At 36.6% G+C, this 72,089-nt stretch overlaps 3 protein-coding genes across 3 annotated transcripts; 1 reads left to right on the top strand and 2 right to left on the bottom strand.

Annotated features, from left to right (window-relative positions):
* Window positions 1–23,493: 23,493 nt before the first annotated feature.
* On the bottom strand, window positions 23,494–24,330 carry LOC138900266 (uncharacterized). The gene is made up of 2 exons (XM_070186986.1): window positions 24,005–24,330; window positions 23,494–23,755 (listed from the first exon to the last, which is right to left on the bottom strand). Exons 1-2 carry the CDS (start codon window positions 24,328–24,330, stop codon window positions 23,494–23,496), a joined length of 588 nt encoding a protein of 195 aa, XP_070043087.1.
* Window positions 24,331–28,511: 4,181 nt separating this feature from the next.
* On the top strand, window positions 28,512–29,986 carry LOC138900265 (uncharacterized). Its single transcript, XM_070186985.1, has 3 exons — window positions 28,512–29,336; window positions 29,523–29,711; window positions 29,951–29,986. Exons 1-3 carry the CDS (start codon window positions 28,512–28,514, stop codon window positions 29,984–29,986), a joined length of 1,050 nt encoding a protein of 349 aa, XP_070043086.1.
* Window positions 29,987–37,444: 7,458 nt separating this feature from the next.
* On the bottom strand, window positions 37,445–43,501 carry LOC104093407 (probable protein S-acyltransferase 22). Its single transcript, XM_009599139.4, has 9 exons — window positions 42,783–43,501; window positions 42,543–42,656; window positions 41,047–41,439; window positions 40,737–40,805; window positions 40,554–40,625; window positions 39,955–40,083; window positions 39,344–39,424; window positions 39,085–39,267; window positions 37,445–38,507 (listed from the first exon to the last, which is right to left on the bottom strand). Exons 1-9 carry the CDS (start codon window positions 42,822–42,824, stop codon window positions 37,716–37,718), a joined length of 1,875 nt encoding a protein of 624 aa, XP_009597434.1. The 5' UTR covers window positions 42,825–43,501; the 3' UTR covers window positions 37,445–37,715.
* Window positions 43,502–72,089: the final 28,588 nt, after the last annotated feature.

Here is a 72,089-nt window from a genome sequence, read left to right as displayed (position 1 = left end):
AAAATATTTCGGAATTTATAACAACTTCAATCTATTTTTGAAATATAACAAATTGAACCAACAATTACGAGGATGGTCATGATTCTAGCTTATATGAGCATATTATCAAACACTAGGTGTGCATCGATGTTTTAAGGCCCTTTTGTGGAAGATTCTATCATTCCCCAACCCATTCTCTACCATTTTTAACTCACAACCATCTTACATACTTCAATAATACATGCATGCAAAACAACAACCCCCACACCCAATAATTGTCTCTCTAATTATCCCATTTGTTTGTAAATTTTCGAAATTGAGAGCTAGGACATAGATTCTTACCTTTAGGATGAATACTTCATTTTGTTAATCCTCAATGATTGAGCAAGAATTGATGGATAATAGGTTGAAGGTTAGTCCCCCACTCTAAGAACTCTCTCTCACTCTAAAAATATCAGAAATGAGCTCAAAATGGGCTATGGCATATGTTTTAACGAAGAAGGGTCGAGTTTAAAAACCCCAAAAAAGAAGCCCCAGAATAGGATATGCGGTCGCATATGAGACCGCAGAACGGATATGCGTTCCGCATATCGGCCGCACAAATTGCCTTCCTGAACTGGGCAAATCTAACTCGGTTTGCGGTCATTATGCGGCCCACAGACCTATTCTGCGGTCGCATAATGCACCGCAGACCTGTTCTGCGGTCGCATAATGCATCGCAGAATCTCCCTCCAAAAAATCTCAAAGATGGATATGCGATCAGAGTGCGGCCCGCGATATGGTTATGCGATCGCATAATGGGCCGCGAAAATAATACCAAAATGATGAGAAAAGCTAACTCACTCTGCGGCCATTATTAACCTCTACGCCTGCCCCGGCATCACGGAACCCCGATTCTTTTTTAGGGAAATTTTCACGGAGCCTTACACACAAACCCCTTCAAATATTTGTATGCATTTTGAATGTGAGCACTGGTGAAGAAACCTCGTTGCTCTAGCAAAGTGAGCATCACATTGGTAATTTGAAAGTTGCGTCCCCTAATACGATGAGGGACTATTGCACTAGCATATCCTTCATTGGGTAACACCCGGTGTGGATCCGCTCGTGGTGGAAGTGGGGGTGGAACGGGGACATTGTCATGAGGCACTCGGCCTCTTCTATTAGCTTGAGGTTCAAGAGAAACCTCATCTACTTGGTCATCCTTGACGTCCACATCCCCTAAAGTAATATTTCCGATCTCATTGTTTGCCCTGGTTGTACCTACAATTTCTCAAATAATTTAGTAACACGGAAGTAAAATAAGATATTCCAAAAACACACCCAAATATATAGCTAACACCGTTTTTAACTCCCCCGGCAACTGCGCCAAAAATTGATCACGCTTAAAGCACACTTCAATAAAGATATGAAACGGTCGTATGAAATAATATAAACCCAACTAGAGTCGGGGTCGAATCCACAGGGAGCTAAGATGGGAGTTAGGGGTATATATTTAAATTTGCGCAATTAGATTATCTAGATTGCACTTCCATACACAGATTTATTTTCTATTTCTAATTTTACTCTAATGATTGCAAAATAAAGGAAGAATACTAGAGAAAATTATTTTTAAGTTTTTTCCAAATAGATAAAAAGCCTAGGGCTCTGACCATGACCTAGGTGTTTGCCTTATGAGAGAAAGACTTTAATGCTTATTCTATTGATTGGGGTGTATTATAGCTATCAACTGTAAATTACCCACTCAATACCTCTCGGTCAAAGAGTGGTTTTGTCCACTTTGGCTTTCTCAAGACCAAATGGGTATAACCCAAAACAATTAATAAAAGCTCAAGTCGGGTTATTACTATCTCTAGGTTGAACCCTTTAATTGGGTTAACAATCTCTCAATTGACCCAATTCCTTGTTAGCTATGTTATCCTAGACTAGGTCTCTCTTTCTCAAGAAGAGACTAAGCTAAATAGACATGAATCAAAATTTGCAACCATTAATTCTAAAATTGAAGCATGAACCAAGCTAAATAATCAACACCCAATCATAAACAAGTACTAAATTAGATACCCATAAGGTTTACACACTAGGGTTGGGTCACAACCCTAGTAAAAATCTAGCTACTCATAATGAGGTTTGAAGAAAATAAGGAAGAAAAACTAATTAAACTCATAATGGAAGCTTAAAATAATTAAATCTATTGTAAATATACCAAAGCAAAGTAAAACTTCCTAAAATAATAAAGAAAAATGGCTACAGCAACTTCAGAGGTTCAAACTTGACCTAATTTTGTGAAACTCGTCTATTTATACAAGGATGAAAATATCGGACAAAAATGCCTCTCGGGGGGGTTCTGCAGCCGTACAATTCCATGTGCGGTCAGCAGATTTCTTCATCTGGCAGGAGCTGGAGTTCTACGGCCTCACATTTCTGAACTACGGTCGCAAGGCAACTCTTCTGCAGTCTGCAGATTTAGGATTGCGTCCACAAGGCACTCTCTGTGGCCGCACAATTCTTGTGCGGTCTGCAATTCACAGAGGCTCATGGACTTGATCTTTTTGCATAGTCTTTGATCTTCGACTCTTAGCCCAACTTTGCGGTCGCATAATTCATGCGTGGTCCGCACTTTGCGTAAATGTCTGCTAGATTTTTCCTCTTTGTTTGCGACCGCAGATGGAATTATGCGGTCCACAATTTCTTCTGCGGACCGCACATTTGTGTTTCCGTGGCCTTTGTTTCCTTGTGCTTTGGACTACTCCCTTTTGAGTCGGATTTCATCTCGGGAGACCAACTTCCAGCATTCCTGCAATATTGCATAATTTTATTAGTTTCGGGAACACAGTTCAATGCTTTTAGACTAAAACTAAAGCTAAAAGGAATTAATAAGCAGTCAAAATCCCCACTTATCAACTCCCCCAAACTTAAGTCTTTCTTGTCCGCAAGCAAATATATTAGTTTCCACCTCCAAAATTTAAGGGTCATTTCAGCGAGTCAAAGGTAAGCCCTTCACATATCAGCTGGGACCAACAATTACCCACACTACTCATGTATTATCAACAAGGCGACGAGTTAAACATTCATGCACATACAGTTCTAATGTGACATTTGAGCTTTAAGAATTGACTTTACTCATCAAAAACTCTTGCTCTATCATATAGGTCATGGTGGACTCCGAACTCTTCCTCCTCTACTTTCCATATGCCTGGCTCACTTAAGAAATTTAGCACTCAATCCAACTATTTATGAAAGGTTCACTCATCTCTCTCAAGAGAATATCGCAAGTACGGCTTCAAGTACCATAGGCTTGCCCCTCATGTAGATCTCCACTAATTTAAGCTCACCCTACTTGAAATCAAGTAGGACTTCTTTCGGGATGTAGTGAAGGCTTTTGGATTAGGGTTGGATATCATGTGGGTGAGTAGTTACACCTTTCCTTAAGCACTCTATTTTTCATTTCTCGGCTCACACTTTGCCAATTCTTTGTGGCACTTTCTTTTCCTTTGGGGGAATAGAGAGACTTAACATCACTCTTTCTTGATAATTACATTTATTTTATCCCTCTTTGATTTCTCCATGTTTGGGATCATTACCTCTCTTTGAATCCCTTCAACTCTTCCAGTTATTCACTTTTTTGCATTTTCGTTTTTGTTCTTTTATTTTCTTGCCTTTCCTTTTCATCATTTCTTTTCTCTTTTTTTGCCTTGATACCTTTTTCACGCTCCTCGTCTCTCCCACAAACTTACATTTTTAGCCATTTATTTCACATGAGTATTAAGGAAAGCTCGGATTTCAAGAGAGGGTTACGACAAAACGGGTAAAGGCTTGTAACATAGTTGTCAAATGAGAAAGGCTCGAGGCTCAAAGGGGTTGACTAGGGAAAACAACATTGGTAGGCAATAGAAATCTCAAACAGGCCAAGGAAAGCCTACAATCACTTCTCAAGCCAAGCAAAACTTAAGATTTTGCCTTAAAATATATTCGGGGCAAGTTCTAAACCTGTCGCATGGGTACTTGGACTAGCAACAAAGCATCTCACCCCTCATGCAACTAGATTGTTAAAGAGGATAGAGTCGAGGGCCCACAACAACCACATTCAAGATTGAAAATCACTATGGTTCAATTAAACCACTCGATGTTTTCCAAAGTCAACACAAGAGTCATAAAGTCACTAACTATAGCTATTTTTTTCAAAAACCTTATTTCTAACCATAAGCACGTAGTTAAATGTGTTGGTACCAATTGAAGCATATTTGACTCTTCGAGCATGACTTAATTAGGTCTTTTTATTCATTACTACTACTATTATTACCTAAACATCAAAAACGGACTCATTCTCTCAAGAAGGTTGTCACGACATCCATCGTTGGGATGAGTCACCCGGTTCACACAACAACTACCTTTGGAAAGAACCGTGGTATTAAGAAAACCAAAGGCTTATTATCTACTAGAACATAAAAAAGAAGCTACTGAATCAAACAAAGAAGCTACTAACTCAAACTACGAACTAATAAAGTAACAAAAATAAAGAAGCTAATAAACAAAAACTATTGAATACACATAATGAGAGAAAAAGAGAAAATATAAACAGAATAAGAAATTAATATCAAGTTATTATAGGCCAAATATCTCAGAATGTACCAAATATGATCAAAATAAACTCCACCCCCTGAATAAAGATAAGCATTGTCCCCAATGCTTAACAAAATAAGAGTAAAAGAGGGGAAAGAGTGAAGAAAACTCCATATGGCTCCTTGGACATCTCTGTGTCCCCAACAATGTCACCTCCCTCAATCTCATCCAACCGAATCTCATCATACTCAACTCTGGATGTGACTGGGTTGGTGAACATCTGACGCACTGCCTCGGCAGTGTTGGCAGCAAAGTCTGGCTCCTCAGACTAGCCAACGGGTGCCACTGGTGTTGATGGTGCTATAGGATCTGGGTCTGAAGGGAGTGGGTCGATCAACATGTCAAAGGGGATATCTCTGGATGCAGCGAGCTTGGTCACCTGTCTCCGGAGCTTGTCCACTGACTTCCTGCTAGCCTGGGACTTTCTCATCTTATTTACTTCTTTTCCCAGCTCTTCGATCACTGACCTATGCTGTACCAAGGTAGCTAGGATGATGTTCTGGTTCTCTAAGATCTTCTTCAATGTCTCCTCAACTGTCGGGGGAAATAGAGGTGCCTGAATAGTAGATTGTGTTACAACAGCACTGGATAAGTCAGACAGCTTTGCAGTTGCTTTCTGCATCCAGTTGTTCTGGAGACTCACAACGTAGAAATTGGAGCAGTAGGCATGGGTACCGACTTCAAAGACGAAGTGGAAACTATGGTAGGAGTTGAAGAAGGAGCTTTGGAAGATGGTGGAGGCATAGTTGCGGCACTAGAGTAAGGCTCGGTTGAAGTGGATGGAACATCAACTACCTCGGCAACTACCACAATGGGCTCATCATACTGGTATATGGTGGAAGATTGCTGACCTTTTTCTCTTTGGGTTGCTCGCATCCATAAGTGAGTATCATGATAACGGCTTCTTCGGCCTCACCTCTATATCAAAATCCCTTAGTTCCACCCCCGCATCCGTAAGATACTCTGTAACGGTGTTGAGGTACGGGTAGGAAAAGTTAACATGTCGGGCGATCACTGAGATGTTGGCCGACATCATGGCACCCATATTGATAGGGTACCCGGCCATAATATAGGAAACTAAGACTGCCCGAGGACTCGGCAAGTGAGTCTCATTTTGACTCGAGTTCAGTCTGCTGGAGACAAATGACTGCCACCCGTTTTCTTAGAAACTCAGTGTGCTCCGGTGGATAGGAACCCCAGTGGTGATCCATGGTGGTGGTGGTCCTGATGTAGCTAGAATCTCCGCTAACCAAGGACGAACTGCATCCCCAGGTGCACACTTTTCTAGGTACTCTTTTGGCTCGACATCATCAAAGACCAAGTATGTGTTCAGTGTGTGCTGATCAAATCACACTTTGAGGTTTCGCACTTTTGTCACCTTTGTCCCCTTTTCAATATGCACAACATTGGCATAGAATTCTCGGACAAGGTATTCCTTAGCATCCACCACACTCTGGTAAACCACATTCACCCTTTGTGTTCTCTAAACTGTCTCAGCACGGTCGGGTTGTACCTCTCTAAATCTGTCAGTAAGAACTGTCGCTCAAGTGCTAGCGACCTCGCCGACCACCATGTGCGGAAACTAGTGAAAGATGCTAGGCTAACTAATCGATCCTCCCAACCCTCTTTCTTCTTTGTTCTTTCAATCCCAGCAGTTGTGGCATCTCCCCCTCTCCATCATCAGGTATGTCCTGAATGGGTGTATCCTGTGTCATATGGGCTGGTGCTGCTAAAGGCTTAGAAGGCTCACTAGCACTTTTCGATCCCTTGGAAGTACTGTGGGACGAGGACAGCTCGTCCCTCAGTTGAAATCTCTCTGATGGCCTGGATTTTACTGCCGATTGTTCCTGAACAAAGGCTGAGTTGCCCTCTAATACGTCCCTAGGCGGAGCGTATGAACCCGTCTTAGGGAGATTTGCACCTCTCCCTCTCCCGGTTGTTGTCTTTTTTCTAATTTCCTATTGTTGAGCAATAGGTAAAGCTCTCTTGCCTCATCTCCGAGAAGGTTCACCCCTCCCTTTGGAAGTGTCGCCTCTGCATCTCAATCGAACCATTGTTTGTATCAAGCAACGGCAGTTGTTAATTGCAATGCAATGTTAAGGCATACACAGGAGATAGGTAATAATACACCAGAAAACACAGTGAGGGTCACAGACATAGTGTGGTTGCATGGTAAGGATTTGTGGTCCACATAATTTTACTGCGGCCGCAGATGAAGCCTTTTAGACCGCACATTTTAACTTTGCAGCCGAATAAGTGAAGTGCGATCCGCACAATTTCACTTATGGCCGCATCTTAGAAACCCAAAATATGCCAACTCTATGATAACAGAGAATTGGCTGATGTGCAGCCACAACATGATTTCTGTGGTCCGCACATTTTGACCTGCGGCCGTACATTTGAGTCAAAAAATGTCGACTCTCTGATGATAGTAAAAGGGTTGTTCTACGGTTGCAATGGGAATTCTGCGGTCCGCACAATTTTCTTGCGGTCGTAGACCCATTCTTTACTAAAGCTTCCCTAGAATCAATTTATGCGGACCGCACAATTTCAGGTGCGGCCGCAGAATTCAAAACACTACGAACAAACCAGTATTTCAATCTAGGGTTTGCGATTTTTTTTGTTCAAATTTTGACACAGTAACAACATAAAGGCATGAAAATACGTTGACCCAGTCCCCATAGAATATGTACTAGTTTACCCACTACATATTTACCCCCACATGAATGCACAATTTAATTTTATTGACAAATGGCCTAAAAATAAATAAAAAGCTACAAATTAAACTAAAAAATGAAAAAAATTTAACAATAAATTTAAGCATACCAGATATGAATGAGTGCAAGGGATGAGTGATCACAATTGTTGGGCATGTGGGCAGATGATTCACCAAGAAATTTCAATATGTGCTAGCTTTTGTGCTCGGAGAGAAAAAAATATAACAGTTGCCTTAGCCCTCTATTTATACCGGTGATATTCTAAGGGAAGGAAGGAAGAGTGCGGCCACACAATTTCGGTTACGGTCGGCACTCTGTTACCTGGTGAGTTTAAATTGGTGTCTTGTCTGCGGTCCGCAGAATTTTGCGTGCGGCTGCAGATTTCCTGTTGTGACCACATATTGGCCGTTTTCCTGACATACCAACTTTAGAGAGTTGGAAATTTTGAATCCTCCAATTGTACGGTCCGTAAGGTAATTATGCGGCCGCAATGCTCTTTTGCTACAGCAATCCAAATTGTGCGGTCCGCACTTCTTTCAATACTTAGCCTCATTTTTGTCCACCATTTCTGTAAGTCACACTCAGCCCTGTAGCAAACTTCAAATCAAGTTAGCACAAAAATTACACCTAACTACAAAAGAAAAATAGACGAAAGGAAAAGAAACATGGGTTGCCTCCCAAGAAGTGCCTGATTTAACATCGCGGCATGGTGCAGAATACCATCAATTAAAATGAATGACCTCCACGACGTGGCTATCTCCAAATTTTCTCAAATAGTGCTTCACCCAGTGACCATTGACTCGGAATACATCATTGTTTTATTCTTCAAGTCCAATGCACCAAAAGGTATCACGCCCACAATTTCAATGGGACCACTCCATTTAGACTTTAGCTTTCCGGAAAACATCCTCAACCTTGAGTTGAACAACAATACAAGATCTTCCACCTTGAACTCTTTGATCCAAATGTATTTGTCATGAAGATATTTCATCTTTTCTTTGTACAAGGACAAACTTGTGTAGGCATGGTACCGGTATTCATCCAATTCATTCAAATGTGCAACCCTCAAGTTAGCGGCTACATCCCAATCAAGATTCAACTTCTTTAGAGCCTACATAACTTTGTGCTCAAGTTCCATCGGAAGATGACAAGCTTTTCCGAACACCAACCGGTATGGCTACATTCCAATAGGTATTTTGTAAGTCATCCGATAAGCCCATAATGCATCATAAAGCTTCTTGGACCAATCCGTCCAGTTAGCATTCACTATTTTGGACAAAATACTCTTTATCTCCCGGTTAGAGACTTCCACTTGACCGCTAGCTAGTGGATGATAAGGAGTTGTGACTTTATGAGTAACACCATACTTGATAAGTAAAGTGTCGAAAGCCTTGATGCAAAAATGTGACCCCCCCCCCCCCGGTCGCTTATAATATCTCGCGGAGTACCAAACCTTGTGAAAATATTTTTTCTTCCAGAATGCTACCACACTTCTCGCTTCATTGTTGGGTAGAGCAACGGCCTCCACCCATTTGGACACATAATCCACTGTTACCAAGATGTAGGTGTTTCCACAAGAACTCACAAAAGGACCCATGAATTCAATACCCCACACATCGAAAATATCAATCTCCAAAATGGTGGTGAGGGGAATTTCATTTTTCTTTGAGATCCCACCGGCCCTTTGAAATTCATCACATCTTTTCATTAAATCACTTGCATCCTTGTAAAGAGTGGGACAATAGAAACCATAATTAAGCACTTTGGTTGCCGTTCTCGCTCCACCATATGGCAAAGAATGGCAAGCCCCAAGAATTTCACCTTAATCTTCTTCCGCTACACATCTTCTAATCACCTTATCCGTACAAATTCGAAAAAGGTATGGTTCATCCCAATAATAATCTTAACAATCTCGTTTGAGCTTATTCCTTTGGTTTGAAGAGAACTCATCCGGGATGATTCCAAACATAAGAAAATTTGCTAGATCCGCAAACCATGGCACATCTTTCATTGAAATAGCCAAGAGTTGCTCATCGGGGAAGGAGTCATTGATTTCAAGTCCATCATGTTGCCTCCCCTCCTCTTCAAAACGAGACAAGTGGTCCGCCACTTAATTTTCACTCCCTTTTCTATCTTGGATGTCAATATCAAACTATTGCAACAAAAGCACCCATCTCATCAACCGATCTTTTGAATCTTTCTTGCTCATAAGATAATGAATCGCCCGTGTGGACAATAACCTTTGCACCCATCAAGTATGGGCTGTACTTCTTAATTGCAAACACAATGGCAAGGAGCTCCTTCTCCGTAATGGTATAGTTGACTTGGGCACCATTCATGGTCTTACTTGCATAGTAGACCGGATAAAAAATCTTGTTGATGCGTTGCCCCAAAATAGCCCCAACCGGTACGTCACTTGCATCACACATAAGTTCAAAAGGGACACTCCAATTTGGGGTGGTGATGATGGGAGTAGTTGTCAATTTGAACTATAACAATTAAAAGGCTCGCACGCATTCATCATTGAAGTGAAACTTAGCATCTTTCACAAGAAGCTTGCACAACGGGTTCACCACCTTAGAAAAATCTTTGATGAGATGCCGATAAAATCCCGTGTGGCCTAAGAAACTCTGCACACCCTTCACCAAAGTTGGAGGTGGAAGTTTATAAATCACCCCAATCTTTGTCTTGTCAACTTCAATTCCATTATTTGATATTTTGTGCCCAAGGACAATGCCCTCCTCGACATCTTCAATCACTCCCAAAGGTTTATTCATGATACGATCGGCCATTTGCAATCTCATAGAGGTGGGTCTTGGTTGCCCAATTCCCAAAGTCTTGAAAACCAAATAGGGCATCAAATTGATACTTGCCCCAAGATCACAAAGAGCTTTACCATACTCGATACTTCCAGTTGTACAAGGAATCGTGAAAGCACTGGGATCCTCCAACTTAGGAGCCATTGAATACACAATTGCACTTACTTGATGAGTGACTTTGATAGTTTCAAAACTCATTGGCCGCTTCTTTGTCACGAGATCCTTCATAAACTTTGTATAACCGGGCATTTGTTATAAAGCTTCAACTAATGTCACATTGATTGAGAAACTTTTCATCATTTGAATGAACCTTTTGAATTGATTCTCTCCATTTTATTTGGCAAGTCTTTGAAGGTATGGAAGTGGAGGCTTAGGCAATAGTGACTTAGCTTTTTGCACTACCGGTTCCGGTATGTCAATAATGTGATCCCTAGATGGGTTCACATCCTATTGAGTCTCTTCCACATTATCATCAATATTAATACGAACTTAATCATTTGATTGCACCACATTGTTCGGGACCTCTTCTTCTTGTACCATTTGCTCATCATTCACAAGTTGCATATGACTTGAGATGGGTGCATTCCCACCCATTCCACTCCTTGTAGTAACGGCCATGGCATGCCCCGTGTTGTTTTCACCCTTTGGGTTTACCACCGTGTCACTTGGTAGTGCCCCCTTAGGATGAGAATTTAGAGCTTGAGAGATTTTCCCCATTTGAACTTCTAAGTTGCGGATCGATGTGTTGTGTGAGGCAAGTTGGGCATTCGAATCGGCATTCTTTTCCATCATTTGCTTGATCATATTCTCAATATATCCCATCTCATTGTTTGAAGAACTAGTACCATGGGAAGGATAAGGAGGCGGGTTGTTCGATTGTTGATAAATTGGGGGAATTTGAAAACCCGACCCCCGATTGCCTTGATTATTATTCCATCCGCCTTGATTGTCCCCCCCCCCCCAGTTTCCTTGATTATTGCCACTCTAGTTTCTTTGATTGTTGTTGTTATGCCAATTCCCTTTATTGTTTCCACCACTCCAATTTCCTTGGTTGTTAGAATTCATATTGCCTTGATTGTTTTGAGGTCGTCATTGTTGTTGGTTTGGGCCTTGGAAGTTGTTTTGTTGTCCTTCTTTTGTTCACCATCATGTTCACTCCCTCCATGGCATTGACTTGCTTAGAATTTTGCACTTGTTGAAGTTGAGAATTTGCTAATTGATTCATGGTGGTAGTCAATTCGGCCGTGGCTTGCCCATGATCATGCAACTCTTTGTGAAGGAGGGTCACATTGGGATCACCTTGTGGAACATTAGCCCGGGATTGCCATGCCAATGATGTTTCCTCCATTTCATCTAAAATCTCATACGCCTCCGCATAAGGTGTAGTCATGAAGTTCCCACCGGCAAGTTGATTCACCACACATTGGTTGTTTGTGTTGATCCCATGATAGAAAGTTTGTTGAATCATACTCTCCGTCATATCATTGTTGGGACATTTCTTCACCATTATTCTATAGATTTCTCATATCTTGTGTAGTGGTTCATTTCCCGAAGTGTAGCCATGTGCCCCGGAGAGAAGAACTTAGAAATAAATTTTTCCGCCAACTCATCCCAAGTGTGAATGGAATGGTTCGGCAAACATTCCAACCAATCTAAATCTTTCCCCCATAGAGAGAAGGGAAAAGGCCTTAGCCTCAATGCATCCTCGGAGACATTTATTTGTTTGCTCCCCCATCAAGTGTCCACAAATCTCTTCAAATGTTTGTATGCATTTCAACTTGGAGCACTGGTGAAGAAACCTCGTTGCTCTAGCAAAGTGAGAAACACATTGGTAATTAGAAAGTTTTCTGCCCTAATACGGGGAGGGACTATTGCACTAGCATATCTTACATTAGGTAACACCCGGTGTGGAGCCTCTCTTGGTAGAGGTGGGGGTGAAACGTGGATATTGTCATGAGGCACTCGGCCTCTTCTATTGGCTTGAGGTTCAAGAGGAACCTCATCCACTTGGTCATCCTCGACGTCCACATCCCCCAAAGCAATATTTCCTAGCTCATCATTTGCCATGGTTGTACCTACGATTTCACAAACAAGTTAGTAACACAGAAGGAAAAGAAGATATTCCAAAAACACACCCAAATATATAGCTAACATTGTTTTTAACACCCCCGACAACGGCGTCAAAAATTGATCACGCCCAAAGCATACCTCAATAGAGATATGAAATGTTCGTATGCAATAATAGAAACCCAACTAAAGTCGGGGTCGAATCCACATGGAGCTAAGATAGGAGTTAGGGGTATATATTTAAATTTGCGCAATTGGATTATCTAGATTGCACTTTCACACAAAGATTTGTTTTCTACTTCTAATTTACTCTAATGATTGCAAAATAAAGGAAGAAGACTAGAGAAAATTATTTTTAAGGTTTTTCCTAATGGATAAAAAGCCTAAGGTTGTGACCATGACTTAGGTGTTTGCCTAATAGGATAAAGACTTTAATGTTTGTTCTGTTGATTGGGGTGTATTATAGCTATCAACTCTAAATTATCCACTCAATACATCTCGGTCAGAGAGTGCTTTTGCTCACTTTGGCTTTCTAAAGACCAAATGGGTATCACCCAAAATAATTGATAAAAGCTCAAGTCGGGTTATTACTATCTCTAGCTTGAACCCTTTAGTTGGGTTAATCAATCTCTCAATTGACCCAATTCCTTGTTAGCTAAATTATCCTAGACTAGGTCTCTCTTTCTTAAGTAGAGACTAAGCTAAATAAGCATGAATCAATATTTTTAACCATTAATTCTAAAATTAAAACATGAACTAATCTAAATAATCAATACCCAATCATAAACAAGCACTAAACTAAATACCCATAAGGTTTACACACTAGGGTTGGGTCACAACCCTAGTAAAAGTCTAGCTACTCATAATGGGGTTTGAAGACAATAAGGAAGAAAAACTAATTAAACTCATAATGGAAGCTTAAAATGATTAAATCTATTGTAAAAACACCAAAGCAAAGTAAAACTTCCTAAAATAGTAAAGAAAAACGACTACAACAACTTCAGAGGTTCAAACTTGACATAATTTTGTGAAGCTCGTCTATTTATACAAGGCTGAAAATATCAGACAAAAATGCAACTCGGGAGGTTCTGCGGTCGCACAATTCCATGTGCGGTCTGCAGATTTCTTCATCTGGCAGGAGCTGGAGTTCTGCGGCTGCACTTTTCTGAACTGCGGCTGCAAGGCAACTCTTCTGCGGTCCCCAGATTTTGGACTACATCCGCAAGGCACTATTCTGCGGCCGCACAATTCTTGTGTGGTCCGCAATTCACAGAGGCTCCTAGACATGGTCTTTTTGCATAGTCTCTGATCTTCAACTCTTAGCCCAGCTTTGCAGCCGCACAATTCATTTGCGGTCCGCACTTTGCGTAAATGGCTGCTAGATCTTTCCTCTTTGTGTTTCCGCGGCCTTTGTTGCCTTGTGCTTCAGACTACTCTTTTTTTAGTCAGATTTTATCTCGGGAGACCAACTTCCAGCATTCCTATAAATTTTTATAATTTCATTAGTTTCGGGAACACAATTCAATGCTTTTAGACTAAAACTAAAGCTAAAAGGCGTTAATAAGCAGTAAAAATCCCCACTTATCAATAAGCCGAAACGTCCCATCAGTTGCGTCACTCTGACTTTAGACACGTGTTAATCATCAGTTGGTCGCTTTCGAATGTGAAACGTCACGTATTGATTGCATTATCCCCTATAATAGCTTCGACCTTTTGTACTTCTTCCACTTTCCGATCCTAGCTCCTACCTTCGAATTTTCTAGCGGCTATCAACCCTTCCAAATCTTCTTCTCTTTGCCTTTGAGCTTCAAATCTTCATAATTGTTCTTAGGTTTCTACCCTAATCTTTATCCTACCTTCAAGCCTTCATACTTTTTCCTTCAAACCTTCATACATTTCCTTCAATTCTTCATATCTATCCTTCACATCTTCATATCTTTCTTTCTAATCTTCATATTTTCCAGATCATGATGGCCAAGACTTCCAAATCAGTTCATTAGCAAGCTGCCTCTTCATCTTCCCAACCGGCCACAGGTTGCGAGGCGGCCGTTCCCGAGGTGATTACTTTCGAGACGGCTACTCCCGAGGTGGTGGCTCCCGAAGCGACTACTACCAAAGCGGCCCCAGAGCCCCCATGAAAAGCTTTATTCCCTATAACTATTCTATCGCAGATGACTTCAAAGTTGAGAAGGCCTCATCCAAACAAGACCGAGGTGAAGGGGAATCGAGATATATATACTCCATTACTGAAGATACCATTCCCATAGTCCGAGAGGACTGTAAATGGGGAGGCAAGGACGTGGCAGTCCCCAGGCCCGAGGACGATATTGCAACTCATATGGAGGGGTATTCAAGTGTTTACACTTACCCATTCACACTGGACCCAGTAGACCCAGTAGTTTTGGCCTTTTACAAGAGATACGAGGTGTGCCTTGGGAAACTTCACCCGTATCTTTGGAGGATCGTGATCCTCCTACATTATTTTGTGAACAACAATGAATCTCCTTGGTTCACCCTCGACCACCTACTCCGTCTGTACAATCCCTGAATTTTCTGAGGGGGACTAATCAAGCTCGTTCGCCAGGCCAGCAAGGCTCCCTTTTTTAGCATCGACGAGGATTGAGACCAAGGCTGGAAGGGGCGCATTATTCGGGTAAAACCTGAAGATTTGATCCCTCCCGAGTTCCTTCCATTTCTCGAGAAGTAGAGTGTATCTCGTAAGTGTAGTCTTTCCTTCAGTGTCAAGTCTTCTTTATTTCCTTTCTCACCATCAGTATTTTTGGTCGTGCAGATGTTACACGGGTTCCTAGTGTGGTCCCCTGGCTCAAGGAGTGGATCAAAGGCATCTACAATCAGATGTTGTACTTCGAGTGCTCGTGGCCCAATCTTTCGATCTACCGATGGGAGGCCCAATCTCATGGTAAGGCTCTTCTGAGAATAGTTACTATTATGCCCCAAACTTACGTAACGTTGACCTCTTCTTTTTTCTTCGCAGGTTTGCCTAAGACCACCTAACTTAGGTCACTGGAAGGGGATGAGTGTGCATCCTTACCCGTTGATCCCTCCATTATGGGACAGCCCGGGGCTTCCACGGGGAAACAAAAAAGAGGAAAAGAAAGTCTTCAGGCTCCTCGTGTCCCGGGATGAAGCAAAAAAAGAGGGTGGCTTTCTGGCTCGTAAGCCAGAGAAAAACACCAGCTCCCTGGTACTGGATACTGACTCACTTCGCCTGCTCAGGGATGAGTCTAAAGAAGATGACATCTTTGTCACTCACGGATCGACCCCTGCCGGGGAGCAGGCGGCAATCGAGGAAAAGAGCCATGAGGCCGATCTCCTTCAAACTCGAGAGGCCGAGATGGAAACGGGGTCTGAGACCTCTCGAGAAGCCTCTTATGCTCCATAAGAGGCGACCGGTGAGATAGACATCATCAAGATGCCCTCCTACATCGAGTCCATGCTTGAAGAGGCCCAAGCAGGAAAAGAAAAGTCGAGTGAAGGAGTTCATGGTGCGGACGACTCTCTCCACTCCTTCTTTGATGGCGTGGATATGTCCACTTTGGAATATTCTTCTGGGCTGGGTAACCTAGAGATCCCGAAGAAGGACGCACCTTCAGAAATAGGCGGGCCGAGCTTGAGCCCAAAGATGGTGAAGCAGTTTCCTGGTCCGAATGTGGACCCTAGACGTAAAAGAACAGTTATTCTTACGGTCCCAGAGGATGCTCGGGTTCTATCCACTCTAGTGGTCATAGCTAGTTACCTATGATGTCTAGTGACCGAGGAGAACTAGGCAAAGATGAATGAGGTGGGAGCATCGAGTCTTTTCAACGAGATGCAGCAGGCGCTGAACCGGGTAAGGCACCAACACACCCTCATGAATTCCACTTAGGTTTCGATATCTCTTACTATTTTTGTTGTTTTGCAGGCCTCGGTGCTTCACCATGAGAGCTTTCTCCAGTACTACTTTAAAATCAACCAGCTTGAGTTCAAGATCAAGGAGCAGGTATGGAAGAAGGATATGTACAGGCTTCTCAGTGAGCAATAAGATGGGGCTATCAAGGATCTTCAAGTCGAGCTGGACAGGGCTCAAAAGGAAGCTTCGACCCTGAAGCGGGAACATGCTGACCTGGTTGAAAAGGTAAAGGTCTTTGAAGCTTAAACCGAAGAGCTATCCATGGTGAATAACAACAAAACATCGCAGGTCCAACAAAAGATCGACCTAATCGACCAACTCCAAGTCGAGATGAACGAGGTCCAGGCCATGGACGACGGGTGGAAAATCAAAATAGACCTGCTGGTTTCGGAGAAGGAAACCGCTAAGGTGAAGTTGGCATCGATTGAGAACCAATTCCTGGTGGTGAAAGACAAAGTTGACAAGTGGTCTCAGCTGATTGCCGATCTTCGAGTACAGCAAAGCTCGACCGTCGCAGAACGGGACGCCCTCGGTAGAGAATATGAGGTTGCGAAGTACAAATTGGACACAACATCTGTCGATGTCGAAGAAATGGCGGCCTAATACAAGGTTGATAGTCCTTGGGCTTGATAGTCCCCGAATAAGGGTAGCATGTGTGCTCGATAGTCCCCGAATAGGGGTAGCTCGTGGGCTCTTAGTATCCGGAATTTAAGAGGCAAGAAAATGTGTAATATCAAGGCGGAGCTTTCTTTTATTTCTGTGTGTAAAGTACATGATCGAAAGCGCATAAAAGCTTGTATCATGTATAAAGTGGACTATGTGAGTACGGTTCACATGACCGTTTAACCCTACAATGAATCCTAACCACCAAGTCTTAGCTTCTAACATTCAAGGTTTTCTTTTTTCCTTGCTAAAAACGTTAATCTGAGGGTAATGTCCCCCAGTATTCGAGATAGCTTGAGAGGGCTCGGATACTGTTGATGCAAAATGAACGCCCATTGATTCCAGTTTGAGACCGGCTTTCTAATCTAAGTTAGAATGTTTTACTGTTGTCTCGTTAAAAACCTTGCTGAAAATCCATTTTGGGACAAAACCGGTTCAAGAAAAAAAGAGTGCAACACGTACTTTCAGACCTAATAGCCATATTCATCCTTGTCTGTTGCCTACAAGTGTTAGTCTGATTCATAATGTTATTAAAGAATAATTGAGATCGTACCTTAGGAGTAGTAATGCTTTAAGTGTGTCACGTTCCAATTGTTCGGTAGTTGCACACCGTTTTCTGCTTCGAGTTTGTATGAGCCCTTGTCGGTAATTCTGATGACTCGATATGGTCCTTTACAGTTCGGTCCCAGCATCCCCTCGTTCGTGTTCCGGGTGTGTAATGTTACTTTTCTCAACACCAAGTCCCCGATCTTGAAGTGTTGGAGGTTGGATCTTCGATTGTAGTATCTTTCTATCTGTTATTTTTGGGCGGCCAACAGGACTAAAGTTTCCTCACTCCTTTCATCCAATAGTTCTAGGCTCGTGACCATGGCCTTGCCATTTGACTCTTCGGTCGCATATTAGAATTTGAGGCTCAACTCTCCCACATCAACTGGTATCAAGGCTTAGGTCCCGTAGACCAACTAAAATGGAGTGCCCCGGTACTAGACTTCGAGGTTGTACGATATGCCCATAGGAGTTTGGGCAAGATTTCCTTCTATTTCCCTTTGGCAGTGGTCAACCTCTTTTTTAGGTTTTGAAGTATGGTTTTGTTTGTTGATTCCACCTGTCCATTCCCACTAGGGTGGTAAGGTATTTATAGTATCTTCTTAATCTTGTGATCTTCGAAAAGTTTATTTACCTTATTGTCGATGAATTGTTTCCCATTATCGCACACAACATCGGCCGGTATCCAAAATTGACATATTATGTGGTCCCAAATGAAGTCAATGACTTCTTTCTCCCGGACCTTTTCGAAAGCTTGAGCCTCGACCCATTTGGAAAAATAATTAGTCATGAATAGTATGAATTGAGATTACTAGGCGCTCATGGTAGGGGACCGACAATGTTCATTCCCCATTTCATAAATGTCCATGGGGACAGAACCGAGTGGAGTAGCTTTCCCGGTTGATGAATCATCAGTGCGTGTCTCTAGCAGTCATCGTATTTTCGTACGAAGTCCTTCGCACCCTTCTCCTTTTCAGTCATAATAGTTGGTGCTGATTAATTTATGAACCAAGGATTCTGCCCCCAAATGGTTTCTGCAAGTGCCTTCGTGAACTTCTCTCAAGGCGTACTTGGTAGCTCCTGGCCCCAAGCATCTGGCTAATAGACCATCGAACGTTCTCCTGAACAATTCCCCTTCGACCAAGCTAAATTTAGCATCCTTGGTACGTAGGGCTCTCGATTCTTTGGGATCCGAGGGCAATTTCCCAATTTTTCAAGTAGTCTATGTACTTGTTTCTCCAATCACAGGTTAAACTCGTTGAGTTTACTTCGGCGTGGCCTTCTTCTATCACCGACTTCATGAGTTGTATGACTATTCCCAAACTGAATTAATCGTCATCAACCAATCACCCCAAGTTAGCCAGAGCATCAGCCTCGTTGTTTTGATCTGGGGGAACGTGTTGTAGGGTCCATTCCTTGAATTGATGCAGCGTTACCTATAAATTGTATAAATCCCTTCATATCCGTTCCTCTTTCACTTCAAACGTCCCATTGACTTAATTTACCACGAGAAGGGAATCGCACTTAGTTCGACCACCTTGACCCCAAGGCTTTTAGCCAATTTGACACCTGCAATCATGGCCTCATACTCGGCCTCATTGTTAGTTACTTTCATAGTTCTAATAGACTGCCTAACCACATTCCCTGTAGGAGGTTTCAGCATGATGCCGATCCCGGACCCCTTTGCGTTCCAGGCACCATCCGTAAAAAGGGTCCAAATTCCAGAAGTAGTCCCCGAGGCTAACAATAGTTCTTTTTTGAATACGGTCACTAAGGCCGGCGTAAAGTCGGCCACGAAGTCGGCCAAAATTTGAGATTTTATGGCGGTTTGGGGTCGATACTCGATATCGTACCCGCTAATTTTGACGACCCATTTGGCAAACCGGCCCGAGAGCTCGGGTTTGTGCATGATGTTCCTCAGTGGGTAATATGTTATGACATATATGGGGTGACATTGAAAGTACAGTTTTAATTTTCGGGAGGCGCTTAGCAAAGCGAGCGCCAATTTTTCCAAGTGAGGGTACCTTGTTTCAGCCTCGTCTAGAGTTTTACTGACATAGTAAATAGGAAGTTAACCTTCCTCTTTGCGGACTAAGACTCCACTTACCGAAAACCTTGGACACCTCCAAGTAAAGGTACAACTGCTCATCCGCCTTCATAGTGTGGAGTAAGGGCGTACTCAAAAGGTACCGTTTAAGTTCTTCTAAATCTTGTTGGTATTCCGGGGTCCAGGAAAATTTATTCTTCTTCTTCTATAGTGAGAAGAACCGATGGCTTTTGACTTAGGACCTCGATATGAACCGGCCCAGGGCGGCTATACGCCTGGTTAGCCTTTGAATGGCCTTGACGTTGTCCACCACAGTGATGTCTTCTATGCCTTTGATTTTATCAAGATTGATATCGATTCCTCGATTAGATACCATGATGTCACGCCCCAAAATCGAGGAGCGCGACCGACGCTCAATCGAGTGAACCCGGCCGAGCAAGCATGTTAGATACTTTTTACCCAATTAACCCATGATCAAGAGAAGATGTGGTTTAATTAATTATACAGTAGGAGTCTCATTCATACAATCCTAAATCATTTCATTAGTCATTGCGCTTTTAAGTCCCAAAATACACATTTCTTAAAGTTCAAGTGGAACAAGTAATCAAACACAACATGACTTGTTTAACATTCCCAACACCCATATACAACCCACATAGTGTCTACGGGGCCTCTAAAGATACAAAAGAGAGTAAGGATGGTGCCGGCAACAAGGCCCCGGCTATACCTCAAAAGTGACCATAATATAAATAAAAGGTACAATACATGACCCTAGAATGAAATGGGGCTCACCAAGTCCACTGAAAGAGGATGCAACACTATATGCGATCAACTTTGTCTGCTATGTAGCCACCTACATCCATTTAAAAGATGCAGCGCCTCCAGCAAAAGGGACGTTAGTACCGTCGAATAGCACTAGTAGGTATAGCTAAACACCAACTCAATAGAATGAATAATAATAATAATATAAGAGGAACAGTCAAGAATCATATAATATTAAAACAACAAGTTAAGGATCATATACGTTTTCCAAGTCAATTTCCATATTATTAGATTTGGTGATCTTTAGTACCGATATTCCATAATTCACAATACCTCTGTATTCTTCCATGGAGTCCGATCTCGGCCCGATCGGCTAGGCCGTCTCATTTGAGACATTACCTCAATTTCATTATAACTTTCCAGCACAGTTCCACCATGTGTGCGGCATGGCGTCCAATCACGGCTCGATCGGCTAGGCCATCTCATTTGAGACATTACCACAATTTCATCCACAATACCACTGTGTTCTTACAAGGAATCCGATCTTGACCCGATCGGCTAGGCCATCTCATTTGAGACATTACCACAATTTCATTAGTCAATCATCTCCCATCGTACTTCTTAACAATTACAAAGTCATTCTTGGCACTTGGCTGTATCCCATAGTTCCAGACCCCTTTTCCGCATTCAATATCATTATCAACAACAATAAGGCTTCCCATTCAAGACATTAAATTTACATATGAGCGATTTAGGAATCTTAGGCACATAGACGCTTTTCATACAATTTGGCACAACAACCTTTATTTTGATCTTGACATGAGGTCTTAATATTTCTAACATATATTCCACATTTTTGAACACATCCTCAATAACAAGATAACATTATAAAGAATTTAGAATAAACATTGAACTTACATCATTCAACACAAACACGTTAGAAATCGCCAATTCTATAATGATCAAGGGCTTACTCCAATTACATGCTCACCGTGGGGTTCGATTCTAAGAAGAAGGGGTTTAGCCAACATACCTTAATTGAGCTCCTTAAAACTCTAAGATATTCCGGAATATTAGCCACTTCAATCTATTTTAGCAATATAATAACATTGAACCAAAATTAGGAAGATGAACATGGTTTTAGCTCATTTGATCATACTATCAAACACTAGGTGTGTATCAATGTTTTAAGCCCCTCTTTGTGGAAGATTCCATCTTTCCCCAACCCATTCTCTATCATTTTTAGCTCACACACTTCCCACATACCTTAGGAACACATGCATGCAAAGTAAGCACTCTCATCCCCATGAATTACCTCACTAATGGCCCATTCTAATTACATTTTGAAATTAAGAGTTTGGGTGATAGAATCTTACCTCTTAGGAAGAAGACCTAGGTGCCTCTCTTGATAATCTTCAAGATTTTAAGTGAGAATTGAAGAACAATGTGATGAAGATCACTTCTCCCACTAGGACCCTCTCTCTCACTCTAAAATTATCAGAAAATATGATCAAAATGGTCCATGGGGTGTGTTTTAACGAAATAGGGTCGGGTTTAAAAACCCCAAAAATGAAGCTCCGAAACAAGGTCTGTGATCGCATAATCGATATGTGGGCCGCATATCGGTCGCATAATTGTTGACCAAAACGACCCAAAAATCTGTTTGTATTTGTGGTCACTATGTAGCCCGCATAACGGTTCTCCGATCGCATAATGCACCGAAGAACAGTTATGTGGTCACGTAGTCGACCGCATAATTGCTTCCAGACTGACCCTCACCTGCCTCACTTTGCGGCCATTATGCGATCCGTAGAGTGATTCTGCGGTCGCATAATGGGCCGCAGATACGCATTTCACTACCAAACATTTTCCTTTACTATCTAGTGCATTGTTCAACCCAAAATCCGAGTCGCGGCTCGCAAGCTCACCGCGAAGAACTTCTATAATATGCAACACGTAAAACCAATCCGGTACCACGAAACATTATTTATTTTTTTTCGTTTGCAAAATTTTATGGGGCCTTACATATGAACCTGAGGAATTTTTTGGATCCGACCCCGAATGCGCATTTTTTCGGGTTCAGCTTCATATTGTATCTCTTAAATATGTCAAATGTTTCCTGCAAATATTTCAAATGGTCCTCTGCTCGTAGGGATTTGACTAACATATCGTCAATATAAACTTCCATTGATTTTCCTATCTGTTCTTCGAACATCCGATTTACTAGGCATTGAGAGGTGGCACCGGCATTCTTTAATCCGATTGGCATTATGTTATAACAATCGCTGCCGAATTTATTGATAAAGGAAGTCTTTTCTTGATCAACCAGGTCTATCCAAATTTGGTTGTACCCGGAATAAGCATCGAGAAAACTGAGTATCTAGTGCATGGTCGTCGTGTCGATCATCCGATCGATGTTAGGCAAAGGAAAAGAATTGTTAGGGCATTCCTTGTTCAGATCTTTATAATCCACACACATTCTCAGCTTATTTCCTTTTTTAGGTACAACCACTACGTTAGCTAACTAGTATGTGTATTTAAATTCCCAAATATACCCTATTTTAAGGAGTTTAGATACCTCGTCCTTGATGAATGCATGTCTGACTTTGGACTGAGGTCTCCTCTTCTGTTTTACCGGATGAAACTTCGGGTCCAAACTCAGCTTATGAGTGGTCACCTCCAGCGGGATCTCTGTCATGTCAAGGTGGGACCAAGCGAAACAATCCATGTTAGCTATAAGAAATTCAATGAGTTTTTTCCTGAGCTTGGGAGTTAACCATGTGCCCAGGTATACCTTACGATCGGGTAAGTGTTCGGTCAAGATAACTTGATCCAGCTCCTCGACCGTCGATTTGGTGGCATCGGAATCATTCGGAGCTATGAACGATCTAGAAACTCCGTAGTTATCCTCATCACCTACTCCTTGATCTTCCGGTTCAGTCTAGGCCGGTACCGGTAATTGCTATTTAATTTATTCCTTCCTGGTCGGCTCCGTATTCTTTGATGTCGAGACCACGAGCATTGGGATCACCTCGACGATTGTGAATATTTCCTTTGCGGTCGGCTACTCTCCGTAGACCGTCTTGATTCCTCTCGACGTAGGGAACTTCAGTGCATGGTGTAATGTAGAGGGTATTTCCCTCATGTTGTGAACCCATGACCCTCGGCATCCTCGTCGCTGAACGAAATGGTTCCCTCCGGGATGTAATATCGGATGTGTTTTTTTCTCGTGATGGATACTTTAGTGCGCTTTATCATTAGCCCCTATGGAATATCGACCCCTTCAATTATCATGTTGATAACGTGCTAAGGTTCTTCCTGTTCGGTTTGTTTGTTGGAGTCCCTGTTCCTGAAGTTGTTTTTGGCTCAATCACTCAGAAACTCTTGAAGGTGCCCGTTATTAAATAACCGGGCAACTTCTTCCCTCAATTGTAGGTAGTCCTCAGTCATGTGGCCATGAGTGCCATGATACTTACACATCAGGTTAGGATCTCTCTGGGTAGGATCAGACTGCAATGGTCGAGGCCACTTGGTTTCTTTGATGCGCCCAATGGCCGATACGATGCTGGTTGCATCAACGTTGAAGTTATACTCTAATAAACTTGGTGCTTCCCTTCCCTCGAGCGGCCTGTAAAAAGCATTCTTACACATCAGACCTCAGTTATTGGTCCCACAGACACTTCTCTTCTCATTCCTCATGGGGTTATGCCCGGCCCCATTTCCCCTTCGATCTATACTATATGGCTGATACCGATCTCGGACCGGCCTTGATTCATGATTGATGACTCTCTTAGGCATGTCATCGATTCTGATGGGATAAACGAACCCAGAGGGGGCTCCGAGTTGGTCGTCCTCGACTCTAATTTTTTGCTGGTACCTGTTGTGGACGTCGGCCCAAGTTACCGCAGGGTACTCTACCAAATTTTGTTTCAGCTGCTGCGAAGCCAAGGAGCTTCGGGGGTTAAGTCCTTGAGTGAAAGCATGAACGTCCCAATCGTCCGCATCCGGAGGCATTTCCATTTGTTCCATTTGAAACCTTGACACGAACTCCCTGAGAATCTCGTTGTCTCTTTGATTAACCTTGAAAAGGTCTGATTTTCTGGTCTCGGCCTTGATGGCCTCGGCATGATCCTTTACAAAAGCATCCACGAGCATAGCGAACGAATAAATGGAATTTGGGGGCAAGTTATGGTACCATATCATCGCTCTTTTTGATAGAGTTTCCCTGAACTTCTTTAATAACACTTACTCGATTTCGTCGTCTTCCAAGTCATTACCTTTGATGGTGCATGTGTAGGAGGTCACATGCTCATTCGGATCCGTGGTTCCGTTATATTTTGGAATATCAGGCATACAAAACCTCTTCGGGATTGGCTTTAGTGTCGCGTTCGGAGGAAAAGACTTTTGGACAAATTTCTTGGAGTCGGGAGCTTCCAATATTGGGGGCGCTCCTGGGATTTGATCGACTCGGGAATTGTATGTCTCCGCCTTCTTGTCGTTTGCCTCAATTTTCTTATCACCTGATTCCACCCGTTTCATCAATGCTTCGAGCATTTTCATTACTTCGGGGTTGACACCGTACTCAGCTTCACCCGGACTTTCGATGATCTACTCATTTCTTCGGGTATTTTTTCGGGACGGTTCGGGCTCAACTCTGCTGGGGGACAGCTTTCTTTTTGCAATTGCACTATCGCTGTATGTTGAGCCTGCAACATTTCGAAGATCAATCGTAGACTGACCCCGTTGCCTTCGCCTTCAGGCGCTTCTCGAGCCGTTGGTCGAGCTTCTCCGCGAACGCTGTTCTCGGGGTCGTTAGGTAGGTTGGCGTCGATGGCCACCTGCGAGTTAGCATCGACTGGGTCTGCAACTGGAACTCCGTTGGGATCAGCATGGGGCACCTCATTGCTAGGCACCAGATTGTTGTTTTCGCCATGATGGCCAGACTCAGCCTCAACGTTCAAGTGAGCAGACTGAGAATTTGACATTTTTAAGTTGGCCTGAAATTGAGACCTTAAAGAACAAGTGTAAAATAGAGTGCGTTATGAAAATTTGTATCAAACCACTACTATTATCCTTAGCCCGACAGTGGGCGCCAAATTGTTTGCCCTTAAAACGGATAACAATTAAATTTGTACGCGGTTTTAAAGATATGTAAATTGATTCAATACAAGTAATCAAGAATGTTAGATAAACGAATTAAAGATAAAATAAATAACCAAACCAGTCGTGACGTTGAGTTCGAGCTTTTGATTTAAGTTTAACAATGGTTCTGCCCTCACCGGACCCTCGATTCGAAGCGGAATGTATATGAAAAAATATGATTAAAAATAAGAACCTCTCAATATCTAGAAAGTAGAGAAATAAATTTGTATTGCATTAATATGCGTGTTACAATGTGTCTATTGAATAAGAAATTTTTTATTTATATAGTGGGGGAGTTTTACCCTTAGTACAATTCTAAAAAAGGTAAAAATCTTTCTTGTGCGTCAATCAGTGATACACTACCGACGTCGGGCGAAATCCGCGCCGTGATATCCGGTTGGGTGCAGATATCACGGTCCTCTGTTAGTCGTGTACAACCGTTTGTGGTGCTTTCCGATGTCTTAGAGCTCGTTCCGGGTTCGGGGGCGTTGTCTGGTCAGGTCCGGTGGAGAGCACCTCATTCCGGCCTCGATTCAAAGAGTTCTCAGTTTCGATCTCTATCTCATACATTCATACTCCTTACTTCGTTTGACTCACCGGGAACTCGGGGTGTGTGCTAACCCGAGTTCACCCGTATACAAAATGAACGATAGAGACAAATAAAGACAATAACAACAATTAATAAAGTTACATTTTCTTCCATCCACTCATCAATACCAATCTCTTTGATCCTCAAGTAAATCTGAAAATTCAAGAGTTGAACTTTTCAATAGTGTATAATTATTTTACACTATAAGATTAAGTGACTTATACCAACAAGTAATTGTTCGTTGGTTACCTAAAAATAAAATAAATAACATGTTATGAAAAGTTATACGGTCAATATTATAAATTAATTACCAACTCCATAATCTTCCCTCATCAATTAGGCCTAAATTTAGTTAGTTGCTGCATTTTAGTTAGTTTAATATGAATGGCTATTGTTTATACGATTGTCGCATTTAAAGCACTGCATATGCTGCAGAACTCTTTGCAGTGACCAAACCACAACGCTTAATGGCGCTACAAGCAGGGGCAGAGGTCGAGCTATGACTCGTGGGTTCGGATAAATCGAATAATTTTGACTCAGACTTTGTATATATATGTTAAAAGATTTACTAAAATAAGTACAAATAATAGATTTTAAACCAATTAATAATGAGACGTGCCTTCACAAGCTTTTCTTTTCTGTTTAATTCCTAATTGGGACTTCAAGTAGTAAGAGCTTTAACATATATTTATATATCCGTTCAGTTTTTAAGTGAGCTAATTCAAAGAGTATGCAGCCCCTCCTTTCTCGCACCATTGAATGTATCAAAAGAGTGGTTTTAAAGAGGGTCTATTATTTCTCCGAAGGTGGTGGAGTGGTGGTTGAGAAGGAGAAAGAAGTAAAGAATTAGGAGAAAATAATGAAAAGAAAAGATTAAATGATAAAATACACTTGTTCGGCGTGTGTAGTTCACAACTCAAATACAAATCTAGGTATGACTATTCAAGAAATAGTTATTCCACTTTAGAGAAGTTCAAAGGGTAATAGAACCTCCACAAATTATGTGTTAGGTATGCGTATTTACAACTCAAACACAAATCTAGGTGTGACTATTAAAGAAATAGTCATTCTACTTTGGAAAAGTAAGGGATAATAGAACCTTCGTAAATTATATGTGTTAGAGAATTTTCACTAGGTGTCTGATATTTAACTTTTGTCAATATTAATAGGAAAGTTTCTGAATTCTGTTAATTTTGAAAAGCGTTTTTTTAAAGTGCTTTTAAAAAAATTATATTTGGTGAGAAATAAATTTGTGTTTGGTAAATTAATTTAAAAGTACTTTTGAGCAACAATTAATTTGGCTAAACTTTTAAAAAGTGTTTCTAAGTGTATTTTTCTTAAAAGTGTTTTTCAAAAAAGTGATTTTGAAGAGAAGCTATTTTTTCTGCTTCCCTAATACTTGCATTTGATTCTATTCAAAAATACTTTTTTTCTTCAAAAAACTTGGTCAAACATCTTATTTGGCAAAAATGCACTTGTTAGAGCTTCTCCTATTTCTCCTTCTTCCTCTTCTCTTGTTTCTTCTCCTTCTTCCTCCTTCTCCTTCTTGTTCTTGCAATATGTTGAGGATATGAAGCCCCTTGTTAATTTGGAAGAAGAGTTTACAGGGGAGAAGATAGGTAAAGAGAAGAACGGGAAGAAGAAGATTTCAAATCTTTGAACAAGGGATTTTCGAACATATCTATGTTTTAGACTTATGTTCTAATATTTCTTTTGATTAACTTGTTGACTTGACATGTGGACACATCACAGCCTTAAATCATTTCTTATGAAGAGTGCATCTCGGCCATTGATTTTAGAGAAATCAGTTGTGAAGAGGAAGGTTCTTCTAAATTCCTATACGTGCTCGCACATGTATATAGATAGGAAGGAATAAAAGTTGTTATACAGTTATACACATAACCAATAGAATATTCACAAGTGTATAGTAATAGTTTTCTTTTTTACATCAAATACTTATATAAATGTATCAGTGAACAGTGAATATAACCAGAGAAAATTTTCACACTTTATTTCTTCAGTTTTCTTTCATGGCATCAGAGCAGTGAATTGCTCGATCCTTCAATTTTTTTTCAACTTCATCTTTCTATTTCTCTTTCCTTTTCTTCCAGCCATGACTGGAACAGAAGCTACTTCTGTTATTTTAGCCTCAGGTTCATCTACCAGTGGAAACAGTCTTGATTCCACTCATCCTTACTATCTACATTCATCTGATGCACCTGGCATGACACTGGTAAATTCACCTTTTGATGGAAGAGGATTTCCAGGCTGGAGGAGATCTATTCTCATAGCACTCTCTGCTAAGAACAAGGTCGGTTTCATCAATGGAACTTGTGCACAGCCAAGTCTGGATTCCAAGGACTATCCACAATGGAGTAGGTGTAATGACATGGTGATTTCTTGGTTATTGAATTCTCTATCTAAGGAGATAGGAGACAGTGTCATCTATTCAAAAAGTGCAAAATATCTTTGGAGTAGTCTTGAGCACGGGTTTGGCCAGTCAAATGGGGCCAAACTCTATCACCTGCAGAAAGAAATAGCAAGATCAGTGCAAGAAAATAGTAGTATAGTTGGTTATTTCACCACACTCAAGAGGTAATGGGATGAGCTAAGATTCACTAAGCACACAGTTAGGATGCACTTGTAACTGTATATGTGTGGAAAGAAGAAGGAAACAAAGTTTCTAGAAGATCAAAGGATTATTCAATTCCTTATGGGATTGAATGATGTATATTCACAATCAAGAAGCAACATCTTTATGATGAACCCACTTCCTTCATTGGATCTTGCCTATTTACCATTGTTGCAGGATGAGAGTCAAAGGGAGATATATGTCAATCCACTCTATCCTGCTGATGGTTCATCATTCATGGCGACAGGACAAGAAAAAACCAACCTTTACCCTACTGATGCTTCACCATTTATGGTAGGTACTCAAGGTAAAGCCCCACAAAGAAGCAATGTACAGCCACAGAAAGTGTGGAACACAAACCAAAACCCTGCTGACAATCAGCATAAATTCAAGGGAAAGAAATCTAAGTACAACCCTAATGTCAGTTGCACACATTGTATGAGGACAGGGAATTCAAGGGCAGACTGTTACATGCTTATAGGATTCCCAGAGAATTTTCAGTTCACTAGATCAGGGAACTATCAAGGAATGGTGAAGGCAAATAGAGCAGTTGCAGGACAGGAAGATGAAGCAATAACAAACACTTGTGGAGAGGGCAGTCAGGTCAATCAAAACCAACATTTCAGCAGAGAGGTGGTCAATATAATCAAACAAGTTCAAATTGAAAATGCAGGAAGTACAGAAATCAATGCCAATATTGTTGCTGGTATTATTCTTAAGTATTCAGGAATATGTTGTGCTGCTTTTAATACTAAGACTTGGATAATTGACTCAGGTGCCTCTGAGCACATGTGCTTTGATTCTAATTCTTTCATAGATCTTACTCCACTCCCAGCTCCCGTGCTCGTTAGTTTACCTAATTCTTTTTATTTATATGTTACACACATAGGGAGTGTATCTATTCAGCCATATATGATCCTTAAGAAGGTTCTTCATGTCCCTTCTTTCAAATATAACTTATTGTATGTTCATAAGTTATGTCAACAGTTCAAATGTTCTCTCAATCTAACTTCTTATGGGTGTATGTTACAGGTCCCTTTAATGAGGAGGGGACAAGCTTTTGGTGAAGTGAGAGATGGGTTATATCTATTGCAGCCTACTAGTAACATGTCTAGAGTTTCAAATCAAGATGTAGTTTCAATTTCAAAAGGAAGAAATTCCAATATTAATTCTAGTTCTGTTTCTTCTCTAGTACCTAAATTTGCTATTGTAGTTTCTGATGTAAGACTCTGGCATGCCAGACTAGGGCATTTACCCTTTTCAGCAATGAGAAATCTCAGTTTCATTCAATTTCCTTCAGAATTTGATTATGTGTGTAATGTTTGTCCTCAAGCTAGACTACATTTTTCCTATAAGTCATATCAAAACACATTATCCTTTTGAACTAATCTGCATTGATATTTGGGGACCATTTAGAACAACTACATACAATGGTTATAAATATTTTTTAACTGTTGTAGATGATCATACTAGAGGAACTTGGACTTTTCTACTAAGTTCAAAAGGAAATGCATTCTAAGTTTTGAATTCTTTTCTAACCATGGTGGAGAGACAATTTAATTTGAAAGTAAAGAGAATCGGGTCTGATAATGCTTTGGAATTAGGAAAAGGGACAGATGAGGCTGCTTTACTTGCTTCTCAAGGTATTGTACATGAAACATCTTGTGTAGCCACTCCTCAACAGAATGGCATGGTTGAAAGGAAGCATAGGAATCATTTGGAGATTGCTAAAGGATTGTTTTTTCAGTCAAAGCTTCCACTCCAATACTGGGGTGAGTGTGTTCTGACTGCAACCTATTTGTTTAATAGGTTCCCTTCTAGAGTTCTCAAGGGGAAAACACCTTATGAGATGTTGTTTGGAAGACCACCTACTTATGACTCCCTCAAGACTTTTGGGTGCTTGTGTTTTGCTTCTACTTTAGCTCACAGTAGAGGGAAGTTTGAGCCTAGAGCAAAGACTTGTATGTTTTTGGGATATCCTCAGAATCAAAGAGGATACAAGCAGTTGGAGATGAGTAGTAAAAGGGTCTTTGTTTCAAGGGATGTCAGATTTTTTGAAAAGTATTTTCCCTTTGCTCAATTGCCTAACTACTCCGCTCCCTCCTATTTTCCTTTAACCCTTATCAACTCAGATGTCCCAGCAGGATGATACATTATTTTCAACTTCACCTCCAGAATTCCCTCCTTTCAGTCCAAATCCAGCATTAACACCAAACCAACCAGGGCGGATGCATCAATGCTGAATTTATACTCTGATAACCGTGGTGCTTCCTTAGATCCGATAAGCCTGTCAAACCTACTTCTGTTCATCAGCCCCCGAGACCATTGACCTCGATCACTTCTTTTGTTGCTTTGTCCAGGGTTACGTCTCGATTCATTGATTATGTGGTTTCCATTATACGGTCGGTATCGGTCCCTGATCAGACCTTGTTCTCAATTGATATCTTTTGCCGTTTTGAGTTTGAGTCAATACATGCAAAGACCTTGTCTTTCACATTTTTCTGCTGCTTTGCGTGTCTTACAGTATTTGCGTGCAGATTCTGCTCAAGGAATTTTCTTATCAGCAGATCCTTCTTTTGATTTGCTTGCATTTTGCGATGCAGATTGGGCTGCGTGTCGAGATTCACGCAGATCTATGAGTGGCTTCTTTATTACTCTTGGGGGTGCTCCTATCTCGTGGAAGTCCAAAAAGCAGGTCTCCATCTCACTTTCTTCCGCCGAGGCGGAATACAGATCCATGAGAAAGGTTACTGCTGAGATCACCTAGTTGGTGCGTCTGCTCTAAGATCTTTCCATTTCTCCGACTCTTCCTGTCCCCGTTCATTCTGATAACCAAGCCGCCATTCATATAGCTCGCAATCCCGTCTTCCACGAAAGAACCAAACACGTAGAGTTGGATTGTCATTTTGTAAGGCAACAATTTTTATCTGGGCTTATTACTCTTTCTTTTGTCCCATTACTCTTTCTTTATCTGGGCCCATTACTCTTTCTTTTGTTGACTGGACACGTGGACACATCAGAGCCTTAAATCATTTCTTATGAAGACTGCATCTGGGCCATTGATTTTAGAGAAGCCAGCTGTGAAGAAGAAGGTTCCTCTAAATTTCTTTACGTGTTCCGCACATGTATATAGATAGGAAGGAATAAAAGTTGTTATACACATAGCCAATAGGATATTCACAAGTGTATAGGAATAGTTTTCTTTTTTACATTTCTTTTTACATCAAATACTTGTATAAATGTATTAGTGAACAGTGAATACAATCAAAGAAAATTTTCACACTTCATTTCTTCAGTTTTCTTTCACAATAAATTAGGAGCAAGCAACTAAAATTGAAAAAAATGAAATATTGATGTGTTGTTGAAAATTGGAGTAAATTTCATGGGTGGTCGCTCAACTTTGTGTTCATTACCCAAAAGTCACTTTTTTTCTTTTGTTACGTAAAAGTCATTCAACTTTATGTTCATTACCCAAAAATTAATTTTCTTTCTTTTGTTACACAAAAAATATTTGTCTATGTTCTAGTTATCACAATAATCACTTTGACTAAATTTTACAAACCTTTCACTTGAAAAGTCTATTATGCCCTTGATATTATAAATCATCTCATTTGTGTAATACATTCTATATTATATGCTACATAATATACTTTTACCTAGGTATTTTACTTATAATTAAAATAACTTAATATTATTTTATTTATTTATTATAATATATTCATACATTTAATTTTTTTTTTCTTAAGGTTATTTTAATTATATCTGTGGATTTGATTGAGTAGGTAATATTTCATGCTTATATTGTCTATTTCTAATAATTTTGATTAGTTTGGTTGAAGAAAATTAGGAAAGACCGTTAATGGATTATAACGATCCAGTCAAGATGTATAGTCAAATTCTAAAGATTTGTCAGGATTATTGTCAAATTTGGCAAAATTAATATAGTTTTTAGTAAAGTGAGGAACTGTTTGATAGAACACCTTATGATGATACAACATTTTTTTCCAGCTTGGGATAGTACTGCACGGCTGCACCTTATGGGGATTACTAGTTATTTATCTGTTACGCACGTGTAATCTTATTTTTATGTCGAGTAGGAATTAAATAATCAGAATTAATTAGAACCACATAATAATTAATGTAACTAAAACCACTAATGAAAATGTAATACTACTGCATCAAAATTATTCCCAACCAATGCGATCAACCAAACCAACCCTATATTTCCAATTTTAGATACGCAAAAATCACAAGGCCTTTCTAAATCTACTCTCTCTATCTCTTCCTTCTGGATTCTTCATCTTCTTCATCGTCATATCTTCCATTTTCCAATGTCTGCAAATACACATAGTACCCTCAACTCTCAACTTATGGGGCGTACTCTCCGAATCAAAGCGCATAATCAATGCCCACTCTCGCCATTTCTTAGCTCTTTCAGTTCTCTTCCTTTTGCCTCTCTCTTTCTCACTCATCACCTACCCTTCTCTTCAAATCACTCTCCTTCAATCCGGTTTCACCATCTTCCGACCCGAAAACACCCACCTTTCAGCTTTCCCAGATGACCCAACCCGGATTCTTATTCCCCTTGTATTCACTCTCTTTACTGTTCTTCTTTCAGTTTTAGCTATTGCTACAATCACCTACAGCAGGCTTTATGGTAGACCTGTTAAGCTAGTTTCATCACTTAAATCGGTTTTATTTTCTTTTTTTCCTATTATTTCGACCCTTTTCGTTTCAAATGCTGTTGTTGGGTTTATTACCATCTTTTTTGCATTTTTCTTGGTGTTTGTGGTTAAGGGGTTGGAGTTTCTTGGACTAGAAATGGTCTATGATTCATATTACTTCATGGGCTTGGTTATTTGTTTCGGTTTAGTGCTTGTATGGGTCTTGATTTGGCTGCAGGTTAATTGGTCATTAGCTTATGTGATTGTAGTAGTTGAATCTAAATGGGGTTATGAACCTTTGAGGAGAAGTGGTTATTTGATAAAGGGGATGAAGTTGGTTGCTTTATCAATAGTGTTGTTTTTTGGGGTTTTAATAAGCTTATTGGTGGTTGGTTGTTCGAGTTTTTTGGTTACTTTAGGAGAGGCAAGTGGTAGGTGGACGAGTTTTGGGGTTATATTTCAAATGGTAGTGAGTTCAGGATTTGCAACTCTGTTAATGCTTCAGAGTCTTGCTGTGAACGTGGTGTTGTATATGTATTGCAAGGCATATCGTGGGGAGCTGGCGTTTGAGATCGCGGAGGAGTTTGCGAGTCAGTATGTGTGTTTGCCTTTTGATAATGAGAAGGTTCCTCATCTTGTTTGTGTTGTTCAAGATTGAATGTGCCTAAGGTCAGTGAGATTATGTTAGGATGATGCAGTTAGTAGTTTGAAGAAGTAGTGTTTTGTTTTACTCGTAGCATGTATATAGTTTCTTGTTTGTTAGATAAATGATTGAAGATGTGTGTTACCTGTTGGCAATGTGCATCTTTATATGTAAAAAAAGCTTAATACTGTTATGAAATTTCCTTCTAGTTTTGCCACTTCTCATGTATCATCCTAGTATGAAATGTGAAGTTAGGTTGAATATTATGTCCAGCTTAGCTGCAGTGGTGTCTCATTATCTTGCTCTTGAGACTTGTGAGATCCAACTTGATTTGAAGTTGTGGAACAAATAAAGTGTACATTGAATCAGAAACAATTGAAGGGAGTCATGGCTGGTAAAGTTGACCTCATGTGACCAGGAGATCATGGGTTCGAGCCGTGGAAACAGCCTCTTGCAGAAATGCAGAAATGTAGTGTAAGGGGTTACTCTTTTATTGAATCAGAAACAATGAACTATCCTTGAATGGCCCCTGCTATTTCTCTTCCATGCGAATTGATCCCAGTTGAAAATCATGTTGCTTTAATAGTTTAACACAAAAAGAAGCAAAATTTAAGTTCATTGCTTCAACTTCTGAATACTTATATACAGTCTTGGAAATCAGAGGCCATGTTTTGTGTATAAAATCATCATGTATCCAATATCAGTTGTAAATCTGATATTGGAATGTCTGTAAAATTGGAGATGGTGGTTTTACTTGCATTTATATGATGTAAGGCCAGTTGCAAAGTGTGTATGATGAGAATAGGAATCCGCCTTGACACTAACAAGCTCTGTTTTCCTTTATTTTCTTCTCCTTTCAAGAAAGACGAATTTGACAGTGGTTTAATGTAAAACAATGAATATGTAGTTGCATACGTCTCATTGCAAGCACATATTTGGAAACTTCTCTGCCAATTGGATCAGAGATTTATAGAGGAAATTGAGTTCTAAATTCCCAAAAACACACGATTATATAGTCAAAGCGAATAGGCTGCCTTTAAAATCATCTCAAGCGCGGCTAATATGGCTATAAAGTTATTTCTTGGGGAAGTTCCTACCTAAGATGAAGAGCACTTATATAAAGTTACTACAGAAGGTGATTTCAAGTTGGCCAAGGTGAAGAGAAGAAAATGATAGAGAGATTACACGTGGAGCTCACCTAACCTATGTAATATCTAATAACTCGAGTCTTATGTCAGTCATAGAACGGCAACACATTTTGAGCACGCTTGTATTTTCTGCAGAATGTAATTGCATTATTCAATTGGATCCTAAAGGTAAAGACTTCAGTAATTTGATTGGATATTCCAGTCCAATCAATCAACTGAGTTACTCTTCGAGTTTGTCCTTTAAGGCAACGTAAGATTTGTCTAATCAATCAACGACATACATTTAACTAAGGATATTGATCACCTACGACTCTAGTAGTATAAAAAGTATAAGCACTCGTTGTAAATATAATCCGGTCTAAGAATTTGGAGTCTAATCCCATAGAGAATTAAGGTTTAGCTACAACTGTTTACTGTCACTAAGAAGACAAGTTCGAACAATTCCTAAGTAATAAATATTAAGATTCTTGTATCTAATTAACTAACAAATTAAATTAGTAGATTAACAACTAGGGATACTAAGGGTTAGAGACAAGATTAAGGAGGTCTAGAGTTATGACTTTTCCAATTGTCGGAATCCTTCCCTCTACGCCTCCTATAATTTCGCCTAAGTATTCTCTACCGATCGTGAGTAATTCGGGAATCGTAATTCTCTTCCGAGCATACCACAATTTACTAGACATATTATTCCGAACTACGCTAGCTGGCACTAATTCACCGCTCACTAAGATCGCACCAAGGTTTCGTTATTCCTAATCACACCTTTAAACCCTCTGTATTGATTCCTCACATACGTTAGGAGTGATGTTGTTCAACAACTACCTAAATATGTACCATTTTTCCAGCAATACACACTAAATAGGCATAGCAATTGAGGGCCCTTCAATCAACTAAAATAATCACATAGTTGAACAAAGAGAAAATCCAATGGCAAAATTATATTAAACGCAACAGAAAAATTATCCTTCAAAAGATTCCATCAAACCCTAGATTGGAAAGTTTAGCTACTCATAACCATACTAACAATCATGATAATAATTGAAAGCATTAAAATACAGATTAAGGAAGAACGGAAGAGAAAACGATTTGTTGCTTCCAAGTGTTCTCGTAGCCTTCTTGCCTCTCCAATAATGTCCAACCCTTTCTCAACTCGTTTGGGAGTATTTATATGTTAGGGCCGAAATCCCTCAGTCTAAATCCGGGTTGGAGTCTTTTAACCCGCGACTTTTAATTACCGGACTATAGACCTCGCGAGGCCAGGCTTATAGCGCGGTCAACCTGGCTATAGAGCTAGCTTTACTTGGTCTATAGAACGGTAAGGCAGGCTATAGAGCTGGCTTTACTTGGTCTGTAGCACGTATTGGGTACTTGATGCTTTTGTGCTTTTTTCCTGCATATTTGTCCTCTTTTTGTGCAACTTTCATTCGACTCTTTCTTCCGATGCTCCTACACATAAAATAACACAATTTAGCTCAAATGTCGCACAATTAATCACTAAACCAACAAAATATATGGTGAGTAATGTACTAAAAGTATAGCATTTTGGCCGAACATCAGATATATAAAGAAAATCGATAATTCGAGTCAAACCGGAAAAAAAATTATTTGTGGTTTGGTTCGATTTGGTTTGGTATTGAATAAAAAAAACGGACCATAATTGATTTGATTTGGTTTTAACTTAAAAATGTCAAACCGAAACCAAACCAACCCGATATTACATTTATATAATTTTTAAATATATTTATGGTAATGTAATTTATAAATATTTCTTAAACTTTTTCACATATTTATCTTTTAACGTATTATTTCAAACTTGGATTTAATATATTTGAATGGTGGATTTAACATTCTTGAATGGTTCAATAAGTTTCATAACCCATAAATATTGTGACTCAAATAAAGCTCAAATCAATACTAATGCTAACAAATAAAAATCAATTCAACACTAAAATTGACAATAACGTTGGATGTCTATTTTTTAGTTTTGAATTAGTTTATAAAAAAAAGTGCATAACTTAGTTTATTTTTTCCTCAGTGCTTAGTCCTATAACTAATAGTACTTATTTTAGCATGACCTATATAACACTTTTAGATTATGTTCATCTTCATTGCGACTTATTAATTAGCAATATTTGTTTTATGCGAATTTATTATCTTTGTTATTGAACATTTTAATACAATGTTATGACTCATCTCATATTACCATATTATTTTTCTTGAAAAATACAGCATATAGTTGGACTAAAGAAATATTTAAAACACAAGTCATATATTTTGTACTATGAAAACTTTATTGGAAAAAAAAACAAATAAAAACACTAGAAAAACCGAGATTAAAAAACTCAACTTCGTTGATTTGGTTTATAGATTTAAAAATTTGATACCACCCTACATTTGACTAATTATATAATCTTTTTCCACCAAGTATAAAGAATAGTCAAGGCAAGCAAGAGAACCCAGTGGTTTCTCCATAGAAACATTGAATGAACTTCAAAAAAATTGTAAGGAGAATTCCAGCTTCCAAGTGATAGCAGACAGAAGTGATCATTGAATGCTGCATTTGAGGACAAGAGAATGACAATCTTTTTCCACTAAACATTTACAGCACTTCTCTCTCACCCAAAAACCAAAACTTGAACTCAATGGCCAATGGAACAGACCAAGTTGAAGGTATATACTACTGGACAAACATCATCAACAAATTAAGAAATGTCAACAGATCATGCAACTTCAAGAGCTTACACAAGAATTCCGAGTACGTTTTCGAGGCTCAATGTTTCCTGATGTTAGACTGGCTTGATGAAGATGGTATCATCAATCTTCTGACTCGATCATCTTGTTGATCAGATCCAAAAAGAATGCTACTCCACCTTGTTGACCTTTGCACAATGCGAGTAGGGACTCGATCACTATCCTCTCCACCAGATGCCTCGTATCCATCACTAGTCGACCTAGACAGTGGAGTGTCCTTCTGAGGAGTCATTCCAGATGATAGGCCCACGAAACGCGTAGCTTCTTCAACACCGGACGATGACACCCGGAGTGGGTGAATGTCAGGAGAGTCCAAACTACTCTCGGGGGAAGAAGCAGCAACACCACCTGAGGACAGTCCTCGGCCTGTTCGGAAATCGCTCCGTGCTTCAAGCTGAAGTGGAGCCAGACTACTTAATGTTTCACTCATGATAGCATTTCTACTGTTTTGAGCTATATCACTAGGAATTTTACTCAAGTTTTCGAAGGGTAGCTCTGTGGGGAGTCGAACACGTTTACTAGCTCTCCTTCTATTGTTATCAGGCCTAGGCACCATGCGACGTCCACTGCTTCCTAAACTGCTATTTGTTTCAAGGGTGTAAGATTCTTTGTTTCTCACTACTGGATGGAGAATTTTGGATTTCTTCCTCGCTTCAGCAGCAGCTTTTGAAACATCCTCTGCATTCAATCGTGCTAATGTCCATGGACTGATCTTCACAGCAGCTGGATTCTTTTTCTTGATTGGTTCCTCTACCGTTGACCTTTTACCAAGTGAACTGACCGATACAGTGTCAGGAGCAACTACATCATACTGCAGGGAAACACCAAAATTAAAGGAAAATCAACATCTTTTATTCTTATAAAAGCATTAAGCAAACACTATCCATCTCAAGTTTAACTATAATCAGACCATATGAAATCCGACATTGTATTTCACTAACTAGACAATCCCTTAACCATTGTAACAACCACGCCCAAAACTGTTCAAGATTTGCTATCGGTCAAAGTGGATTACTATCCTCATGAAAATAACTTTGCAAGAACTCCATGCTGATAGCAAAAAGTTCCATTTTCTAGAAAGCCTTGGTACTTTTGACAACAAAAGAGTCAAAATCTATCAAGCTCAAGATTGGACATACTAGCTCTAAGGAGAGTCCACATCGAAGAACACTACTATTCAGAAGCAGGCAAAGCATTGACCACACTACCGGGTTAAGTGGAATTGAAGCTAAGAAATGGGAAAATAGGAACCACAACCAAATCTTGATTTAACTAGAAGACAATCATGAATAAGCACCACAAACTCGATAAAGGGCTTCTAACACCATGACCTTTTAGTGCTACTAAATTCCAGAAATTATCACAATTGATTCCTTGTTAAACCATACCTGATCCTCAACAAAAAGGCGAGGCGGTGTGCACCATGCTGCTCGATGGAAAGTATTGAAGGAGCTTGCACTGCTTAACCCAGTTAGGGAGCTTACAGTTGACATTTGAGGACTTTGCTGACCTGCAACTCCTTGTTGTTCTTGATCTCTGAGAGCAATGATGTAGTCGTAGGTGCTAATTCCCTGTTGACCAAGCAAACATACTGTCAGCTGATAAAAGAAGCCACGAGATAGGATCACCAGATGACAAAAGGCTTACCTTCTTTATGAGAAGTATGTGAAAGAAGAAAAGCTGAGCAAGTGGCAGGGTTGCTATCATGGCCAATATGGTACAGACTGCCTGTTACAATGTATAACTAACATCAGACACATTTCAGAGATAAAATTATACGAAGACAAATCTGTTTTCTTTTAAAATCAAGGCATAAAACAATTTGTGTAGATTCGTAATGTTGAACACATAATTAAGCAAATAAAAGTGTGCTCTTTCTGACAACATAAACCTTTAGATGATATGGTCACACATTTTAACATGGTATTAGAGCAGACAGGCGTCCTGGTTTCGAGACTCGCCAGCCAACGCAAGAATATCCACGTGCTTGGCTTATGAAAAAAAATCAGGTCCACACGTGACGAGGCGTGTTGAAGACATAATTAAACTAATAAAATTGTGCTCTCTAACAACTTAAGCTTTTAGATAAGATGGTCACACACTTCAACACCTAATTTTCATTTTTAGCGCAAAAATATTGGTATGTACAGTTACTTCTTTTTCTGCTTACTACTCCCTTTTCCAAAATAAAACTATAAAAATGGCACGAAGGAATATGGGGTCCTGACATAAAGGCAAATGTAAGAATATATACTCACCACCACAATAACAAAGGGAACAAGGGAGAAACTGCTTCCCAATTTGGACGTGATTTCCGCAGAAAATTTCTTCTTCTCGATGAAGCAGTAGATCAGTACAAAAATTCCAGTTGACCACTGAAGTATAAGCTGCAATCTCAAGTCCAAAGTGCACAAACCATGTATAGACCTGTCAATAGTCAATTAAATGGAAAATGCACAAATATGAAATGTTTAATGTCTGGGGTGACTCTGACCGTGGGCAAGTTTTCTTCAGGAAACAAGGGAATAGAAAAAGAATCTTGGACCCAACATGAGAGGTTTTTCTATGACAGTTTGGAAGCGGGTCAAAACGGGTATGCAAATAACCAACCATCCTCCCTCCCACATAATGAAAAAGAAGTAAAGGAGAAAGGGGGCGAGGAAGGTCGAGGGAAGGAGAGATAAAGGAAGAAAGGACTGATTTAAAACCGAAGATGCTATTTCAATTTTAAGGAAACGGATACACCTTCAGACAGAAGACAATAATTTACTAGCCTGTGAGACTCATCACCTAACTTAGAATTCTTTAGAACTGAGTGTAAGCGCGCTTAAAGCTAGCAAAGAGTGCTAGATCATACCAGGAGGAGCGCAGAAACCATGAGCGTAAAGAACTTGCGATAGTTCCTTTTACCTATGCAGTTGTTCAGCCACTACAGAATCCAAAGAGAAAAACAATTAGGATGTTTTTACATATATGTAGACACGGACAAGCATCTACGCAAGATGTAATATGTTTCAGACCACTCAAGTTTGTCAAATACCCTGCAATGATGATCAAACTGATCGACGCACTTGTCACATACTCTACAATGCTTGCTGTATTTAAATACCTGCAAATGTCATCCAGCATTGAGTTATAACTTATGAACATATATTCCAGCAATCTCTCTAAAACAAGAACAGCTATATCAAGCTAAGCACATCCATTTTAAACAAAATCAGTTTTACACCTGATAATTTAACAAAAATGTTTCGACTTCATAATTAGAGGGTGATTCAACGACCCAAAAAATAATAACTAGTCGGGGCTTCTGAAGTTAGGAATTGTATTCTTGTTTTACAGGAACACACCTCTACTTCACACAAACTGCAGTAGAACATGCCGTCTTCACTAAACTGTTGCTGAGAAGATTCCTCATGTCTACCTGTGCAGTTGCAGATAAGAGCACAAGGTAGTAGAGCCAACAAGCCTCTTTGATGAGTAGCTGTAATTTTCTTTTGAGTTGCATTGTGATCTGCAGCTGGTTCAACTCCTTTATTGCTTTTTACAGATGCATTTTCTCCAATTGAAGCAGCATTAGCGTCCTGTATAGACGAATTCGTCTCACACCCTAATTTAGATTCTTTAAGTTGAACTTGTTTTTTGTTGTCTAGCTTCTTAATATACTTCTTGGATTTAAAAACTCCTGGATCAGCAGGATCAGCACCAGCACACCATATATACAAGCCAAACGCACTAATTATCTGGAGAAAACAAAGGATCACATTAACAAGACGCCTTCAAATGAAAACTTACATGGTGCAATAGCCAAAGTTTCGAAAGCGTTCACATATCAGGTTGTTGAGCATGTATTCAAGTCATGAAAGAATTAGTTATCACCAATCTCATTGGATAACTTTTTGACATTCTATAAGTTAAACGGTAATAGCAAAATCCAGTAGCTTTTTGAATTCTTCTTAATTAAAAATCAATATTGTGTTACGTGCTAATGTAAGACACAAGCCATTTCTCAGCTGCAATAGGTCCTGAACATCCAAAAATTTCAACTGCGGCAGCTCATCATGACTTCTAGAATAAAGAGAGAGAAAAATGAGAATTGTTTAATAGAAGAGTCCAACCCACTCCACAATATCAAGTTTATCATCTACTAGTACTCCTAGGCGCACCTGAGTCTTGGGAATGTGTTCAATTGAACCCTTCATTTTCAGCACAGATAGTAATTATATATGTGAAAAGCCAGAAAACAATTACTATAATATAATACTCCTATCAAATTCTGAACCCATATTTTCAAAGAACTAAGAACCTTGAACCTAATAAGTTGCTCAATTAAGTTTAAATTCTGGGTTTGCCTCAGCTTGAGCTGTTATTGCTTTTTTCCCTCTATTTTTTGGTTCTTACAATGCTGTTATTATATGTTTGGTCTCTGTTGTTGTTATTGATCTATTGTCTCTTTCCTCTTCTTGAACTGAGGGTCTATCGGAATCAGCTTCTCAACCCCGGGTAGGGGTAGGTTGTTGTTGTTGTTGTTGCCTCAGCTTGAGCTGTATCAAATAGAACTATAGGGTCTCCAACATTATGAATATTTTAAATCATACAAAGAGAACTACCTAAAGAAAGGAAAAGAAACTATGTATTGAAAAGCCACAGAACATAAGATATTTGTCAAAGCAGAGTAGAATCTAGAAAGTACAATGGAACGCATAGAGGAAAGATCTGTAACACTAGTTCACAATCAAGAACCAAGAGACAGCTAAAAGATAGATCTGAGTTCTTCATTGCCTTGACAAACAATGCATGTATGAAACATAACAAAAGAAGGCAACAGAATTTCAAAATGACTTACAAGAGGTGTATAAAGCCCCATCACAATATATTGAAACAATTTCTTCCCCACAAAAGGTGCAAAGAATACATAAAAAGCAAATCCCAATGCCAGAAATACAGCAACAGCTACCACCTGCAAAGATAAATACCTAAAATCAAACATATTTTGCAGAATTCCCAAATTAGAAACCAAGCAACTAAACTGTACACATAAATAGCCCCCCCAAAAACAAAATATAAAAAGTGAAAAAGTTGGAACCTGGAGAGGATGATAGGGAAGTTGCCATCCATGTTTCCTCATTGTGCTGATTGAATGTAGCAGCCAACAAAAACGTTTTCAAGAAAATGCAAAAGGGGGGAAGAAAAAGACTTGATTTTTGCTCTATTTCCTCTCTTGAATCTCTATTTTCTTTCAGCTCCCCACATTTTTCAAGGGAAAAACAAAAAAGATCAGTTTTTTTATTGTATTGCACAACTGAAAACCAAGAAATCTTGAATACCCATTCACTGTATATGTTTCATGAGATATGAAAATGGAAGAAATGGGAAGGGAGAAAAAAATAAGAAAACTACAAATAAAGGAAGCTCAAAGGGAAACAAAATACATGCTTGACTGACAGTGGAGTGTGGGGAAGGAGTGAAGGGATATGGCTTGATTGCTATAGGTAAGCTTTTGTCTAGTTCACTCAATCATAATCCACAACCCCATAAGCACAATGAGGTTGAAGAGAGATAAGAGCTTTGAGTCTTGAAACAAAATGGGTACTCATTATTTTCCTCTATTTTACTTCTCTTTAAAAAAAATTGTTTATTTGTGATTTTGTTTTTTTGGTTTTCTTGTCTTCTTGGGAAGAGAGAGGTCTCTTACAGTGATTGATCTGTAGGTGCTGTAACTGATGAGAGAGAAAGAGAAAGTGAGAGATCAAGAAGAGAGAGGCATATGCTGCTTTTGAAGCTTATTATTACCTTGCCAACCAACACAACCTGCTTTCACTTTTTCCCTTGTGTCTTCCATTTGCCTTTTGCCATAGGCAAAATTATGTGTCACACAAGAGGCAACATTAGCCAGTTGTATTTCTTTCTTCTTTTTAATGAGTTTAAACTGGTATTTGGACATCCATTTACTTCAAACTTACAAAAATAAGCTTTTGAAGATGAGATAAAAGAAAATAATTTTTAAAAGTTAAAATTATATTTGTATATGTATTTTACTTGAAAGAATTTAAAGTTTTTTTAGTAGAAAACTTCAAAAAATTCAAAAATTACTTTAAAGTTGTTTTTGGGATTTGAAGATTTTGTTTTCAAAACTTTATTAGTTTCCAAAAATTTAAAGAAATTATGTAGAAAAGTTCAAAAATTACTTTAAAGTTGTTTTTGGGATTTGAAGATTTTGTTTTCAAAACTTTATTAGTTTCCAAAAATTAAAGAAATTATGTCTGAATTCACACCAAAAATTAACCAATTTAATCTCATACTCCGAAAAAGTTTAAATATATTAAAACAAAAGATGTATAACATATTATTATGTGGTAAACATATATGATTTAAATTCTTTTTGAATTCCCAAGCAACCCTTCATTTATGGCTCTTCTAACACTTCTCCCTACCTCTTTTTTCATTTCTCTCTCTTGAGTCTTGTCTATTTCTATGGAACTTTTATCCAAAATGATCCTTGGAACTTTTTCATTCTTTATCCATTTCTTTGAAAATACTTTTCAATATTTCCTGTTCTCTCTCTTGGTGGAAATTAATGGGTACAAGTGTAATTCAAAATTGTCAGTTTTATGTTTTGTTTTTTACTACAAAAATAGATTTGAAGGTTCATGACTTCATGTGACGTTCACTAATTTAAGAACTTGGCAAAATACATATAATTGAGCAAAAAGTATAATTAAAAGTTTTTGCTCATAAACCATGGTAGGATATATAGTACTGTTACATAAAACAGTTCAGAAAAAATGTACTCACCCTCATTGTTTAGAGGATAATATTACACTAAATATCTTCGTTAAGTACCCCTCCGATCTAATTTAATTGATTTTTTAATTATTTTTACACATATTAAGAAATTCACATTTTAATATTTATAAATAATTAAATTGACCATATTAATCTTTCTTATCCTTTTAATTTGTTCATTGGAAATATGACAGATACTCCGAGACTCTTTGCTCCAAGTACAACTTAGGAAAAAAAGAAGTTAATTCCTTCTTGATATTTAAAAAAATTAAATATTGTAAACCAAAAAAAAAGCTAAAAAATTAATTAAAGTGGACCGGGAAGTAATAAATTGAGATGAGAATATGTATTAAATAATCACTCCCTACGGTCCACAATAAATGATTTATTGATTTTTTTTGTGGTCCAAAATATCTGATTTTTTCAGATTTCAAGAATAAATTAACTTTTTTTTTCCTACATTACCCTTGGAGTAAATAGTGTTGGAGTATGTGTTACGAATGTTTATGTGAAAAGATAGTAAATATTAATATGGATAATTTTATTGTTAATTAATGCTAAAGTAAAGATTTCTTAATCTATGTCAAAACAGTCAAAAGAATCACTTAGCGTGGATCGAATGGAATAAAATTCGGTGGTAATAATGTATGCAAACACAGAGTGTGAATAAGACTTAAAAAAATAATATTACTCTCTAGCTCTTTGAATGTATTTTGCCTTTTAAGCTCCTAGATTCTGTAATAACCTGAAAAGACAGGATTTATTGCATGCTAGTATTTGGAAGCATTAGAAATTTTAGTTGATAAAAGAATAAAATCTTGGACTTCTCAATAATACACTTGAAAAGGGAAGTAATTAAGCCTAAGATTAAAAGAGAATGAACTAGTGATCTAGTGGCTTAGCCATGTTGCCTAGGTCTATTGCTATGAGTTGAAAACAAATCATGCCAAATTGGCCTATGAGACTAATATGCTCAATAATTCAAGAAATTGACAAGCAAATTGAAATTGTTAATGAATCAAAAGTTTAAATTTAATGTAATATAATGTGGCAATTCTAATACTCTTGTTCGTTTTATTTTGTGTGATATTATTTTCTTATTAGTTTATTTAAAAAATATATATTATTCTATAAGGGGCATATCCATTACAATAAGTACGGGTTCACGTGAACCCAGTAACATTTGCTTAGACCCTATTTTGTATTAAAAAGTTCATTAATTTTATAAAAATATTTAGTTTGGAACCCAATTCATTAGTACGACTATTATTTTATATTAGTTTGAGAACGTGTAGGAACCTATAAGCTTAAAATCATAGATCCGCCTCTAATACAAATATTATGACATATTTAAGGGCACTAATTTTAAAAGTATTATAGCCACATAAATATTTTGGATGTTCATAGAGTTTTTTTTAAAAAAAATTATTCTTTCTTAAAACTTATGTAAATATGCCAAACAAATTGAAATAAATAGAGTATCTTTTTATCAAACAAGGAAAGAATTTAAAAATAATAAACAATGCAAATAGTCACCAATAGTTAGAAATTATTCCTATTGCTAATCAAACAACTACCTACTCTCGACCCTTTTTCTTTTCCTCCCGTCATCAATTTAACAAACTCTTTGAAAAGGAATTCCTTCCCTAAATTACTTAAAGAACCAAATTTGAAGTTAGTTAATGCCAATCATTATTAGGTTTTTCTAAATTTCTCTCTCTTTATGATCTAATCAACAACAATAATCCAGTATAATTCACAAGTGGGGTGTGGGAACAGTAGAATATACGCAGTCTTACTACTGTCCTGAAAGGGCAGAGAAACTATTTCCGATACACTTATGATCTAATCCCGAGAACTATTTTTTCTCAAATTGCTAATTTTTAAAATTTTCACTCTGCAATTAAAATGATAAAAATACAAAGGTTAATAAAAATAACAGAACTTTAAAGTTATCGTATACAATTTGCTCCATTCCTATTTGTTTGACCTAATTTGTTTCTCGATAACCATGTTTCATTTTCATACCTAACTAAATTAATTAAGTATTTCATATTTTGGACAGAAAGAAAATAAATTTAGAATAAATTAAAATTAACTTAGTTTGAACACCATTCGCGTGACAAAAATATATTAAAGAAGTCTTCTTTCTACCGAGTTTAATAGCCTGTTTGGCCAAGTTGGAATAATCAGCTTATTTTGATAAATATTTTTTTCAAAAGTGCTTTTGAAAAAAAATATTTTTTTAGAGAAACAACTCGTGTTTGGCTAATCACTCTGAAAAGCATTTTTGAGCAATAATTTGTGTTTGGCCAAGCTTTTCATAAAGTGATTTTTAAGTATCAAATTACGAATAATGACATGAATAGATTACTTAATAGTTAATATTATAAGTAAATAAATAGTCTTAAAAATTTGTTATTACATACAATAATTAAATCTTTTCATTTTATTTAAATGAAAAAATAAAAATAAAATTTAAAAGAACTTAATTCTTTTAATATAAGTTAAATATATTAAAAATCATTCAACAAATATAAAAGCATTCACCCCTAAAGTCACTATATATTAGAAAACTATACTAAAAATAATAAAAAATATTTATACATTAATATCATAAGTATTAGGTTTAACGGTTATTTTGGTATATACTATATTTTGTTAAGGGTATTTTTCGTAAGAAGAAAAGTCAAAACTGCTTCTGCTTTTGGGAAGAAACTATTTTTTTGCTTCTCAGAAACTGTTTCTGCTTCTTCCCAAAAGCAATTTTTTTTCTCAAAAAAATTTTGGCCAAGCACCTCAAGTTAGGGGAAAAAAATGCTTTTGTGAAAAGAAAAGAAAAACACTTTTGTTCTATTGAGAAGCTTGGCCAAACAAGCAATAAATTTCTTTAGAAGCTTAAACCTAGTACAACTGTAATATTCTCGTCGGTCCAAAATGATTATCGTTTTAATCAAATTAATTTGACCCAAAATAAATACTAAGTACTATCTTAGAAACCAAAAAATATTAATTATATTTTTCAAATCTATTCTTACTCCAAAAAGATTTCTACAACTTTCTAAAAGGTTAAAGAGTCTAAGGAAGGATAAAGACTAATTAGAGAGCGAAAAGGGTTACTTAGTTATATAATTCTTAGGATTAAAGTTATTAAATTAAACTATTTTTAATAGGTATGTCAAACCTTAAGCAACACTTATTTTGAATATAAGGAAGTATAAATTAAAGTTTAGATCTCACAATCATTCATAAAAAGAGTCATAGCTAAACGTAAACGAACTTATTGTCGAACTAAAATGAATATTTAAATGTATTTTGAAATAACAACTTAAACTTCGAGTTGGCAAAAGGTCAATTCGGTGCATAATATATTTTGAGTTCATTCAGATTTCGAAAAAGAATTATACCTCAAGAGATGCCTTAAGGTTGCTTTCACGCCAACTTAGGCCACATTTGTCCATAAAAAATTTTTTTTTTTTTATTTTTTGTAAAAATGCGTTTGTTCATAAAATTTTATAAGTATTTAGAAATTTTTTAAAAATTTAAAAGGAATTTAAATTTTTTTTTTCTCCTCACAAAACTGCAATATTTTTCAATTGAAATGCATATACAAATATAATTTCAAATTCGAAATAATATTTTTTAATTTAACTCCAAATACTATTTTTTTTTAATAAACGCCTACTTAAACTTCGAAAAATTAATACAAAAACCATTAGTTGAAAAAAAAAAAAAAAAAACTAGAAGAACGAGAAGACGGGGAAAAGGGGAGGATGTTGTGTACTTTTTTTTGTTTCGATAAAATACAAAGGAGAAAAAGGGTAGCAGAGGGAGACTTGAATCTAGCTTTTCTATACAGAGACCTGTCTTTTTGGCAGCTTCTTGTCAGTTCCATCGTGTTTGATGAGGTTTTCTTCTTGATACACTCGAAATCACTTTTATTTAATCATTTAACTATCCCAAGTCAAGACCTCTCACAAGAATTATTTCTCCTCTTCTTTTCTTTTCTTTTTTTTAACTTTTTTCTTTTTGTTTCCGACTACCGTCTTTTGGTATTGTTTTATACAACATACCCATAGTGTGAGATCTAAAGAATATAATGTACACATATTTTATCCTATCTTGTGAAGGTAAAATGATTATTTTTTTTTTATAGATACTTAATTTAAAGAAAAACAAATTCAGCGGATATTTTGGTATTCGTTTGTGGCTCAATTAATCTGTATTCACAATAAAAAATTCATTTTGGAATCTATTAAAGGTGACTTTCTCCCGATTTTAAATCAAGACTTCTAGATAAAGATAAAAAAATTACTCACTATTCTACTATAACCTTTTTCTCTCATTTTCGTTCTAATTTGTGTGATTTTTTTCATTTTAGTTAATCATGGATACTTTTCAAAAAATACTTTTAGAAAGAAACTATTTTTTTCTGTTTCACAAAAATTACTTATACTTTTACTCAAAAATATATTTTTCCTTCTAAAAGCCTGACCAAACAACTTTAGAAAAAACAATTTGACCCAAAAAGATGCTATACTTTAAGCGCTCCCCTCCCCCCACCCCAAAAAAAAAAGCAGTAAGTGAAGATATTAAAGAGGATATTTTTTACTATTCCAATTTATGTGTTACGTGTTTGACCGAGTATGGAGCTTAAAAAATAAAAATTGTGTGGCTAGAAATCATATATCTTGAAGAATAAAAAGAGAAATTTAAAATTAATATTATTAAATATAGAAATATGTTATTTTTTTACAAATTATTTCTCAACAAAAGTACTTTTACAAAAAATACTTTTGAACCAAACACTTTTTAAAATAAACAGAATTAGCAGCTTGGTCAAACATACTATTACTATTCTACTACAACTGTTTTCTTCTTATTTTTTTCTCTTTAATAGTTTCACTTACTTTTTTTCTTTTTCTTTCAAGCTAGTAGTTCTTGCTTTTCTTCCTAAAACGTGCTTGAATATATCCAGACAAAATTGATATTGTTATGAAAATATTATAGTGAATGTTCATTTATTACTCCGTTGTAGATAATTTTCCTGAAAAAGATTATCCATTTAGTATTCCATTAAAGTTTATCTACAAGCAGCTGATGCATGCAGGTTACAAGCAACTCAATGAAATTACTTGCAGTAGCTTCTTATTAAACAGGTAGGTTGCGGGCGACTCATACAGATAGCTTACAAGCAGCTCAAGAAAAGCCTCGCAGCTGCTTCCTGAAAAGTCTCGTAACCGCTTCATTTCTTCTATAAATAGAGAAAATTCCAGTTCACTATGTACATCATTTTGAAGTTGAATAATATAGCAATCTCTCTCTATACTCGTCTTTGGTTTATTTACTTTATAGTTTTTATTTTATAACATGTTATCAGCACGAGACTCTGCCATCTCGAGCAAATACTTTGAAAGTATCAGAGTGTTCATCTCTGATGCAAGGCGGCACTTTTACATCCGTGGTTAGATCTTGTTCATTTTGAGCATTATAAGGCATATTATATCCTTGAGGTGGTGAGTTTTTCTTCTTAACAGTAGTGATGTAGATATCACTTACGTCTAGAGTGGCCAAATTTGTGTAAAGTAATTTGAGCCATTTGCTTATATTTGGTTTAATATCTTTATCAAAAATTGCTTGGTTATGTGCTACGTATATAATACCTATTTTGGTTTTTGTTTTTTTCCTAATTATCTTAATAAGTGATTACAAAGTGGATAACATTATTAGATTCACTTAAACTCCAGCAGAGTTTGCAAGAAATATACAACCATCAGAAGTGGTTATGTTTTGTATATCTCTTTGTTACTAAATTTTGTAAACACTAGAAGTAGAATATGCCTATGACCACCACAAGTGATAATATAGGCTTGATATGGTTACAATGAAGATAAGTTAAAGAAAATTTATCTATATTACATACATACATCAATTTGCTCATGAAGTAGCAAATATATTAAAAGAGGTCAAACGACATTACAATTTAATGTGGTTATTGCACGTTCAGATAATTATGTTCCATCTCCTGAAGGAAGAGAGGTTTTGATAATATTAATCCATTCCCCGAAGTGAATGTGACAATATTAATAAAGCTTATAAATATGAACTCGCTCTTAATGTAAATATATTAAGATTCATCTCCAGAAAAGGTAATATGATTGAGAGAATATATACTCAATATTTCGTATTTTAAATTTGCTCCTGAAATAGTAAAACAATTGAATTTTTCTCCTGAAGCAGGAAAATATTATGAAACTGTGTCTTTTTGTGCTTAAATAAAATAATGAGCTATTCAATATTATTTTTTAAGCATATTTTCATTCCCTAGAGCGAATGAAGAAATACCACAACTCATCCCCCCCTCCCCCCCGAAGAGCTAGAATAACAAAGGATATAAATATTATTTTTGTGGCATAAAAATCATTGATGCACGTACCTGTTGTACGTAAAACATCTTGGATAATTTTATTAAGTATCATTCTAAGGCAAAAGCATTATATAGAATGCATTCTACTACAACCACATTAATATATTATGGTTAGTTATTGAGTTCCCCGACGAAAATAACAACTCGTGTATCTTTCCTTAAAGGATGCAATGAATATGTGGTTGCCGCATTGATACAAAATATTCAGATGTTAATGATATTTCTCCTTGAAGGATATATTTTTCACAAAGTTAGTGGTAGAAATATTACAATTCTTAATTTTTGTCAATTACTAATTTAGAATTGGCTTTATATTGTTCATTTGATTATGATTTTCTCTCGTGACACCAGAAGTGTGTGAGCAATATTTGGTAGTACAATATTTATCAAAAGCTCCTGAAGAGCTAATTATTTATCTAGAATGCACGTGACACAAGTAGTGTCTGAATAATATTTGATTGTGGACAATAAATCGAAGGCCCCCGAAGAGCTTATTTATCATTATTATGGTCAAAATATATGTTATGATAAATCCGAAGTTTACTAATACAAATGATAATCATACTGAGACTACAAATGAATGAGAGATTGAAAATCTTCATGTTTTCACAATCATAGGAGGTAAATATGTATGTGAGAAGTTACCCGCCTTATTCTTCAATTAGTACTACATCACGTAGCAGTCACAGTAAATCAGAAATTTTTACTGAGCCAAACGTAGCTACAGTAAATCAGAAATTTACTGAAAAGTAACCACAGTAAATCAAAAATTTACTAAAATATAACACATGCCATAATAAACTAGTAGAAGTTTTTATTTGCCATCTGATTTAAATATGATGAGCTAATTGAGAATTTTGATAAGTATATATTGGAGAACTAGAAGATTTTTCAAGAATTCTCTTGTGTTACTTGTTTTCATAATAATATGATTATACTAGCTAAAGTTGGGACTAAGACCCCTAATTCTGAAATATATAAAATGTGAATATGGGCACATTCACCTATCATGTGAACCACTTATAGATGCATATATGAGATGGTTACATGTGCGATTATTGTCAACTGCACTTTGGCATTTGAAATTGCTTTTCTCAATTAAGAGCATAATTTTCAGATTATGAAATCAAGACAGTTCATCTTGATAATGCTAGTTTATATCCAAGCTGGTCTAGCATTGAATACCTCCTATTAATAGCTAAACTATTGCTTATGAGAATAAACCTTCATGTATTGGTCTAAAATTTTCTAAATTACATACAACAACACTTGTATCCATCAAACCAACACTATATGATAAGTCCTCCCCTCGCAATTGGTTTAGGATTAGAAACCAAATATTTTTACTATCTAATAACTTTTGATGCGTGGTATATGATTAATTTTTCTACCACAAAGCACAAAGATAGGTTTTTCAAAGAAGATTTGGGATATATGTTAGTTTTTCTAACATTAGGGGGGTGAAATAAGCAGTTAAAAAATATGTTATATGAATCGAATTATCATTAGTGTGATCCTCATTCAGAAGATAATTCAAGTCAAATACCAGAAGAATTTGTTGATCCAAAATAAAATATCATAATTCATTTGCAAATGCTCCTATTAAAATTAAAGTCTCTGAAGGATAGAGTTTATTGTATGCATGAAGCGTGGTAGACCAATCGGTTCCAAAGGTAACAATCCTTGAAAAAGATAGGAGCAATTGATCAAAATGGTCATAATAAGGAGCAAATAAGCTCTAGAAGAGCACATGGCATAACATTTCATGAAACTCTAGAAGAAGTTTAGGTACTTAAAAATAAAGAAAGTGATGAGATCTCAACAAGTTATGTCGCTTGCGAACCGATACGAAATGATCGTCAACAGTTTATTTGATGCAATATAGTGTACAATATTGTAAAAGTTTGTGAGGATCGGACCTGCAGTCCAGACACCTGAAGATGTCATGCCATTTAAATGCAAGTCATAACCTATATGACTCATTTGATAAATCTCTATAAAGATCCCTGAAGGATTTAAAATGCTTGAAGCATATAGTTCAAAGTCTCGAAAAATGTACTCAATCAGGTTACAAAGGTCTTTGTACGATTTGAAGAAATCTGGGCGCACGTGGTATAATCGCCTAAGTGAATATTTGCTGAAAGAAGGTTACGTAAGTGATGTTATTTATCCATGTATTTTTATAATGAAAATGTCATCAGAATTTGTTATACTTGTTGTTTATGCCGATGACATAAATCTTGTTGGAACTCCAGAAGAGCTCCAAAAGGCAAATTGAACATTTAGTAGATAAAATCTTTATCCATCAATGTGCCTATACCGAAAGGTTCTTAAAATACTTTTACATAGACAAAGCACACATATTGAGTACACTAATGGTTGTTTGATCACCTGAAGTGAATAAAGATTCGTTCCGACCTCCAGAAGAGGATAAGGAACTCCTTGGTCCTGGAATATTCTATCTTAGTGCAATTGGTGCACTTATGTATCTTGCTACTACTACAGAGCCTGGCATAACATTTTCTATTTATTTACTAGCAAGATATAACTCTTCTCCTACACGGAGACATTGGAACTGAATTAAGCATATATTGCGATATTTAAAGGAAACTCTTGATATGAGTTTGTTTTATGCAAACAAAGGTAGTGCAAATCTTGTTGGTTATGAAGATGCAGTTATATATTTGATCTTTATAAAGCTCGATCCCAAATCGGCTACGTGTTTACATGTGGAACAAGTAGGGAATGTCTGTGGTTGAGATCAATGATTCATTTCATTCGAGAAAATGTGGTTTGGAATGTGATAGAAGACCCATAATTTTATACGAAGACAATGCTGCATGCATAGTCCAATTGACGGGAGAATTTATAAAAGCAGATAGAACGAAGCACATTTCACCAAAATTATTCTACACATATGATCTTTAGAAAAATGGTGGCATTGATGTGCAACAAATCAGTTCAACTGAAAATCAGACAGATTTGTTCACCAAGTCTTTGCTAGCTGCAACCTTCAAGAAGATGCTATACAAGATTAGAATACGGAGACTTAGGTATTTGAAATAACATCTTTATTAGGGGGAGTAAAGTATGCAATGGTACTCTTTTTTTCCTTGCCTAGATTTTTTCCATTGAGTTTTCCTGGTAAGGTTTTTAATGAGGCAACTTGCAATGTATATTATTAGTGTACTCTTTTTCCTTGACTAGAGTATTTTTTCACGGGATTTTTTCTAGTAAGGTTTTAACGAGACACTTAATAACGAACATCTAATTGGAAGTGTTATGAAAATATTATAGTGGATGTCCATTTATTACTCCGCTGTAGATAATTTTCCTGGAGAAGATTATCCATTTAGTACTCTATTGAAATTTATCTACAAGCAGCTGATACAGTCAGATTGCAAGCAACTCAATGAAATGACTTACAACAGTTTCTTATTAAACAGGCAGGTTGCGAGTAGCTCATACAGACAGCTTACAAGTAGCTCAAGAAAAGTCTCGCAGCTGCTTCCTGAAAAGTCTCACAACTGCTTCCTTTCTTCTATAAACAGAGGAGATTTCAGTTCATTATGTACATCAGTTTGAAGTTGAATAATATATCAATCTCTCTCTCTATACTCGTCTTTGATTTATTTACTTTATAGTCTTTATTTTATAACAGATATATCTATTTCCTTTTTCCGAGCTATGTATGAATCTTGAAAAGATAAGGCATTTAGTGTTTGCTAACAATTTTTAGTCTACTAATTAAACCAAACACTCTTTGTCCAAATCAACATAATTATAATTTGATCTATGATTGAGTAGATCAAATTTCTTTAGTTTTCAAACATGGACAACATTTATTTGTTAAGAACAAAAACAATAGGTTCAAGGAACCATGTGAAACGTACTATCTACCAACTCTTTATAAATAAAAATATTTTCTTGTTAAATAAATTAATTTAGTTCACCAACTAAATGGTAACTAGGACAATTGTATAGATTAACGATAAACTTTCCTCATTTGATTTTTCAGTTTATTATTTACTTTGATCCATTTTATCTATCATTTAAAATTTTTGACGCACGCACTATGAAAATCATTTGATAGCACTAATCGGTAGTCACAAGGTGTATTTAATTAAGCTTTCCTTTTTCTTCTGTAAATAAGTAATTGATAATTATATGCCTTTTCTCGAGTAATAAAGGTGACTATATATATATATATATATTGAATTTTTTTTAACTATTTCATATGTTTAATTTCTTATTCTTCGAGTTACTTTAGTTGATTTTTTGGCCTAGCTTTTTTACGGTCCAAAATATATGATTTTCTCAAATATCAAGAAGAAAATATCTTTTTTTTTTCAAAGTTGTCATTGGAGTAAAGAGTCTCATAGTATGTTATATTTTTCGGTAAACAAATTAATGAGATGGTAAAAGTTAATATGGTCTATTTATTATTAAATAATATTAAATAGTGAATTCCTTAATATATGTGAAAATAAATCAATAAAATAATTAAAGTGGACCACAGGATTCCTTAGTAAAATTTTATAACCCAAAAAAAAGGAAATGTATTTAAAATTTATTTTAAATGTCAGACATATATATGGCATAATTAAATGTAACAATAAATAATGCGTACATGTGGAGTATAAGCCAGAGAGGACGATAAGGACTCGAGGAGAATACAGACTATCGCAATAACTACAACCATATGTCTTCGTTAACGTAGTGACCCTTTTTACACATTTTTTTCTGACACTTACTTTCACCTATGCATTAAATCACTACAAGCACACATGCAAGATCCAAAGGACAGGACAATTACCCCCCTCAATTTGCAGTCAAAATGTAACGCCAATTCTATTTGAAGAATTAATTGAAATAACAGTTCACCCAACCACTTAACTTAAAAATAGTCGATGAAGGTATAATATATACATAATTTATATATTATGTGTATATAATTATGTATAATTAATGTATAATCTATGTATATGACTAAAAAAAGTAAACAATGAATATAACCAGTTATTTGTGTAAAGATCCCATTCTATTTCTACTTTATAAGTTTAAAATTATTATTTACAAGGCCATGGGCTAATCTGTGCTCTTTGAGCTTTTCAAACTTTAGCAAACTGAAACATCCTAGAAAGTCCTTAAGAACAAGAAAACCAACTAAAAGGCTATTCCATAATTGATTTTTGTTGTGAGTCGAGGGACTTGGCTGATACCAAACTCTATAAAATATTTTTCTTCGAGCGAGTGATCTTTCTATCTTTTTTGTCATTTCGATATGACCAGAAACTTATAGAATATCTAATTTGGATAATAGGTAGAAGAAATATTAGCTAGATCATTTGCTTTTAATACGGAAGAACCCCTTTCTATTTTACGTTACCAATAAAAAGCGGTCAACCGAAAAAAATAAAAATAAACACCCGTTTTAAAAAGATGCATTTGCCCAAGAAATGTACTACATTTCGTTCATATATCTATTTTTTATTTCTTTTGTTTCAAAATAAGTTTTGTTTTAGTTAAGTCAATCTGATCCAAAATATATATTGTTTTTAAAAATCAATAACGCATTAGGTTTTTTTTTTTGCTTCCAAATTTACCATTCCTCATACATGATCTAAAAAATCAGATGAAAACTCACGGCGTATAGGCTTTTGTATCGTCACTTGTAGGCTCTGCAAAAACTTTTTGCTACTTCATACAAATAAATACTTAGTAAAACAATTATAGTATTGTGTTTTGGCACTTAAACTAGTGCTATATTTACACGTGCTAACCAGTTAAGGGAAAAATGATGCTGTTAGTTCAAACAGTAAGGCATCATTAATTTGTACTAATTTATTACATACTACTATTGTCTTTATCTTGTTTTTCTATTTCAATTTTATATAGGAGAAGTCATTACATTTACAGGGAAAACATTTGTCGTATAAGTGATTGTGATATGACCATATCCTAGTGGGTACCAAACCTTCTCTGCACTGCACTGCACTGTCAATATCAAAAGAATGATGTTTTTTGTGGTATAATCTTAATTTACTTACGTTAGCTGGGTAATGTCAAAAGACAACAGTAAACATATGATAATCTAACAAAAAAGACTCTTTGATGATTAGTTGAGCCATATTTAATGTATTAACATAAAACAATCAAATGTAATAACTAAGACTGTATATACTATCAAACATCTCTATAATAGTTATCCTCTATAACAATAATTTACACAATTGGGGCAGTGGAAAAATTCATAGCAAGTCAATGGAAAATAGCAGAGAAACCAAGGGTATATTATCACAATAAGGGCTACTTTCTTATTCATTTCCATAATATGGCGGACCGGAATAGAGCTATATCATCAGCCCCAAATACCATTAACAACAAGCCAATAATTGTGAGGGAATGGACAACAAATTTCAATTTCAAGGAAGAAATGTTGCACACACTACCATTATGGGTAAGATTCCCTAATTTACCAATGAATTATTGGGGTGTCAAGTCTTTAAGCAAAATTGCTAGCAGTCTTGGTGTGCCTATCTATGCAGACGATTGCACTACTAGAATTGATAGGATTTCCTACGCAAGAGTGCTCATAGAGATAGATATCACAAAAGAACTTCCGGATAAGATAGTAGTAAGGGATCAAAATGGAAGGAGTTTTGAATAGGAAGTGACCTATGATTGGAGACCAGTATACTGCAGCACATGTCTACAACTGGGGCACACATGCCACGAGAAGGAGAAGTATGAACAAGCAAATAAGAAGCCCAAACAAGTGAGGAGGAAAGCCCTCAAATTCAGGCATGAATGTCAAGCAAAATGGGTAATACAGGATGAGAAAAAGAAAGGAATAATGGAAGCAACAAAGAAACCAAATGAAGAACCAGGAAAGCATGCGAGTATGAAGGTAGATGACAAAAATATGAATGAAGGATGGATAGAAGTGAGGGGCAAATCAGTAGCAAGAGTCAAGCAATGATGAGTCTGAATGAAAACATGCAAACCAGAAATGGTTTTGATCCACTGGAAGCAAGTGATCAGCAGCAGATTGCACAACCAAGCGTAGCAATAGAAGTGGGAGAGTGTAGTGTGAGCAGAGGGGAGATACATCAACAACCTTCTAGTGTACGATGAAATTAATCACATGGAATGTTGGAGGGCTGAATAAGTTGTATAAACAAAAGGAGTTAAAGGAATTTCTAAAAATAAATAATGTAGGTATTATCTCAATCGTGGAGCACAGAGTAGTAGAGGAGAATGCTAAGATAATTATAAATAAAATAGCCTCCAGTAGGGTTGGTGCCATAATTATGGCACAAGCACAAAAGGAAGGATTTGGATTCTATGGGATACAAACAAAGTTAAGTTTACAGTAGACTATACACATACACAACTAATACATGGACAAGTATGTGTATGGGACACAAACATAAAATTTAGTTTTACAGCTATATATGGTTTACTTACAGTAGGTGATAGGAAAAGTCTATGGCATGAATTAAGACAACTACATAATGTGCAACATGAACCATGAGTTGCAATGAGAGATTTTAATGCGGTGTTGACAGAAGAAGATAGAATCAATGAGACTCCAGTACATGAAAATGAGACTGTTGACTTTAAAGAGTTTATCCAAGACTGCAATATGGCTGAATTAAGAAGTGTTGGATCACAATTCACTTGGTCAAACAATACAGTAAGTAACATGATAGATAGAGGGGTGGGAAATGCAGAATGGATGCTTGCTTACCCACTACTGGATATAGTAATCATGGCTCCATATTTCTCAGATCATGCTCCATTGGCAATTCAATTAACAGAGAAACAAAGCAAAAGTTATAGACCATTCAGATTTTTTTAACTTCATTGCGAAACATGCAGAATTTCAACAAAGTGTGGAGAAAGGATAGAATAGTATCAACAAGGGAGATCACATGGAGAATATATGGGGCAAACTGAAAAAGGTCAAGCAGGAGATCAAAAAAATCAACACAATGCAATACTCAAGAATAGGGGACAAGATAAAGAGTTACAGACAATAATTAATGAAAGTGCAAGAGGATCTAAGGATGCAAGAAAACTCCAATGAACTCAAATAGGCAGAGAAAATGATTAGAGAGAAGATGGAGAAATGGGTACTAATTGAAGAAAGTGTAGTAAAGCAAAAATCCAGGAATCAGTGGCTGCAACTAGGGGACGACAATTCATCCTACTTTCTTGCAACCATGAAAAGCAGAATGACACAAAATAATATCAGAACCCTAGTAGATGATCGAGGTAATCTGATAGAAGGGGAAAATGATATACAGGAGCAAATTCTTGGGTACTACAAACAAATCCTAGGAGAAGCTGCTACTGCACTACCTGCAATCAATCCACAAGTCATGAAAGATGGCCAGTGCTTGACCAGAAAAATACAATTAAAGCTGATTAAACCAGTATCCGAATTGGAGGTAAGGAATGCACTCAATGATATAGATGACAACAAGGCTCCAGGATATGACGGATTTAATGCTATATTTTTCAAGAAAGCCTGGAATACCATAAGGACAGAGATAACAGAGGTAGTGATATAATTCTTTGATACTAGGAGAATGTATCTGCCTATTAATTACACCACAATCACTCTAATACCAAAGGTCAATATTCCTTCTACTGTCAAACAATTCAAACCCATTTCTTGTTGCACTATAGTGTATAAACTGATATCAAAGATCTTAACCAAGAGGCTACAAGGAGTTATGGATTACCTAGTTGATCAGAATTAAGCAGCCTTTGTCCCAGGTAGAGTGATCTATGATAACATTATAATTAGCCATGAGCTAGTTAAGGGATATAACAGAAAAAGAGTTTCTCCCAAGTGTATGGTGAAAGTAGACATGCAGAAGGCATAAGACTTATTAGAATGGCCTTTCCTGAAACAAGTACTCAGTGCTATGAACTTTCAGGACTTTTCATAGAGTGGATAATGACATGTGTTAAAACTGTATCGTACTCGATCATTATAAATGGGAAACCTTGTGCACCATTTCTAGCTAAGAAGGGTCTAAGACGGGGGGGGGGGGAGGGGAGGGGCCCAATGTCCCCTTTTTTGTTTGTGATTGCCATGGAGTACCTAACCAGAAAACTTAAAACTCTACAGAGAAATCCATATTTTAATTTTCATCCAAAATGTGCAAAGATGCAGATTATACAATTGAGTTTTGCTAATGATTTGCTCCTTTTCAGTAGAGGAGAAGTGGGATCAATACGATTGCTCATGGATTGTTTCAATGAATTCTTAAGGTGTTCTGGTCTGATAGTAAATAAAAATAAAAGTTTCATTTACTTTGGAGGTATCAGTAGAGAAATGCAAGATGAGATACTAGCAGCATCTGGATTTGCCAAAGGGGAATTGCCAATCAGATATCTTGGAGTCCCGTTGAGCTCTAAACGAATTTCAATAGTGCAATGCCAATCAATGTTAGAGGAGATGATAGAGAGGATTACTTCATGGACTACAAAATTCCTGTCATATGCTGGATGACTTCAGTTGATAAAGAATGTACTCTTCTCAATTCAAGTCTTCTGGTCACAAATCTTTGTGCTATCAAAGGTTAAGTTGATAGAAGCAACATGGAGAAGTTTTCTATGGACAGGCACATCTGATATATCAAGAAGAGCACTACTAGAATGGGAGAAAGTATGCTGGCCAAGGACAACAAGAGGATTTAATGTACTACATCTGGAGACCAAGAACAAGGCTGCTGTGATTAAATTATTGTGGAACTTAGGCACAAAGAAAGATAAGATGTGGGTAAGGTGGGTCCATATATACTATGGGAAAGGAAGAAATATTTGAAAAATTTAAGTCAACCAAGCTTCTTGGGTTCTAAACAAGATACTAAAAGCTAAAACATATTTGTCAAAGGCAGGGTTGTGCATCAGTGACCTACTGAAAATGAATTCATATTCCATAAAAGTGATGTACCATCAGTTGAGAGAAGACTATCCTAAAATGTCATGGAGGAAACTTAACTTATAACAACTATGTTGTACCTAGGTGGGATTTTATACTAAACCTAGTACTACAATCAAGACTACATACCAAAGACAAGGTAGCAGGTTGGGGAACGATGATGGATCAAACATGTGAACTCTGTAAGGAAGAAAATGAAACCATGCAACATCTATTTTTTGAATGCAAGGTGACTAGAGAGGTTTGAGAAAGGTTATTGAAATGGCAGGGGATTCAAAAAATCAGTAATGACATGGGAGGAAGAAGTGGAGTGGGCAACAAAGGAAATGAAGGGGAAAACACCAAAGGCAAAAGTATATATAATGACATTAGCAGGCTGCATCTACTACATATGGACAGAGAGGAACTCAAGAATATTAAAGGCTAAGTCTCAGCATGTAGAGGGGATACTTGGATCATTAGTTCAGGACATCTTTCAGAGAGGCAACAGGAAAATTAAGATAAAATATAGATTGAGAGAGCTTAATAGTTATCCATAGTGTAACAACAACAACAACCCAGTATAATCCCACTAGTGGGGTCTGGGGAGGGTAGTGTGTACGCAGACCTTACCCCTACCATGGAGTAGAGAGTCTGTTTCCGATAGACCCTCGGCTCACTCCCTCCAAAAACTCCCCACCTTTCTCTTGGGGTGACTCGAACTCACAACCTCTTGGTTGGAAGATATACTGAGAAAGATAAGATGATCACTGCAGTTGGGGCTTCATGTCCTACTTGCAGGCAATAGCTCAGTGGTTCTCCAGTTTTTCCAATTTTGAACTTGTACATATTTGATACTTGGTAATAAAATTCTTTAATTAAAAAGAAAAAATTACTATATTGTATTATATGTTCTATATAACAACATTCCTCTACATCAGTCAAAAGTTTTTTAGATAAATGATGTTATTATAAAGAGGTGTTAACTGTACATAGTACTATCCGCTTTGGCTCAATGAACTTCACGAATTGGTTTATTATATGCACAATCTTAATGAGGGGCGAATACACCTTGCGGCAAGCTAAGTGATATCACATGACACCGCTTCGTTGAAATTTTTATTATATATATATATATATATATATATATTACACCGCTTTTTATTATAGTGATTTATTTATTTATTTAAATTTTTACACCGCTTTGTCGAAAGTCCGCCTAGGCCTTTGACCTTAACTATTTTGATCTAATAGAACTCACGAATCTGTATTGCTGAGTTAATTAACAATGTACTGCTCATGTTCGTTCCACTAAAAGCAGTGAAATAAAAGAACTATTACTCCTATATTTTTGTACATTTGAGAAATATAATAGGGTACGTAATGAACGTAAAGGAGAATATAATTAATCCTTAGCAGAGAATATAATATGATTGAAGCACCTCCAAAATCTTTGACGAGAAGCAAAGCAAAGACAATTTTGACTCTCTTCTTTTCGAAAATTGACTTTTATTCATTTATAGTAATGGACTACTGTACTATTATATTCTACCACTGCTATATATTCCTTCCTTGTACCTCCAGTTACGAGAAATGATTGTCAAAAAAGCAAGAAAGTAGAAAAAATAAAAGAATAAAAAAGTATATACAGATATCACCCGTGACTACTTTTTAGTTTGTTTTTTGTTTACTTTTTCTTCGTTCTATTTGAATTTCATTTGTCGTTGCTCCTTTTTGTCACGTGATTAATCGAAACCCGTGACCTCCTCTAGGTTCTCGTATATTACACATTAAGTCTTCATTTTAGGGTATAGTTTATTATTTACAAGAAGTTTTATTGTATCCTCATCAAAAGAAATTGGAAATATAACTCAGAATTATTTTTATCCGGAAAAACTAAAAATAATATGCACAAGAAAAAAACTATAATTTTTTTTCTGTTACAATTTACATAAATGGGGACTAACTTTCATGGGTCCTTGATATGAAAAGATGAAAATGCAATAACATAATTTTAGATCTTTTTCTTTCTCTTCCTTTTTCAGTGCTTCCTAAATGTACGTACATAAAAAGAAATTATAACTGAAAAGTGAACACATGAGGTTTTGGTGAATTACTTCCCAAAAATTTATATCCAGGGATAGATACTGAGTGGTGACCTTTTCTTAGTTTTTTTTTTCTTTTTTAATTTTAAATTATAGGGGATTATCAAACGTAATTAAGTAGACGAGAACAATACGTAATTAAGTAGACGAGAACAATGAGAATTGAACATACACCTATTGTATGTCTCTAGACTATCATCGGTATCACTAGATTGAAGTACTCGTGACAATGACATTTTCTTAGTTTGAAGTGTGACAATATTGATACTTATTTTACATATAATGGATTAAGAGTGGTTATTCATTTTCCTTCGATATAACTAGAATCCTGAATCTGTTGATGTTGATTGTTCACATTCCAATTTCTTTCTTTCTTTCTGAAAAATATTTTGTTTGTAGTTCAATTCTCCACTTAATATAGGAAGGGAGTAAGAAATAATGCAAAGATCCTTCAGATCAACTTGCAATAGTTAAGTATATTGCAAGTCCAATTCGCCAAATGTGAGTTTGTTAGTTACACCTAGACCCTTAAAGTCTTGGAAAGTGGCACTTATCCACTTGAGCTTGAGAAAGTGGTAATAACACCCCCAAAATTCCAAGTCATTTCTTTCAATCGTTGCATAAGTTTATCTTGGTATTGCAATTAATTAATTTCACATCCCTGAATTCGTCGTGTCTAAAAAAGAATAAGGATTTCAACAAAATTTCTATGAAAAAAATAAAAAACTAGTAGAACATCAGAAGTTCATAGGATCGTTTGATCACACGATAACTTCATATTTTACTAACAAACTAACTGATCGTACACCAATTTTGCTAGAAATTGGTGCATATATGTCTCGGATAGATTTCGTTCATCCAAATAACGATTCTAAGAGGATAGTCTCACGAGTTTGTGAAATGTTATATATTTGTTTCACACTCTTTTAGTAAACGAAAAAGGGAAAATGTCACTATTGAATACATGTAAGCCCCATTCGGCAAGTTTGCTTTTCATTGCGTAAATCGGATACATGGGTAAGAATATCTTATTTCGAGATTGAGAGCAACAGTAACAACAACAAACACAGTACAATCCATAAAGTGAATTTGAAGAGGGTAGTGTGTACGCAGATTTTACTCTTTGTGAAAGTAAAGAACGCGTGTCCGATAGACTCTTGACCGAAGGAAAGATGAAAAAGAAACAGAAACAACACGCAAAAACAAAAAGATAAGATAATAATATAGCCAAAGTGAAAGAAATAACATACATAAAAGAATCTGCGGGTAAAAAAATACCTAAATACAAGACTGATACTAATACTATTTGCCTGAAAAAAAGAAAAAAACATGATATATCAAGGGCACAATTTGACGAATTTAACATCAAACAATATCACAACCTCAAGGGTCAAACTATGACAAGCAAAAAGTAAAGAACAGTAAAACAAATGCAGTAGCAAAGTACACATAAGCAAAAAGGAAGACATATGTGGGGTAAAGACATTGAATGTAAAGTGAGGAGAAGCAAAGAGAGTATTGTTGAATCCTTAAATGATGATAAAAGTAAAGAGAAAGGGGGTAGTGTAGTAGTAGTGAGTGTGGCTTGCATAATGAATTTTACCCAACAACTTTAGACAAACATGTGACACATTTAATTATACCTTCTTCTTTCCCTCTCAAATGCTGTATTTTCACCTTAAATGCTTTGTCTTGTGACCTTATGTCCTCTACTTCTCTTTCATTTGTTATGTTCAAACAACTCCTGGTCCATCTCACTTTTTCAACCCCAACCATCTTAGGGGAATTCAAGATTTAAAGTCATTGGATTTAAAGTGGATATAATCTTATATATTTTTATAGTTTAATTTTTTAATATGTAATACATAATTCGATACGAAAGTAATGAGTTCAGTTGAACCATAGGATTAGCCTTATATTTGTGTCTGCCACCATCTGAACAAAGAAAAAGTCATACAACAGACCATATATTTGATGTTGATTAATATTGGGTAGATTTGATTTTGTAGTCCTTTACTAATGTTAATTTTGTTATACGAAACTTTTCACTAGAGATCAGTAAAATACATGAGATCTTTATAGGATCATTTTGTGGCCTATAGATCACGACTTCGAGCTGTGGAAGCAACCACTAATGCTTGCATTAGGGTAGACTGTCTACATCAACACCCCTTGGGTGCGACCGTTCCTTGAACCCTGCATGAATGCGATGCGGAATGCTTTGTGCACCGGATTGCCCTGCCCTTTGTAGGATCATTTTCTTCTAATTTAATTGTAAGTAATATAGGAGATCATTACCTCTTAAAATTGGTCTTTGTTTTCAATCAAATGAAGTATTATGCTAGTTTAAAATGCACTATATAACAACTAATTCTCAATTCAAAACTCCAAATTTACATAAAACGTAGATTATTGCCTTTTACGTTTTGTCATTTAACAAATACAGTCTTTAAGGGATAATTTATTAGTCTAGATATCACAATGCAAAAAATGTATCACGAGCTCAAATTCGTAATGGCATGTTTCCCAGTTGGGCTTTCTCATCCTTTATTAATAATAATTGGGGATCTTTTGCAAATACTCACTCACCACAAATTATTTACCCACTTCTACTCATTTTTTTTAACCAAGCCAAGTTAAGCCGAACCAAGCCAAGCTGAGCCCAAGCTAAGCTAAGCTATGTTAGATAATTAGTTTTAACTGTGTAGTTATATATTGTAAATAATTTTTAAATGGGTAGAAAGTGATAATTATTTTAAGCTCAATGACTATTTTGCATAAATTGCTCGTTGGGCAAATCCAAAGTGGATTTCCTGTGATTAGATGTTTATAGACTACTCTCCTCAGTCCAGCAGCAAGAGGAAATTGTTCATATTTTGGGGACTTCGACAATCTTCTTAGCCCAATGGGCTTTCTCTCTTCTTTTGAGATCCATATTGTTCGCTTTTGTAGACTTCGACATTTTTCTTAGCCCAATGGGCTTCCGCTTTTCTTTGAGGTCCATATAAGCCTTACTAGTTGTGTGACATATCTGGGCTGAAATTCGGGGCTTTTGCATCTATATCCGGTTTTTGGGTTACAATTGAACCTATATCCACTTTGTAAAAATATTTGCAAGTCTACCCACTTTACGATCAACTTCGGACTTATCGGGTCTGAAGTTAAAAAAAAAAGTCTGAAGTAAAAAAATTGCACTTCAGATGCACTTAAAGCCAAATAGGTCTGAAGTGCAACAAATGGTTTCATGCACTTAAGGCCAATAAGTCTAAAGTGAAAAATTGCACTTCAGATGCACTTAAGACCAATTAGGTCTGAAGTGCAACCAATTGTTTCATTCACTTAAGGCCAATAACTCTGAAGTGAAAAATTGCACTTCAGATGCATTTAAGGACAAAAGGTCTGAAGTGTAACAAAGGTTTTCATACACTTAAGGCCAAAAGGTCTGAAGTGTAACAAAGGTTTTCATGCACTTAAGCCTAAAATGTATGAAGTGTAACAAAGGTTTTCATGCACTTAAGGCCAATGAGTTTGAAGTGAAAAATTACACTTCAGATGCACTTAAGGCCAAAAGGTCCGAAGTGCAACCAACGTTTTCATGCACTTAAGACCAAATAGGCCTGAAGTGCAAAATGCCTAGAAACAGAAATTTGTTCTTCGAATTAACAATCCAACATACGATTTAATACTTAAATCTACTCCAAATATCATCAAGAACAAACCCAATCATCAATTAGTCAAAACAACAATAAATCTAACGAACCCATTTTGCAATTAAGAAAAAAAAGAAGAAGAAACCCTAATCAATAGTAAAAAATAAAAGCGCCACAATAACTTATCACTGCAAAATATCATAAACTACCTTAAAATGTATTCACAAATACCATATAAAATCACTGTCACCCAGAGAAGAAGAAGAAGATAAGAAGAAGAAGAAGAAAGAGGAGAAAAACGCCTGAAGTTGTTTAAAAAATGGGTACAAGTTAAAAAAAATAATTAAAAAGTGGGTACATGTTAAATGAGAGCGACCAAATAAGGCGCCAGTGTAATTTTTACCCGAAATTCGGCAAGGACATATTTGAAAAAATTCCTAGAAATAGCCAGATAAATAACTGATAATTGAAAAATAGCCGCAGTATCAAAAGTAATCGAAATTTAGTAATCTTTTTTATGTAAAGATAAAGTTTGAACAAAAACATCCTTAAAAATACGAAAAAATTCCAGCATAATATGGTGGAGTTCGAATTAATTACATATGAGATTCCAGCATACTATGTTGGAACTCTAGATGTTGGAATTTCATAGTGTGTTGGAGTTCCAACATAATATGCTGGAAGTTTATACGCAGGATATCCATAATCTAACATATTATGTTGGAACTTTCCGTGTGCTAGAGTTCCAACATAATATGCTGAAAGTTTATACGCATGGGCTCCATAATCCAGCATATTATGCTGGAACCTTCCGTGTTTCAGTAAAATAGTAGTTATTTTTCAATGACTTTACAAACATAAGCTATTTTTCAATTACATGTTCAAACATTGGCTAGCCCATGCTATTTTCACAACATATTGAAGTGGCTTTGCAAACTAATAAGGCTGACCTTTTTTATTTTTTGATTTCCCATATGTAAGACTTTGATGGTTCATATAATTCATGTAGGCTTGGGTCTTTCATTCGGGCTTACCAATTAATCAATAAGTAGTTAATGGGGGAACTGGCCCTACCTCTGAGCCAGGATCATCACTACTCGCATTGGGGTATCGAATAATTCAATTTAAAACACACATAAAAGAATTCCATTCAATAAATTTATAATACCACAAAGTAATTAAAAATACCTAATCAAAGTTAAAACTCATACTAGGGGTGAACATGGACCAAGTTGGTTCGATTTTCATCAAAACCAAACCAAATCAATTATATCGATTTGGATTGGTTCGGTTTTGATGGATTTTTCGGGTCTTTCGGGTCTTTTGGATTTTTGTTAGATGAATATTATTTCAATCTTACTTTTTAAAGTTAAAGATAAAATTTTGATAAGTGAATATATGTTTTGTAAATTTTTTAAAAAATCACAAATATATGATCTATTTAAATATTCTTATGGGAGAATATTTTTAGTAACACATGATAGTTATTTTTTCTCAGTCGTCTAATAAAATTTTTTCATTGACGCACACTTTTAAGGTTAACCGAATTTAATAACAAAACATAAAAATCAATATGATATCTAAATAATATGTTATATTTACTTTTAAATTATTAAAATACCATTTCAAATTTGAAAAAGATATAAGAAATCTTGACATACGAATATGGAAGAACAAATAGATGATTGACGTATTTTAATAACATTTGATAAAAAAAAATGATACAACCTATTATTTGAGGTAGATAAAAATGAATGAATTTTATAGTTCTATTAAATATTACATCCCATGAGAAGATCCCAAATGTTTCTAGACATTTTCTTAATTTTTAATCGATTTGGTTTGACTTTTCGATTTGATGCGATTTTTCGATTCGGTTTGAACATCCCTTAACCATACTACTCCACTCCTGGGCAAGCTTTTCCTTATTCTCCTCCTCATTAGCAGATGATATTAGATATTAAAGAATCAAGTGTGGCATTTATTTGTCTAATTTCAATGCTTTTACGTTTTTGAGAAGCACCATTAAGTATAAGAATGACTATTCACATACAATTTGCATTTTTGTAGATGGGTTTAGTTCATATTATATTTATATTATTAACTAGTGAATATATCCGCGCTTCACGTGATTATTTAAAAACTTATGAATATACAAAATGATCGAGAATTCAATAATAATTTATATATTATTTCTCTTTTCTTTATGAGAAAGAAAATATTCATAGCAACATATATTTGAGTTAATTCATATAATTATTCACCATTTGGGTTATTAAGAAAGATTCAGAAGGAGCATTAGAAAAATATAAAGTTTTGAAATAAAATTACATAAATCTAATTTTGTAACTACTAATTATCATACAATAGATACCTCTAAATTATGTTTCCTAGAGCTAATCTAAAGAAGTCCATCTCTGAATATCCAAGCTAAAAAAATACGACTTTAAATTTCAAACTCCGGTATTCTTTAGAAAATTCAAAATTAATGGTGTCAATCCAATCGATATTGTTTGTATGTCTTATTTTTAACGAACTTAATTATAGACTGTAGTCAAATTACCTTTTTTCTTGATTTTTAACATGATATAATATTGTTCTTTTGAGTTTTAATTAGGTAGTATAACACGATTTTCATTTAATTAAAGACTGACGTCTCAAAGACTTCGCAATAAATTTTTCTATAGATAATGTAAAGCATAACATGGCTACCATTTAGGGTTCTTGACCTTCATAAAATGGGGAGCCCTAATTTTACCGTAGCTTTTGCTGTAAAGATTTTTCAAACCACCTATAATTTGCTGTATTTTAACTGATCAAGAATAAATGTTGCTGAATGAGTCAATCACAATAGATTGGCATCTGATCCTGATCCGAAAATTAAAGGAATTCTAAATTTCTAATGAAATTTAACCCAACTCTTCTGACATGAAATTGTTGGCGCGCAAACAGAAAGAGTTATAGAACATTTCATGAACTTACACTAAGTTACCAGAAATTACTTCGACACCCACGAGAAGCAAAAAATCTTTCATATGGACAGAAACATGCAAAACAATCTGGAAAAAAAAGAGAGAACATGCAACATTATTATAGATGTAACTAGGCTGCTTGAGAAGCAAGTTATTTATAAAAAAAGTACAAGGATCTAGGAACAATATCCACATTCTGTAATCGACAAATGAATCCACAGAAAGAAGCTAACTAAAATTAAACTATTAACTCGTGAGAAAATTTTCACCAAAACTTTGTAGTACTAACATTTTTCATCTTGTCATCATCGTCAAAGGAGAGTTTTTTCTTGGGGCCTGGGCTTGTTTTGTTCATGTTTAGCAATTAATAATATTCAATAAAATAATATCCTGATAATTCATAGCAATTCTGTTGAAGAGCTCTACCTATGGCGATATACTGAGAAGATAGAAAGAGAAAATAGAAGTGAAGGAGAAGAACATTACTCCCTTTTCTGAATATTGAAATGTACAGCCTACTATATTTACAGAGTACTTTTCACTACTTATAGAGATTAACTACTACTACTACTACTACTACTACTATATTACTCCACTAAGTAGTTATATCTCACTAATCACTGATTATGTAATGATCCGGCTTGTTGTTTTGAGTAATTACTCTCCTCTCTACTATTTGAAGTCTCGAATAGCTTCATATGATGTATTATGACTTGTATGCAAAATTTGAAGTCAATCAGACTTGATTAGCTATATTTCGACATCGATTCTTCAAGAATACGTGGTATCTCATTAAGCAAACGAGCTCCAAATTCAGTTTTGATTGAAGCATTAGATCCGTATTGATATTTTGGAGCCATAGCAAAAAGAATCGTCGAATTCGGACATCGTATGAGATTGTTATTCCCATTTTCGTATCGGAAAAGATTTTCCGTCGCCGCGAGCGCCCAGGGTAGCGTGGGGCAATAGCCCTGGCGCTGGGAATTTTTGGGTACTGGAAACTGCGCACGCTACCTGTGACGCTCAAAAACACCAGAGTCTCTATAAACGGGATTTTTGACCATTTTTGACAAAAATAGAGTTGGGGAGCTCGGTTTGGGCGATATTTGGACGATTTTTACGGGTAAACATTGGGGTAAGTGTTCCTTATCCTATATTGATTATATTTCATGATTCCATACTCATTTATATCATGAATCCGTGAATTTATGAAAAAAAAAATCAAATTTTTGTAAAATCTTCCAAAATATAAAATGAAGATTTGAAGGTCAATCCGATATCGGAATTTGATAAAATTGGTACGGGTGGACTCGTAATTAAATGAATTATCGGATTTTGTGAGTTTTGTCGGATTCCGAGACGTGGGCCCCACATGCGATTTTTGAGTTAAATTCAGATTTTGTTGGAAAATTAGTATTTTCATATGGAATTAATTTCTAAAATTGTATTCACTGAATTGAATTAATTTGTTAGATTTGAGGTGTCCGGAGGTCAATTCAAGCAAGAAGGCGATTTTTGGAATATCGGCCTAACTTCAAAAAGGTAAGTATCTTGCCTAACCTTGTGTGGGGGAAACTACCTCTTAGGATTTGAGTCATCTATGTTGATTATAGTCTGTGTACACGAGGTGACGAGTGCGTGCTCTGACTTATTTGTGGGAAGTTGGCCTTTTAGGGTTCTTATGTCCTTATATTCACCGTGTATGAAGTTGTTCTAGATACGATTGCGTCTCTATTTGCTAGTTTCACCTCTACATGCTTTGATTAGAGATAATTGCTTTAGGATTCATCCTTACTGTCTACTTGATCCTGATTTGACTTAACTGAAGATTTTACCTCATCTATCGTCATGCTATATTTTCATAACTGGTTATCTTTAATTGAAATTATTATTATCTTATTCTATAATTGTTTAGTCTTAATTGGAGTTATGGTTATCTTTTGCTGCTTACCCTTACTTGAATTGTTGAATATCCCTCGTAATTGCTCAACCTCAAAAGGAGTTTAGATAACCTATATCTTAGTTGACTTGCCTTTATTTGGAACCATTTGACTCGTGTTGGTTTCTTATTGTTGACTTGAATATTGTGGAATCGTTGCTACATTTTTTGTTTTGTTTTCCCTAGTTAAGTTGTTCTCCTTGTGCCTAGCATTCCTTAATGTGGTTATTCCTTGTGAATGAATTCTACCGTTCTTGTTATTTAAATTCTTGAGTTGATTCGCTCGCTGTACTTTGCATTTCTGTCATTGTTGCTTTTGTACTTGTTGTGGTGATGTACGAGCTTTCTGTCGTGTTATAGTTGTTATCTCTGTTGCTTGCGCTGCATATTTATTTTGGGACTACAGACATATTCCGGGAGATCCCCCAGCACTGCATATTTATTTTGGGACTACGGATGTATTCCGGGAGATCTCCCAGTACGACATATTTATTTTGGGACTACGAACGTATTCCGGGAGATCCCCCAGCACTGCATATTTATTTTGGAACTACGAACGTATTCCGGGAGATCC

The sequence above is a fragment of the Nicotiana tomentosiformis genome, chromosome 10 (genome assembly GCF_000390325.3).
Source record: "Nicotiana tomentosiformis chromosome 10, ASM39032v3, whole genome shotgun sequence".
NCBI classification, from domain to species: domain Eukaryota; kingdom Viridiplantae; phylum Streptophyta; class Magnoliopsida; order Solanales; family Solanaceae; genus Nicotiana; species Nicotiana tomentosiformis.
The sequence above is the reverse complement of the archived record's forward strand: the minus strand, read 5'-3'. Positions and strand labels throughout refer to the sequence as shown.

What these genes read in the sequence shown, in the direction of transcription:
- LOC138900266 (XM_070186986.1), bottom strand. Translation starts at nt 24,330, where the DNA reads ATGATATGGTACCATAACTTGCCCCCAAATTCCATTTATTCGTTCGCT. An exon ending in TGGGCCGACGTCCACAACAG is followed by an intron (nt 23,756 to 24,004) that starts GTACCAGCAAAA and finishes TGCTTTTTACAG; the next exon opens with GCCGCTCGAGGGAAGGGAAG.
- LOC138900265 (XM_070186985.1), top strand. Translation starts at nt 28,512, where the DNA reads ATGTGTGGAAAGAAGAAGGAAACAAAGTTTCTAGAAGATCAAAGGATT. An exon ending in CACTCCCAGCTCCCGTGCTC is followed by an intron (nt 29,337 to 29,522) that starts GTTAGTTTACCT and finishes TGTATGTTACAG; the next exon opens with GTCCCTTTAATGAGGAGGGG. An exon ending in TTGCTATTGTAGTTTCTGAT is followed by an intron (nt 29,712 to 29,950) that starts GTAAGACTCTGG and finishes TAACTGTTGTAG; the next exon opens with ATGATCATACTAGAGGAACT.
- LOC104093407 (XM_009599139.4), bottom strand. Translation starts at nt 42,824, where the DNA reads ATGAGGAAACATGGATGGCAACTTCCCTATCATCCTCTCCAG. An exon ending in TTCCCTATCATCCTCTCCAG is followed by an intron (nt 42,657 to 42,782) that starts GTTCCAACTTTT and finishes TTATCTTTGCAG; the next exon opens with GTGGTAGCTGTTGCTGTATT. An exon ending in TTCCCTTTGTTATTGTGGTG is followed by an intron (nt 39,425 to 39,954) that starts GTGAGTATATAT and finishes ACATTGTAACAG; the next exon opens with GCAGTCTGTACCATATTGGC.